Source organism: Procambarus clarkii, chromosome 43 (genome assembly GCF_040958095.1).
Source record: "Procambarus clarkii isolate CNS0578487 chromosome 43, FALCON_Pclarkii_2.0, whole genome shotgun sequence".
In the NCBI taxonomy this organism is placed as follows: Eukaryota; Metazoa; Arthropoda; class Malacostraca; order Decapoda; family Cambaridae; genus Procambarus; species Procambarus clarkii.
Window position 1 is genome coordinate 38024961 of NC_091192.1, and position 72089 is coordinate 38097049.

Consider the following 72089-nt stretch of genomic DNA (forward strand, 5'->3'; position numbering starts at 1 on the left):
ATACAGGTTAAGTTAGTGGATGCGTCCATGCTGTATCAATACTGGCCCCGCTCCATAAGCCTTAAAACCACTCACAGCTCTCAGTGACCAACACAAGTGGTCAGCCCGTCACTCACATGTTACACAGACCTCAGCTGGTCTCATCCCACACTAATGCCCAGCCCTTGTCTAGTGTCCTCATCTTGACCTGCCTGCTGACCCCTGCCATATGCAAATTTACAGTCTCGCCTCCACCAGTAAGCATCTCCAGCATGGTTGAATTGTTGCATGGTTCAAGATCCCAGGCAGGGCGAGACGCATGGGCATGTTTCCTTACACCCGTTGCCTCTGTTCACCCAGCAGTGATTAGGAACCTGGGTGTTAGTCGACTGTTGTTGGTGGCATCCTGGGAAATGGACATATGCTGCTTATATTCGCAGGTATTCTCCAATTTCCCACAAACGCCGACAGGCACAACACGAGGAAAATAGCCGGAAGGCTACACATGAAATATGCCACAAGGCAAAGACACTAGAGCAGCGAGGCCACGGCGACGAGCGGGCCGGAAGGTCCCAGAGGCCAAAAAAAGGGTTCACGCCCGAAGTCAAAGAGTGGGTTCACGGCCAAACAACGTAACTACTACTACCAGTAGCCATCTTCACCAGTAGCCATCTCCACCAGTAGCCATCTTCACCAGTAGCCATCTTCACCAGTAGCCATCTTCACCAGTAGCCATCTCCACCAGTAGCCATCTTCACCAGTAGCCATCTTCACCAGTAGCCATCTTCACCAGTAGCCATCTTCACCAGTAGCCATCTCCACCAGTAGCCATCTTCACCAGTAGCCATCTTCACCAGTAGCCATCTTCACCAGTAGCCATCTTCACCAGTAGCCATCTTCACCAGTAGCCATCTTCACCAGTAGCCATCTTCACCAGTAGCCATCTTCACCAGTAGCCATCTCCACCAGTAGCCATCTTCACCAGTAGCCATCTCCACCAGTAGCCATCTTCACCAGTAGCCATCTTCACCAGTAGCCATCTTCACCAGTAGCCATCTTCACCAGTAGCCATCTCCACCAGTAGCCATCTTCACCAGTAGCCATCTTCACCAGTAGCCATCTTCACCAGTAGCCATCTCCACCAGTAGCCATCTTCACCAGTAGCCATCTTCACCAGTAGCCATCTTCACCAGTAGCCATCTTCACCAGTAGCCATCTCCACCAGTAGCCATCTTCACCAGTAGCCATCTTCACCAGTAGCCATCTTCACCAGTAGCCATCTTCACCAGTAGCCATCTTCACCAGTAGCCATCTTCACCAGTAGCCATCTTCACCAGTAGCCATCTTCACCAGTAGCCATCTTCACCAGTAGCCATCTTCACCAGTAAGCACCTCCACCAGTAAGCACCTCCACCAGTAAGCACCTCCACCAGTAAGCACCTCCAACAGTACTTGACCAAGACTTGCAAGAGAAGGTTCAAGGTTCATACACAGAGGGCGACCAAGAAGTTAGTGATCTGCTAAAGGGTCAACATGTCTAGCACCTGAGTCAACAACAGCAAGGTTGATGATCCAAACACCTGCTTTATGGGTGACATCCACAACTCGGACACTACAACTGATATTAACTTGAGTAAAACAGAAGACTTTGAAAGGGAACTGGACACCATGCCCATGCACTCAGCCCGGGGTACCAACTCCATCAAAATTATATTGAAAAAGATATGAAAAACATCAGTAGCATGAGCACTCCGTGGAAACAGAGGTTTTTTCCACCTCTTGGTGGAAAAAACATCTGTTTTCAGTTCTACTTGAGAGAACATACTTTCCAACACTATATCTGTGATTGCCCTGTTATCAGTGACTTCATACCAAATGATATGAGGTATTATGAGCTCTGTAATTACTTCATACACTCAGGAATATTGGAAGATATTCATGTGCTGCACCCAGATTTTGCCAGTGGAGGCTAATAGATCAGCATTAAATATTTTGTTCTCTCCTGATTCCATGTATGACTGGCCGTCCTGTGAGGTGATGATGTTGGGTGAGCTTGTAGCTGGTTTTTGATCTACACTGTGTGGTCCTTCATACAGAATAGGGAAGCAGCACATTGCTGTGTATACCTAAACATGTTAAAAAATACATTGTTTGAGAGGAGTCTTGTAGAAACTGATAAGAGTAATTATAACATAATGTTCCCATGATTCAGTGCTTTCCTCTTGTGAAAATCGTGAAGAGTTGTTTAGTCAGAGTTGATTTGTTTTCTCTACTAAGGCTGGTATTTTGTTCCTTGATTCCATGTATGTCTAACCATCCAGTGAGATGGGAGTATTAGATAAACTTATAGCTAGTTTTTTATCTACACTGTGTAATATTCTATATAGAATAGGGTAGCAGCACATTGCTGTGTATACCTAATCTTCTTAATAAAAAAAATCAGTAATAAAGATTTTAAATTATAGTTTGTATTATTACAAGTACTGTATTATCCTTATTAAATCATGTTAACCATGGATCAATAAGATCTCATGTTGTTGGGTATCTGGAGCTTTAACTCAGATATTAAATTATTTGATTATGTTTAACATAAATCGAAGGACCACCTACTGTTGAGAAAAGAGGGAAAACAAACAAAAGTGATTATTAGATAGACACTATAGAACCAGTGCCCATGTACGATAATTAACTTAACAATCACTTGAAAATAATGAATAGACTGTATTATTAATTAATTAAAGTCAAAGCCTCAAATATCAACATTGGGGGGGGGGGGGGGGGATTTCTAGAAGTTCATATATATCTAGGAACCAGTGTGGTTCGTCACTAGTTCATTGTTGAGTTAGTAGCATAGCAACTCTAAACTAGTATAGATTCAAAGATATGATACCTCAAATAATGAATATATTAAAAGATTATGCAATATTGAGCAATAATAAGAGCAAAACACATTAAACACTAGGCCATAAATTCTGGCATTAAATCATTCACTGTAAAAATCCTATACGTGAATTTATATAGAAACTACTAATAATCTTAGCTAAAGTTATACGAAAGCGGGTGTCTTAGTTGTAAGACGACTCCTGTAATTCCGTTTCGTTACTCGTCCTCGTGACCACATGCTCCCAATAAGGAAGAAACCCGTGGACATTATCGTGAGTGATGAGAGACAACTTGTTAACTCCTCGTCTACACGCTGCAATCACGGAAAATTAAGTAGCAATGTATTAGGCTATAAATTATTTCAATATTAATTGAAATTGGAATAAATGAAGAAAATCAACTAACGTTGTGTGGTTGTTGGTTGTGCTTCGTAACGACAGACTACCCACAAATATACAATCTGGAGTGATGCATCAAACGAGAATGGTATACTTAACATGAGCGTATCAAATACGCTCATGTCGAAACCGAAACCGCGTCTGCCAGTCCCTGGCGTCCACTGCTGTGTACGCGTAATTACGGGCCGTAACTTCAATTGTTGACGCGTTATTAACTGGTAGGGCACTGTAGAACACGTGGGGAGGTAATTAGTGACTATTGGTGGAGTTGTAACGTAATTAATGTTGGAAACTCTTCAGTCACACCACCACTCGTCTGCCCTTCCTGGTCGCTAGTCCAACACGTGAGGACTAATGGCGTCTCGCCGCTCGCGTCTCCCTCAACCCCTTCCTCACATTCACAATAGAATTTAGTAATCACGGAGAATTCTTTTCCGTGTAATTATTGAAGTAATGCTCTAAAAGAATAGGGTTGCTATTGTAGGGAACTATATTGTTTATATTCTCACTAGATAGTGTTGATTAAACACCGTTTCCTTATTAACGAGAAATGGGAAGTATTTTCATGGCGTTCGTATATAACAGATAAAACTGTTGTTTAGTGATAATCTTAGTTAATAACTCTCGGTTATTGGACCATTCATTAGGAGTTATATTATCTGTAACTAATTATTTTACAGAATGCTGATAAAAGTAGAGAATCATATTCAATTCTCTAACATATTGGTAATAAATGTGTCTAGATAGACATTATCTGACGCAATCCTGCCTCTCTATAACGTGAGAATTTCAGCAATTCATGCGCAGATAAAGAAATATTAATTTATGTTAGTATTACAGTTAGTACGGTTAATTGATATTGTGGTTAATATACAACAACAGTGTATTGTGATACAATAGATATGTATCAGTGTTGGAAATTTCCAACACATGTTGATATGTAATAGTCATATTTCTTTTGAACTGCTAATCCATGCTAATCATTTTTTAATCATTCATTAAATTGTGCATTATGTCTCAATTTTTCACTTCCTTGGATATTCTGTACAGTACAAAAAGATAGGATAAAAATAAACTAGTAATATTTTTTTCATTATATTTTTTATTTAAATAACTGCATCAATATTTTTACAGCTGACAGGATTTGTTTTACCATACAGGTGCATTATTTGTTAAAAAAAATTTGGTTTACACACAATGGTGCTACATAGCCTTCCCAGCTTGGTGCCTTCTTTTAATACTTACTGATTAAAAAATAAATAATAAATACATTTTATTCAGGAAAAGTACATACAGTTGATTTACAAACATAATGTTGGATTTATAGGCAGAGCTAGTACATACAATACCTAAAGCCACTAATACTCATAGCATTTTGGGCAAGGTGTGGGGGGGAAAAAACACAGACTAAAACTTAATAGTAATCGAGATTAGGTATAAATTGTGTTGAAAGAAGGAATAAAAAATACAAAAAGGGGGTTAACATAGCATAAATCAGCAATTGCACATGTTGGTGAACAGCGTTGTTTAAAAAATAGCAAGACATGGGTTGACATTTAGGAGGTAAGTTAGGTTACATGGAGTTAATTAGGCAGTACTTGGTTTAACTCTTAAACTGGTTGAGAGAGGTACAGCCTTTGACATGATTCGGGAGGTCATTCCACATTCTGGGTCCCTTGATTTGTAGAGCACTTCTAGTTTGGTTACACACAGCCAAATTGTGTAACAGGAAGAGGTCTTGGACACAAATTTGTTCCATGCTAAATGTAGAGGAATCAGCTGAGTATTCCTCAAATAAAATAAGTTGCCTCAGCTTATAAGGTAAATAAAATAAGCATTCCTCAAATAAGTAGCTGCCTCACCTCACTGCCTTACTGCTACATAGTCTTCCCGGCATGGTGCCTTCTTTTGATAATTACTTGTTCCACACCCAAATTGTGTAACAGGAAGAGGTCTTGGACCCCTACTTCCCTCTCTCTTTTTTAATAATCTATATAGTCATAATTATAGCATTAAGTATTCAATGAATAAAGTTTTTGACATTTTTACCCTTTTCCTTACCTAACATCATTTGTGCAGCATATTTTTATTTTATGTCTCACCCAGATTTAATTTAAAAATAAAACCAAACTAAATAAATTAGAAATGGGTATGTATAGCTAAGGTACACCCTTACTACTAGGTGAACAGGGGCATTTGGTGATAGTAAATGATCCCATCAGGCAGGGCTCATCACCTTCTCTCATATTTCATGTTCACCAGTGTTTATTTACTTAATAACTACTGGTATAATATCTTGCTATTATAAAACTAATTCTAATATCATAAAAGACATATTTACTCAAAGTTTCAAGCAGAGAATGCATATATAACTAACACGAAGGACTTCTCTTCACGAGATTCAATTGCTATAATCTTTTGTTTATGTTCCAAAATCTTAAAATCGATCCCAGTGTTATGTAGTAGAGAAAAATTGAGTTATATCCAGTTTACGTAAAGCTACGAGTGGTCGACACCACACTTAGATCCCGGAATGAACTTACGAAGGTTTTTTTGACTTAGTGTAGCTACCTGAATAACAACGTAGCCGCCACGAAGGCGCTAAGAAGGAAAACATTCGTAGCTAAGAAGAAAAATCTTCGTAAGTACTTTCGTGAATCTGGCCCCAGTACCCCGGAGCACAGAGAGGAGCCCAGTACCCCGGAGCACAGAGAGGAGCCCAGTACCCCGGAGCACAGAGAGGAGCCTAGTACCCCGGAGCACAGAGAGGAGCCCAGTACCCCGGAGCACAGAGAGGAAACCAGTACCCCGGAGCACAGAGAGGAGCCTAGTACCCCGGAGCACAGAGAGGAGCCCAGTACCCCGGAGCACAGAGAGGAAACCAGTACCCCGGAGCACAGTCCTTGCACCACTGCCCTTCATCGTTCTCACACCAGATACACACAAAGTTTGTTGAACAGCTGCCCTGCTCGACAAAGAGCGCCCACTATGCTTGATTAATCTTTGTATGAACCCTATTTAACCTTCTGATCCTTAGTTTCTTTTCTCCTTCATGTCTACCCTATGTATACCCTTTGTTTATACCTGATCCCATTGTTGGATCCATTTGTATTCACCTGACCCATTATTAGTATAAAATATAAAGCTCTGTACTGTAACATCACTTGAGAATGAACCATGTAGGTTTGAAACGTCTTGCGATTTTATAATAAGTGTAATGCATTCTTCAGTTATTCAATTCTTTTTCTTCACCTTGAAAACGAACATGACTTTTGGTGAACTCTTCGAGCTGAACCCTGATGCAAGAGCACCAGTAGGAGGGATAGAAGCCCTAAATCAGAAAATAGTTAATACGGAATATGCTGTCATATTCAAAGAGACATGCATAAAAGAAAACCTGCTGCCAGTATACATCAAGATATATATATATTATATATTATATATATATATATATATATATATATATATATATATATATATATATATATATATATATATATATATATATATATATATATTATTAAATATGACCGAAAAAGTAAGATTAATAATTCTAACACGAATTTTCTCAATCTTTCGTACATTACGCTTCACTGTTGGAGGTAAATCAAAAATCACTTCTCCAAAATTCATTTTTATGAATTTTTGGGAATGAATCCAAAATTCATTTTTATGAAACCGGCCATATACTGCAGGTATGTTGACGACATTTTTACACAGGTACCTGATGTCAGACATCTGCAGGAGCTGAAGGAGGCATTTGAGCAGAGTTCCGTGCTGCGTTTTACTTACGAGACGGAAAAGGATGGGAAGCTGCCTTTTCTAGATGTAACAGTCATGGAAAAGGGCGGAGGTTTCCACACTGCAGTCTACACAAAGGAAACAAACATAGGAATGTGCCTAAATGCCAACAGCGACTGCCCTGACAGGTACAAGAGGAGTGTTGTTAACGCATACGTCGACCGTGCTCTCAGCCACAGCTCAGAATGGAAGCAAGTCGACGAAGAACTCTGTAGGGTAAGGCAGGTCCTAGTCAATAACGGCTTCTCCAATGGTTTCATCGAAGACATCATAAGAAGGAAAGTGAAAAGCCATGCAACCTCCGAAGAGACAACTAACACAACACCTATACCCCCTATTAGACTATTTTACAGGAACTTCTTTTCCACAGCTCATAAAACAGAGGAAAGGGTCCTGAAAGATATTGTTAATAGAAACGTTATCCCTACAGACAAAAATCAGAGGATACAACTGACGATTTACTATAAAACCAGAAAAACGGCCAGCCTACTCATGAGAAACTCTCCAGACACAAAACAGAATGCTTTAAAAGAGACTAACGTCGTCTATGCCTTTAAATGCCCTCTTGGGGACTGTAAGCTCCAAAAAACCCAGTATATAGGCAAGACAACAACATCTCTTTCTAGGCGTTTAACGATGCATAAGCAACAGGGCTCCATTAAGGAACATATAATCTCTTCCCACAACCAAACCATCGCCAGAGAAATCCTAGTAAACAACACAGAAATCATCGATAGATACAGCGATAGCAGGCGGCTTGACGTTTGCGAGGCACTACACATCAAGAAGTCAACACCAGCAATCAACAGCCAATTATTGCACAACTATATTCTACCCACCTCAAGACTCCGCTCCAATATAGAAGCATCAAGAAATATGGACCAATAGGCTTTCTACAAACACTTCTATTCAATACCCATTGTTTCTGTTCTGTCTTGTGTTGATACTTTTAATACCCTATTAATATCCCCTAGTGTTCTGTCTTGTGTTAATGCCACATCACCCTTCCCACCTCACTCAAATGTAGATATAAAATCAGGGAAACGCAAGTTCTAATCAGTTGTGTATTTGTGAAGTCTTTGAAAATGTAATAAGTTTTACGAAACGCGCCCGTGTCGCGTCAGACTAGAAATAAAAATGAATTTTGGAGAAGTGATTTTTGATTTACCTCCAACAGTGAAGCGTAATGTACGAAAGATTGAGAAAATTCGTGTTAGAATTATTAATCTTACTTTTTCGGTCATATTTAATAATATATGTCTACAGGAAAGACTGCTACCAAAATATACTAATATATATATATATATATATATATATATATATATATATATATATATATATATATTTTAGAGGTTACCTTCGGGAATCTTAAGTTCATGATAAACAGGAACATGATTGGCAATACGAATATATTGTTTAATTAAAATATTTAAATAATCCAATTAAAATTCATAATGTTTCGAATACTCATTAGTAATCATCATTAGATCTAAAACATAAAAATGTTATTATAATTACCAGCTAACAAAGAACTTAGTCTGAACACGTGATTACATTAGTAAGCGACGGTAATTACGCTGTTTATTAAAAGACAAATACAACATTTACTGACGTAATGATCAAACAAAGTAAGATGTGATATTATTTACCCTTGATAGTAAGGACTAAAAAAATCAGAATCAAGATTCTAAAGATTCACAGATTCTATACAAGACTAAATTAAATACATCATTGTTAAATTACCCCATGTCGCACATTATAAAGATCCATGAATATTATAAATCAATAGACGCCCATTATATTCAATATCACATTTAAACATAATTATGAAGCACATCTTAGTTAAAAAACAGCACCAAATATATACATGAAGGGGCAAGTAAACAATTAAAAAATATAATGACAAATAAATTTGCGTGTCATTATATATGACACGCAACAACAACTTGATGAAATTTTACATTTCTGTAAATTGGACAGTTGACGCATTATTGTTCAACGGAGGCCGCAGCTCCCTCATATATAATGACCCCATAATGACTCCATACTTCACAGGTCCATTCAAGCAAGAGTTCACAATGTTCAAGTGGGACTCGTGTGAACAACGACCACACTCATGACACTCCTAACTTCTCAAGACTCTTGCTTCATTACTGGAAGACCAGTCCTAAGGGATATCCCCCCCTTCCTCCGGTATCCTAGTTTGGAATTTCCGAATAGACCGGTATACGATACTAGCGCTGAAGGGAATAGATACATTGCTCTAATATTTACAGTAAGACACAATGGGGTTGGTGTTAACAAATATAAACCCAAAGTGTGCCTGAGGATAACAGTGTTGTAAAGTGTACAACAAAGTAGGCACAGTGTTGTGCCTACTTTGGTGTAGGACCCAGTCTTGTTACCTGCTGTAGCCTCAAGAGCGGGTAAAGAATTATCTCTAGCACACTCTACAGTGAAGATTTATATTCCCATGTTGTACACTAAGGTGCTCTCTAAATTTGTCGACACGAGTAAAGTCCTTAAATAAAAGAGTGTCATCCACATAGACTGATAAATAGATAGATAGCGTGAGAGAGAGACACGCACACACAAATAGACAGAGACAGTAATACGAAGAAAGACAGAGAGCTATACAGAGAGAGAGAGAGAGAAGAGACATGATGGAGATAGAGATACAGGACTAGATAGAGATACAGCGCGACACAGAGACAAACACACAAGGCGACAAGAGACAAAGACACAGGGCGACACAGAGAGAGGTGGTGGACCCGAGCACAACAGGACACCCACATATACATGGAAGACATTAGGTCAGGTCCCAAGCAAAATAATAACATACTGGAGTGAACGATATGGTAGGAAGTGCAGAATAGAGCCAGTGAGAACAATGTCTGAACACCGCAGGTCCACGGATATTCAGTGTTCTCCTAACATATAATATTACCGGGAAGAGGAATAAACGTACTGAAGAAGAAATCAGTAACGTTCCTGCAGGAAGTGCCGGACCAATCAGGCTGTAGTGGATATGTGGGCCTGCGGACCGCTCCAAGCAACAGCCTGGTGGACGAAGTTATCACAAGACAAGCGTGGCCCCGGGCCGGTCTTGGGGAGGAGAACAACTCCCAGAACCCTCTCCAGGTATTGTTATCTCTCCGGTGTATATAATGATTGCAACATGTGCCTGAGCAGCGGTTGCAGGTTCCGTGGTGGTGTTGCAGCTGCACTCTCCACCTCCTCCTCCTTGAAGACAACTTGAAGCAGTCCGTCTTGCAGTCTCCTCACACCACCAGTGCCAGGCATTATTTACCTATTAACACCTGCCACCCTTCACACGACTCATTAAATGCTCTATCAAATTGTAAATTATTGTTTGTCAATACTCTTGGTCAACAAGACAAGGTCACGAGCAGGTATAGAGAATAACTAAGACGAAAGTTTCCCAGCCAGAGACGTCGTAAGTCACCGTGTTCCAAGGTCGTCTTATGATTATTGCTCATCTTACGATGAGCAAATAATATAATCAACGGAAAAGACGTTCAACTGCAACAAAATACATCTACTAACATATAAGACAAGATGCAGAGTGTGTATATGAGTGAGAGGCAGGCAGAGATGAGCCGTGTGGCCCCGTGCATGGCAGGGCGCCTCTCTCAGTCCTGGAGACTTTCTTAAGTCAATGTTAGTAACTGACTTACACTAACAGTGAGGTGGTGTTGACGCCGGAGATGGGAGCCCACCAGGCCTCGACCCCTGAGGCCCGTCCCTGGGGGAGGCTGGAGAAGGACCCAGGACCCCTGAGGCACCCACACTTCCCCCAGGTCCCCGGGGGAGGCCAGGGGCGCGGGGTCCCACTCTACGGCCTCAGATACAGCACCTTGTCGTCATCTCATTGTGCCTAAACTACCAACATTTGCCTCCCTCCGGGCCTCGAAGATGACACCCCTAGAGCACTAACACCATCACATGTTTACATCAGTAATCATAGAGATCACTTGTATAAAGTAAAGTAAAACAAATAAAGACAAAGTCAGTCCAAGAAGACAAAACTTTTAAAATAAAGACATGTGTGAGGCGGTCTTAGGAACCTGTTAAGTTTGTGTTCAACCTGAGATAAAGAAGTCAGATCCAGCGAGGTTTATGTGAGTGAGTTCACCAGACTGAGGTCACCACACCTCAACATATATTACAACATATATATTATAAATGTTGAGAACATATATTATATATGAACAATTACCTAATCCATAATTGAGGAATGTTTTCACGAACTAGTCTCTATCCTTTCATGTAGCAGTGAGTGTCTTATTTTTTTTTTTTTTTTAGATATATACAAGAGTTGTTACATTCATGTACAGCCACTAGTACGCGTAGCGTTTCGGGCAAGTCCTTAATCCTATGGTCCCTGGAATACGATCCCCGCCGCGAAGAATCGTTGTTACAACCAAGTACACATTTTACTGTTGCGTTAAACAGAGGCTACAGTTAAGGAATTGCGCCCAGTAAATCCTCCCCGGCCACGATACGAACCCATGACATAGCGCTCGCGGAACGCCAGGCGAATGTCTTACCACTACACCACGGAGACTGTTAACTATATGTAGTTAACACACACATATAGTAAATATACTTCCCTTGCTTTTAGTCATCTCTTTATAACAATGAACAACACCTCCGCCGCCTTCTGAAAATGTTGCCAACCAATATACGAGTGACGGAAGGTCCCGGATGACTCGGGGGATACAAGGGTGTTCTGTGAGGTCAACCTCCAGGTGCAGGGGAGTCCCCTGGCCGGCTCACATCAACACAGACAATGTACAGTATTAAGTACAGGGTAACCAGAGGTATGAGGCGCTAGAAATACATTACTGTTACAACTCAGGAAAGAAATACCGGGTTATTAATCTCTGGGAGAGGTAAGCCAGGTCAGCCAGGTCTAGGGGAAGACCTGGCTTACCCCTGGGTAAGCCAGGTCCAGCCAGAACACTCCTCTATCCTGGCTGAAAGCAAGACAGGATGTGAGAGGGATGGGTAGAGGAAGGATAGGGGGGGGGAGGAGGGAGTGTGGGATGGCGTGAAGAATGTTGGATAGCGAGGAGGAGGAGGAAAGAGAGAGGGAGGGGGGATGGAGGGAGAGAACCCCAGCTATCCCCTATCCGTCCCCGTGCAGGCTGGAGGATGGGGTCATCGTCCAGGGTAACGTTAGTGTGGTTGGGGAGCAAGGAGGACGGGGGCTAGTTGGCAACCCTAGCCCCACTCCCTCTATATATACGTCTCTGGCACCGGCATGTGCAAACTTGCCCCCCAAGCCTCGCTCCTCACGCCTCTCCTGCACCGCTCTACGCTACACCCAGGTACAGTCCCGCCCCCTCACCTGTACCTCAGTCACGCCCCAGCCCTACCTCATGCAGACGACCACCATACACTGGTAGTCTCATGCACCAGCTGGGAACGACCATACACACACAGGTAGTCTCATACACCAGCTGGGAACGACCACACACACACAGGTAGTCTCATACACCAGCTGGGAACGACCACACACACACAGGTAGTCTCATACACCAGCTGGGAACGACCACACACACACAGGTAGTCTCATACACCAGCTGGGAACGACCACACACACACAGGTAGTCTCATACACCAGCTGGGAACGACCACACACACACAGGTAGTCTCATACACCAGCTGGGAACGACCACACACACACAGGTAGTCTCATACACCAGCTGGGAACGACCACACACACACAGGTAGTCTCATACACCAGCTGGGAACGACCACACACACAGGTAGTCTCATACACCAGCTGGGAACGACCACACACACACAGGTAGTCTCATACACCAGCTGGGAACGACCATACACACACAGGTAGTCTCATACACCAGCTGGGAACGACCACACACACACAGGTAGTCTCATACACCAGCTGGGAACGACCATACACACACAGGTAGTCTCATACACCAGCTGGGAACGACCACACACACACAGGTAGTCTCATACACCAGCTGGGAACGACCACACACACACTGGTAGTCTCATACACCAGCTGGGAACGACCACACACACACAGGTAGCCTCATACACCAGCTGGGAACGACCACACACACACAGGTAGTCTCATACACCAGCTGGGAACGACCATACACACACTGGTAGTCTCATACACCAGCTGGGAACGACCACAGACACACAGGTAGTCTCATACACCAGCAGGGAACGACCACACACACACAGGTAGTCTCATACACCAGCTGGGAACGACCACACACACACAGGTAGTCTCATACACCAGCTGGGAACGACCACACACACACAGGTAGTCTCATACACCAGCTGGGAACGACCACACACACACAGGTAGTCTCATACACCAGCTGGGAACGACCACACACACACAGGTAGTCTCATACACCAGCTGGGAACGACCACACACACACAGGTAGTCTCATACACCAGCTGGGAACGACCACACACACACAGGTAGTCTCATACACCAGCTGGGAACGACCACACACACACAGGTAGTCTCATACACCAGCTGGGAACGACCACACACACACAGGTAGTCTCATACACCAGCTGGGAACGACCACACACACACAGGTAGTCTCATACACCAGCTGGGAACGACCATACACACACAGGTAGTCTCATACACCAGCTGGGAACGACCACACACACACAGGTAGTCTCATACACCAGCTGGGAACGACCACACACACACTGGTAGTCTCATACACCAGCTGGGAACGACCACACACACACAGGTAGTCTCATACACCAGCTGGGAACGACCACACACACACAGGTAGTCTCATACACCAGCTGGGAACGACCACACACACACAGGTAGTCTCATACACCAGCTGGGAACGACCATACACACACAGGTAGTCTCATACACCAGCTGGGAACGACCACACACACACAGGTAGTCTCATACACCAGCTGGGAACGACCACACACACACTGGTAGTCTCATACACCAGCTGGGAACGACCACACACACACAGGTAGTCTCATACACCAGCTGGGAACGACCATACACACACAGGTAGTCTCAAACACCAGCTGGGAACGACCACACACACACAGGTAGTCTCATACACCAGCTGGGAACGACCACACACACACAGGTAGTCTCATACACCAGCTGGGAACGACCATACACACACAGGTAGTATCATACACCAGCTGGGAACGACCATACACACACTGGTAGTCTCATACACCAGCTGGGAAGGACCATACACACACAGGTAGTCTCATACACCAGCTGGGAACGACCATACACACACAGGTAGTCTCATGCACCAGCTGGGAACGACCACACACACACAGGTAGACCATCACACTAAACATACGACGTCTATACAGGAGACCGCTATACAAGCATACAGGAAAAACACACTGAACACATCTATCATATCCTCAGCTTATAGGTATAGATCTTGATTCACCCTTCGAATAGATCAAGTTCAGTATATGAAATGCAACTGCATAAGGAATTTTAAGGTTATAATGAATTGTGTTATTTAGGTTACAGTTTTGTTTCTGGTGAGGTGTGAGTGGGTGGCATTAAATGTTTAAATTTTGCCCCAAGGGGCAAGTTTATTGGGCAGCATCACTCATCCTGTGAGTGATGGCCATAGCAGCATGTACAACACTCCCCAATAGGAAGAAAACCCGCTGGGTTGTTCATCCTGTCACTTGTACCCAGACACAGCTGGGACTTGCTTAACTGTCTCAAGTGAACAGCTCCTCAAACAAGAAGATTAACATCTGTCAACCCTTAAAAGCTTACGTTATTTTGCGGGTGCAAAATGGGGGAATCTTTTAAGAACAGAATCAATGTTTGATAAATAGTGTTTTCCTAACTTAAACAATGTGGAGTTTATTACTCTACACATATTTCTAATGTCTCTCAGGTGTTCACATTCTCTCAGGTAGTGGTCAAGGCGGTGTCCATCACTCTCACCACAGATTCTGCAACTTCTCTGCTCAACTGTTGTTTCCATTCCGAATCTCCATGGATATTTGTATCCAAGACAGATTCTCGCTATTACTGAGTCTGGTGTTGTAGTCCTGACACTACCACCTGAGGCTGTCAGGCTCCGTGTGACAGTTTAGAGTCAGGAAGATGTGTTGAGTGTGTTGGTGTTGTGTTAAGTGTGTTGGTGTTGTGTTAAGTGTGTTGGTGTTGTGTTGAGTGTGTTGTGTTGTGTTGAGTGTGTTGGTGTTGTGTTAAGTGTGTTGTGTTGAGTGTGAGGAACCGACATAGTGGAACTCATCACAGCGTCTCCAGGCGCTGGAGTGAGTCATGGATGGGTCTCCAGGGGCTGGGGTGAGTCATGGATGGGTCTCCAGGGGCTGGGGTGAGTCATGGATGGGTCTCCAGGGGCTGGGATGAGTCATGGATGGGTCTCCAGGGGCTGGAGTGAGTCATGGATGGGTCTCCAGGGGCTGGGATGAGTCATGGATGGGTCTCCAGGGGCTGGGGTGAGTCATGGATGGGTCTCCAGGGGCTGGGGTGAGTCATGGATGGGTCTCCAGGGGCTGGGATGAGTCATGGATGGGTCTCCAGGGGCTGGGATGAGTCATGGATGGGTCTCCAGGGGCTGGGATGAGTCATGGATGGGTCTCCAGGGGCTGGCGTGAGTCATGGATGGGTCTCCAGGGGCTGGGATGAGTCATGGATGGGTCTCCAGGGGCTGGGATGAGTCATGGATGGGTCTCCAGGGGCTGGGATGAGTCATGGATGGGTCTCCAGGGGCTGGGATGAGTCATGGATGGGTCTCCAGGGGCTGGGATGAGTCATGGATGGGTCTCCAGGGGCTGGGATGAGTCATGGATGGGTCTCCAGGGGCTGGGATGAGTCATGGATGGGTCTCCAGGGGCTGGGATGAGTCATGGATGGGTCTCCAGGGGCTGGGATGAGTCTCCAGGGGCTGGGATGAGTCATGGATGGGTCTCCAGGGGCTGGGATGAGTCATGGGTGGGTCTCCAGGGGCTGGGATGAGTCATGGATGGGTCTCCAGGGGCTGGGATGAGTCATGGATGGGTCTCCAGGGGCTGGGATGAGCCACGGATGGGTCTCCAGGGGCTGGGGTGAGTCATGGATGGGTCTCCAGGGGCTGGGGTGAGTCATGGATGGGTCTCCAGGGGCTGGGATGAGTCATGGATGGGTCTCCAGGGGCTGGGATGAGTCATGGATGGGTCTCCAGGGGCTGGGATGAGTCATGGATGGGTCTCCAGGGGCTGGGATGAGTCATGGATGGGTCTCCAGGGGATGGGGTGAGTCAGGGATGGGTCTACAGTGAGGGTAGTACTCATGGGTGCTGTACACGTATATATGACCCATCATCTTTCACAATATAACTACAGTTTGGGACTTATTTTGTTATATATTCCTAATGACAATTTTAATTTGTCATGTGTAGGCCTATAAATGCTAGATGTGTGTTGGTGCGTAATTACCTGACTGTAGTTACAGGATGAGAACTACGCTCGTGGTGTCCCGTCTTCCCAGCACTCTTTTATCATATACCGCTTTGAAACTACTGTGCGTACGTGTATGCGCGCGCGTGTGTACGTGTTATGAGTGTATGCGCGCGTGTAGGTGAAGAGGCGCACAAGGAAACAAAGCAGGTTAGGTTAGGTTAAGCAGCGTAGTAGTGAAGATGCGTGGAGGTTGCAGAGTACTCCTAACCGGCCCGGGACGCCCACACCACTGTGTGGGTGTGTGGCCGGGATGGGCTGGGTGTGGGGCCGGGACGGGCTGGGTGTGGGGCCGGGACGGGCTGGGTGTGGGGTTGGGACGGGCTGGGTGTGGGGCCGGGACGGGCTGGGTGTGGGGACAGTGGTGGGATAATGGACAGGTGGCTTGATCATATGGATGAGAGGTGTGGTTACGGACCCTAACCGCTCATTCACCACTGACATGTGGACGGCCTCTCAGACTACTGTTTTCTTGTTCTATAAAGTATCATACAGCAATATATATTTGTTGTAGAGAGCTTTGATTCTTTATTGATCTGTTTATTTATTCTATAGGAATTAGTGTTATTAACTATCTCTACGAAAGAGAGTTCTGACTCAGTCATTGATTATTCTATTATATCTGTGTCTAGCTTCAGACACAAGCACGTCACAGTTATGCCTTGGGGAGCTGAGGGCAGTCAAGGATGACAAGGATGTTCAAGTTCGTTTATTGAGACAATAAAATACAGCGCAAAGGAATAGAGTAGCTTAGGCTATTTCTACTCTTCTCTAGCAAGGAGTCACTTACAATTAGCTTGTCGACTTTGGATTCATATATGCGCTTGACTGCAAGGATTATGGAAACCAATTCAGTTTGAAGAGTGGAGGCCCAGTTACTGAGACGCGCTCCACACTCACGGGAGATGGAACCATCTCTCCCTGTCACAACAACTGCACTTCCAGCTGCACCATGGGACTGATGCAAGGATCCATCAGTGTAAATAATCTGGGAAAGGCAGCGCTCTCTGACTAAAGTATCAATTTGGCTTAAGGCATTGTACTTTGCTTCTTGTCGAAGCAAGGCTTGTTCTTTAATCAGCTTCCTGGGTGGGAAAGAGGGGACAGTAATTTGGAAAGGAGTGATCTCCCATGGGACAGGAAAATGTCGTTGGTGTCTCTCTTGGTAGGGGTGATGAAAGTTATACATTCTGAGCACAGCGGCAGTTTCGGTAATCCATTTGGAGGGATGCTGATCTTCAAGGAAGAAGGTTTGGAGGGCTTCAGTGTAGGGGTTAGGGTGGGTTATTCTAAGCATCTTGATACCAAATAAAGCATTAATTTCAATGATACGATCACTTACACATGAAATATTCAGTTCCTTACTCATGTTTAAATTTAGTTGTACGGGGGCATCCGAGTATTATCCTCATGGCTTCGTTATGAATTTTTCCAGTCTTCCAACCATTCTCTCAGGCACCAGAGCAAGCATGGGTGCAACATAATCAATCAGAGATCTAATATATGAGAGATACATCATTCTGGCAATTCCCACATTTGTTCCATAGCTTGCAGTATAACCAGCGCTAGCTTTGAGAGCACTAAGCCTCTCCCTATATTGACGACCCAGTCTGGCTACAACATTGCGGTACAGTGGAACCTCAAGAACCTCAAGACCAAGGTATTTGTATCTGGTTACATAGTCGAGCAGAGAGCCATCCTGCAGCTGTATCTTGCAACAGCGCCACCCCGGCTGGGTGGGTGTCGGTTCACGATCTTTGTTTCCTCTACTGAGAGGATAAGGTCTTTTGGGCCAGTTCCTAACACTGGCCCAATAGGCAGTCTGCTGCTGACTTTATTGTTATGCTCTAGGGAAGGTATCAGAAAGTGTTGGGTATCCCAGGGGAAGCATTGTGCCCGCCCTGGTCTGATAGTTACCTGGAGTCGGGAGGTGCTGGTGGTCCAGGTGGTCCAGGTGGACTCCCTCCGTGGCCAGCTTGTCTTAGCATCACCCGCCGCTCCCTACATAACTATGACTCCAGGTCATTGTTAATGTTCCTCCTTGTAGTCGAAGGTCCTGGAGGATGAGGGTGACAACAGTTATAAATTGCTTAACGTCTCGTGGTACGATATTTGTGATACATATATAGGGAGGAGCGGTTGGTAGCGAACACTCGCTGTGACATGTGGAGGCATTGTTAGTCACTGTCAGAGTAGAGCGTGCAGGAGAGTGATGGTGTATGGTGGGTGTTGACCTGCAGAGGCACCAGTGTGATGGTCAGCGAGGGCCCCTTGCGTGTCCTGCTCGTAGTCTCCCTCCTGCACCTTCTTCTCACACCTCCACCACATTAACACGCCACCAATTACTATCATTTATTACTTATTATAGCATTATTATTATTATTTCTATACTTTGATTCCAAAGTTTAATAATATTACGATTCTTGGTTAATATTAACGTAAAAAGTGAAAATATTATTGGGAGTTTGTGAGAGAAGGAATGGTAGGTGTGGGAAGCCTCGGGGCCCGCCTCCAGCACCCACGGGGAGGGCGGGGGGCTCCACCTGCAGGTGGCGTGCACTCAGCCACCTGTGAGCAGGTGGCGTGCACTCAGTCACCTGTGAGCAGGTGGCGTGCACTCAGTCACCTCTATGGAATGTTTAATGTCCCTCCCCAGCGACAGGCGACATTGCTGCGGTGTGTCGCGTCACGTCGCGGCGGCGGCAGCGGCGCAGTTTACAGCCCGCGGTGACCCCCAGGCCGCAGGAAACAGGTTCTGGGTAAAGATGTGGCCCGGGGGACACTCCGGGCCATTGTTGCGAGGATAAGGTCAGGGCCGGCAGCCAGGCTGAGAGCAGCAGGCTGCAGGCGAGGCGGGTGGGAAGGTCGCCAGCCACCAGCCTCGAGGATAACTCGACCAGAGTACACAACACCGGCAGGGCTTGACCCGCCCGCGGGGCTCCGGCTCCCGCCCACAACAGCCCTTAAGTGTACTAAAACCCCCAATGTAACATTATTATGAGCGAGGTGGTGAGGTGATGCCCAGGTGGTGACACCTGGGAAGGCCAAGACAGTCTATAAAGACCGTGTTTGTACAGCAGGTTAAGATTTAGTATCTTGAAGCTGTACACCACAAACCAGACAACGCATATTATTATTATTTTTATTATTATTATTATTATTATTATTATTCAGTAATAATAATTATATTAAATCACTTTTGACGCAAGTGTAATATATATTAATTAGATATATTTGCACCTGTGATGCAAATGTCATTCATATTGATCAGATATTAGCTAACTAAGACGCAAATTTGATTAACTTTAGTCAGATTAATTCTTATGACGCAAATTAAAGAAATCGAAGCAAAATATTGATTTATATAGAAGTTTTAAATAATCAGGATATAAGTTTCAATCTTAGTGAAGCAAAATAGTCAATATACAACGCACATTTATTTAATTTCCAATGAAGTCAAATGAAATTAAACGGCTCAAATTCCAATTCCCAGGAAGCCAAATGCAATTAAACGGTTTTAATTCAAATTCAAAGCATTTCAAAACGTCGTATTGGAACACCGGTTATGTAAATGTCTTCCTGAATGACGCTGTTAACGACTTTAACGACGTTAAATTGGCCCCGAGAGGTCTTGAGGCTTCTTCAGGGACTAGGGCCTGAGGCACCCAAGATGGCGTCTTACAGGTGTGGTGACTGGAGGTCAGGGCGGCACCTTGTTAGACCAGGGTAATCTGTGGGGGGGGGGGTGACGGTGGGAAGGGGGGGCACCTGTGGGAAGGGTGGGCACCTGTGGGAAGGGTGGGCACCTGTGGGAAGGGTGGGCACCTGTGGGAAGGGGGGGCAGTGGGTGGAGATTAAGTATACGGGTGATGGGGGGATTAAGCTGACAGTGCTTATCTAACAGTGCCTTAAGTGAGGTGTTTACACCCCGTGTATACTGGCCTTATTGTGCTGCTTGTGAGGGTTGAGCTCTGGCTCTTTGGTCCCGCCTCTCAGCCGTCAATCAACTGGTGTACAGATTCCTGAGCCTACTGGGCTCTATCATATCTACATTTGAAACTGTGTATGGAGTCAGCCTCCACTGCCTAATGCATTCCACCTGTTAACTACTCTGACACTGAAACAGTTCTTTCTAACGTCCCTGTGGCTCATGTGGGTACTCAGTTTCCACCTGTGTCCCCTTGTTCGCGTACCACCCGTGTTAAACAGTTTATCCTTATCTACCCTGTCAAGTCCTCTGAGATTTGTGTAGGTAATGATCATGTCTCGCGTTACTCTTCTCTGTAATTACCTAAGTGTAGTTACAGGATGAGAGCTACGCTCGTGGTGTCCCGTCTTCCCAGCACTCTTTGTCATATAACGCTTTGAAGCTACTGACGGTCTTGGCCTCCACCACCTTCTCCCCTAACTTGTTAGGTGTGTGTGTGTGTGTGTGTGTGTGTGTGTGTGTGTGTGTGTGTGTGTGTGTGTGTGTGTGTGTGTGTGTACGTGTGAGTGCGCTAATACACAACAAGTGGTTCTTAATCAAGTCCACATACACCCCCCCCCCCTCCTTCACCCCCCGTGCCAGACCAAGCGACCCCCACCCCCTTCCCCCCCCCCCGTCCCTTGTGTGGGCGTTCAGCCTTGTTCAACAGGTTGTGATGAACACCATGAACCCCGGTGGAGGAGGACTGAGCCAGGAGGCAAGGGGGGGGGGGAGGGGGGGATGGGTCGTTGGTCGGGGGGAAAGAAGAAGGGGGGGAGTGATGGCCTGGGGGAGGGGGGAGAGTGTCGAGGTGTGGAATTAACGGGACCCGGGGGAGGGGGGGAGGGGGGAGGGGGAACTTGCAGCTCTTCAAGGGTAAGGTCAAGAGCAGGGACGCAGGAAGGTTGTCAGGGGGTGGGGGAGGTGAGGGACACTGGAGGAAGAGTAAGGGGGGGGGGGAATCTTGCTCTATTACCTGCTGACCGCTACATTACCCCCCCCCCCCCTCACCGCACCTCCCTGTCTAAGACCCCCTCTCTATTCCCCTTCCCCTATCCCCCTCTACACACCCCCTCCCCCAGCCCCCTCCCTTATTATTACTCCACACCACGAACACCACGAAAGTTAAGATAAAGCTAAAATAAAGTGAGGTGATAATGATGAGAGTGTGAGGAAGCCCCAAGATAAATGAGGGGTGAGCCCCAGAAGAGGTAGGGGGGGTTGGCGGAGCAGTGGAGGGGGCGGCAAACAGGAGCAGTCAAGCAACTGGTAGTGATGGAGGGGGAGGGGGGGAGGAGGGTGGGAGATTTCCGTGACGGGAGGAAGGGGGGGGGCAACACCCCCTTCTCCCACATGTCCATCGTCCACATTTTTTGTCTTTACCGCTGGCTCTTATATTGTACTGTCTTGCCCCCTCTCCCTCTCACGGGAGACCGACACTCCGCTGTGTATGTAAGTATGTATGTATATATATATATATATATTTATATATATATATATATATATATATATATATATATATATATATAAAGTATAAGGTATATGCAGGAAGGAAGAGTAAGGAGTAAGATAGTGACGGAGGAGAGTGACGGCCCCAGACCTGTACCACAACAAACATAACTGGCGGCGGCGGCGGCACGAGCCAAATGAATTATAATTCCCACCTCGTCCTTGGACCATTTTCCAGCATTGTTAATGTGCCTCGTCCGAGGCGTCGAGGACATGTTTACTAACAAGGTAGACGCTTCCTGGGACCGGTCGACGGTGGCATCATTAATCACAGGACCCGGGACAGGTCCTGTGATGCAGTTGTTCATCTCTTAGCGTGTTTGAGAGGACACCATTGTGGTTTGAGAGGACATTATAGTGAAACATTGTGGTGTTGTGTCACCATGAAGGGCAGGATCAGGTGTGTATCATCCTTCACCTCTCAGATACTCCGCCACTCATGCAAGATCAACACGACTAACACGAGGTTCAGGCAGCGTCAACACAGTAAAAATATTAGTCACGGTAAACATGGCATTTATACTCCGTCCACTTGGAAATGTTGGCCGTCATGCCTGAGTCAGGGTGGGTACCTGTGTCCACCTTCACCTTCCGCTGGTACAACCTGTCGTGTGTCTATACCTGCCTCAGGTGTATGTGTATACCTGCCTCAGGTGTGTGTATACCTGCCTCAGGTGTGTGTATACCTACCTCAGGTGTGTGTATAACTATCTCAGGTGTGTGTATAACTATCTCAGGTGTGTGTATACCTACCTCAGGTGTGTGTATAACTACCTCAGATGTGTGGGCGGGTCCCAGCATATCTACTACACCAAGTTATGACAAGAGGACCATTGGTCGGACTTGAGGAAGGGAAGGTAACTATCAGGGGAGAGCGCCAAGCCATTACCCCTACATAGCACTGGGAAGGTGTCACGGCCCGCGGGACCTCGCTCGACCCTCCAGGAGTATACAGCACCCAAAGCCCACCCCGGGTATACTGCAGGAGTATAACAACACCCAGAGCCCTCCCCGGGTATACTGCAGGAGTATAACAACACCCAGAGCCCACCCCGGGTATACTGCAGGAGTATAACAACACCCAGAGCCCACCCCGGGTATACTGCAGGAGTATAACAACACCCAGAGCCCACCCCGGGTATACTGCAGGAGTATAACAACACCCAGAGCCCACCCCGGGTATATTGCTGGAGTATAACAACACCCAGAGCCCACCCCGGGTATACTGCTGGAGTATAACAACACCCAGAGCCCACCCCGGGTATACTGCAGGAGTATAACAACACCCAGAGCCCTCCCCGGGTATACTGCAGGAGTATAACAACACCCAGAGCCCACCCCGGGTATATTGCTGGAGTATAACAACACCCAGAGCCCACCCCGGGTATACTGCAGGAGTATAACAACACCCAGAGCCCTCCCCGGGTATACTGCAGGAGTATAACAACACCCAGAGCCCACCCCGGGTATACTGCAGGAGTATAACAACACCCAGAGCCCTCCCCGGGTATACTGCAGGAGTATAACAACACCCAGAGCCCACCCCGGGTATACTGCTGGAGTATAGCAATATCCTCCACACAAATTAGAGGTATTGTCAGGCAACATCACCGTGACGAGGTAACTGAGGAAAGGAGGATAGAAGCACAAACCAGTGAATCTGTACGATGGTACAACATGGTTGCAGCTGGCAATCCCAATCATTATGGCCGAATAGGAGGAGGACGAGGGAGAGAATCTGTAATAGCGAGAATCCGTCTTGGATACAAATATCCATGGAGATTCGGAATGGAAACAACAGTTGAGCAGCGGAGTTGCAGAATCTGTGGTGAGAGTGACGGACACCGCCTTGACCACTACCTGAGAGAATGTGAACATCTAAGAGTCATCAGAAATATGTGTAGAATAATAAACCCCTCATTGTTTGAGTTAGGAAAATACTATTTATCAAACATTGATTCTGTTCTTAAAAGATTCCCCCATTTTGCACCCGCAAGATAACCTAAGTTTTTAAGGGTTGACAGATGTTAATCTTCTTGTTTGAGGAGCTGTTCACTTGAGACAGTTAAGCAAGTCCCAGCTGTGTCTGGGTACAAGTGACAGGATGAACAACCCAGCGGGTTTTCTTCCTATTGAGGAGTGTTGTACATGCTGCTATGGCGGTGTGTCCACTCACAGGATGAGTGGCGCTGCCCAATACTGTCACTATGGCGGTGTGTCCACTCACAGGATGAGTGGCGCTGCCCAATACTGTCACTATGGCGGTGTGTCCACTCACAGGATGAGTGGCGCTGCCCAATACTGTCACTATGGCGGTGTGTCCACTCACAGGATGAGTGGCGCTGCCCAATAAACTCGCCCCTCGGGGTAAAATTAATAAAAACATAACTGTGGATGTATACCACCGTTTACTTCATGTATCAAAGCATCTCGTCCAGCGAGCGATACATTCTGGGAAACGTGTTTAATGGTAACCCGACAAGTTCAAAAAAATAATAAGTGACGTGACTATAAACAAACATCTGCAAAGTTTTCCAAGTGTTGGTAAAGGAGGCGAGGGTTGCCCCGTGTGTCTCCCTCATCACTTCGCTCACACGAGGGATGACATCAGCAGACAAACAAAACGTTTACACCACAAACAAACGTTTACGTGGTGGTGGGGCGGTGTAGAGGCGAGGTAAACACCAGGACCAACAGCCGCCCTGGCTCACAAGGTGGCCGACTGCTTCACAGGCTGCTGCTCCTGTCCTGATTCACCTGTCTATTAACACACACCCCCTTCCACGTCCCCCTCCCCTCCATGCCTCTATCCCTTCCACGTCCCTCTTCCCCCTCCCATGCCTCTATCCCTCCTAGGGGGGGGGGGCCTGACGGCTGAGTGGACAACGCTCGGGATTCGTAGTCCTAACGTTCCGGGCTGGACCCCCGGCGGAGACGGATACAAATGGGCCGAGTTTCTTTCACACTAATACCCCTATTCACCTAACAGTAAATAGGTACCTGGGAGTTAGACAGCTGCTACGGGCTGCTTCCTGGGGAAGGGGTGTAACAAAAAAGGAGACGTGGTCGAGAACTGGACCGCGGGGAAGCTAAGCCCCGAAATCATCTCAAGATAACCTCAAGATAAGATAACGCCCTACCCGTCTCTCCACGCCAATGTAATAACCGCTAACTTGATCACTACTGTAATAACTCCAGCTTGGTCAATATAATGTGGTGACCTTGGGTTGACTTGACCTGCTGAGGCTTTACCTCAAACTATGGAGCAATACTCCTTAATCTAATTAAGCAGTATTAACCTTGGATTTAAGGAGTATCAGAGCTAAGTTAGGCTACTGAAACTTGAAGTAACTTGTGAAGCACTAGACCAGTAAATCCAAGGGAGCGTGGGAAATAGATGGGTTATACCGGCATGAACAATGTGTACCACACGACGGGCAGGGGTTGTCCACTTACGGGCACACGTCCATTACTGCGGAAATGGGTGTTAATAGAGGTACAAATGGCGCACAACAGTGGTCATTATGCAGGAGGGGGGAGGGGGCGTGGAGGCAGCAGGTGGGAGGCAGCAGAGAGTGAGACGAGGCAGCAGAGGCGAGGCAGCAATAAGTAACAACAGGTATAATAGCGGAAGGTGTATTAAAGCGCTGGTGCGGACGCCCCGCCGGCCGTTGACTCAAAGCTGCCGTCTGCTGCTGTAACACTCAAGTGTCTGGCTCCCACCTCCGGCCTCTCTCTCTCCCGGACACATAATGTATCCGGAACAGTCTCCCTGTGTCTCTGTACTCACCTAGTTGTGCTTGCGGAGGTTGAGCTTCGGCTTTTTGGTCCCGCCTCTCAACCGTCACTCTATTGGTGTACAGATTCTCGAGCTCTATGTGTGCGCGCGCGCACGAGCATGTACGCGCGGGTTGGCGTGGCTGAGGTTACTATATTTCTACATAAAATTTGTGTATAGGATCCAGAACTATACTATATATGTGTATAGTAACTTATTTCTTGTTGTGTTGCAGATCAACTCGAGATGGTTCACTACTCCTTCATGGTGCTGCTGCTGGCTGGTGAGTCATCTCTCATGTACCCCTGTGTCTCACTGTGTCATACTGTGTCTCACTGTGTCATACTGTGTCACACTGTGTCTCACTGTGTCACACTGTGTCTCACTGTGTCTCACTGTGTCTCACTGTGTCTCACTATGTCTCACTGTGTCTAACTGTGTCTCCCACCACACCTGCTATCTGATGAACATGCTGGCTGTGCTATCCTACTTCTCGTTCCCCACGCTTGATTTAGAGTCGAGCTTAAGTCATTCTCATTGAATAGCATATACCCGTGGATCAATAGGTCTTCTGTGACCCGTCTCTCCCATGTACGCTTCTCCCACGCTTAAACTCCCTTCATACTCAGTCTAACACACTCACACTTTCTCTTATTATTACTCTCACACTGACGCTATCACTCACACTCTCACTATCACTCACATTCTTGGTAGCACTCACTATCACTCACACTCTTGGTAGTACTCACACTCTTGGTAGCACTCTCACTATCACTCACACTCTTGGTAGCACTCACTATCACTCACACTCTTGGTAGCACTCTCACACCTAATCTCTGTGTTTTATCTTATATAATGTAACTTATCTCTCTGCTAATTCCCGTATGATCATCTTTCACATCATATTCTTCAATGAGGAAATATTGTATGGTGTTGTAGTGGTAGAGTTATAAGGCTTGTCTTCAATGTTCTCCTGTTGGTCCTCTGGGAGAAGCTTGTCTTCATCTTGTGTACTCTTACTGACCTGAGTCCCCTCACTCAGCTGAGTGAAGGGACTCCAGCACCCATGCACTCTTAACAACACAGCAATAAAGACAGGTGGAGGAGGCCTACTGCCCCACCCACCGCAGCTCCTCTTTGGCCAGGTCTTGTTCTTAATCTAAACTTAACAAATTTTGTAACCATTGTATCGTAATGTATTTTGTTTGATATATGACCAACACCCCGCTGCATAATCCCTCACAGCAGTGCTCAGTGCCAGACTCATTCAGTCACTGACTAACAGCAGTGGCTTCACTCACTGTAAACTAAGTGTATGGTGGTGTTGGTGGGGTTTACCTGTGGTGTACCTGTGTAATTGTGAGGTGGTAAACTTAATAACACCTGTGTCTACAGCGTCCCTGGTGAGCGGCGCCCCGCAGGTGGGTCCAGGCCGCCCCAACCTGTTCGCTGACCCACGCCCCACGGGTCAAGAGCTTCTGGTGGACGCTCAGGTGGGCAGAGTACTGCTGCACGCCCCCAGAGATGCCCGCCTCATCGCCAGCAAACCTGTACTCGCCCCCATCATCGACAGACTCGTCGACAACGCTACCCTCATTCGGCCCAATATCGTCGACACCTTCACTTGCGAAGGAAGAGTAAGTTGTTTTATCACTCGATGCTTGTGTTGGTGTTTGCTTCTCAGTGTTCTCAACTAGCTGTTCTCACCAGAGAGAAAGAGGGAGGGAGAGGGAGGGAGAGAGAGATAACAACTCTTGCTTGCAATTTCACTAAGTACGTCACTTGACAGCCCTTATGAACCCTAGTTTTTGTTTAAAAAGAGAGAGAGAGAGGTGAGAACAACAGATGACTGTTACTAAAGCAATAACAGACATATACAGAGGTAACTGAGGTGTCTGCCACAACAATAACAGACATATACAGAGGTAACTAAGGTGTCTGCCACAACAATAACAGACATATACAGAGGTAACTGAGGTGTCTGCCACAACAATAACAGACATATACAGAGGTAACTGAGGTGTCTGCCACAACAATAACAGACATATACAGATGTAACTGAGGTGTCTGCCACAACAATAACAGACATATACAGAGGTAACTGAGGTGTCTGCCACAACAATAACAGACATATACAGAGGTAACTGAGGTGTCTGCCACAACAATAACAGACATATACAGAGGTAACTGAGCTGTCTGCCACAACAATAACAGACATATACAGAGGTAACTGAGGTGTCTGCCACAACAATAACAGACATATACAGAGGTAACTGAGGTGTCTGCCACAACAATAACAGACATATACAGATGTAACTGAGGTGTCTGCCACAACAATAACAGACATATACAGAGGTAACTGAGGTGTCTGCCACAACAATAACAGACATATACAGAGGTAACTGAGGTGTCTGCCACAACAATAACAGACATATACAGAGGTAACTGAGCTGTCTGCCACAACAATAACAGACATATACAGAGGTAACTGAGGTGTCTGTTACAACAATAACAGACATATACAGAGGTAACTAAGGTGTCTGCCACAACAATAACAGACATATACAGAGGTAACTAAGGTGTCTGCCAGACTAAGAGTACCTTCCCCTCAGGCGTACGGATACTACGCTGACCAGGACAATGAGTGCCAGATCTTCCACGTGTGTCTGCCACTACAACAGCTCTACCCTGAGAACTTCACCACACCAATAACCTTCCAGTTCAGCTTCATCTGTCCAGAGTACACTCTCTTCAGTCAGGTGAGTTGATGTACCCCCAGGTGAGCTCAGGCACTCCACCCTCCATGGACATTCAGGTGAGTTGATGTACCCCCAGGTGAGCTCAGGCACTCCACCCTCCATGGACATTCAGGTGAGTTGATGTACCCCCAGGTGAGCTCAGGCACTCCACCCTCCATGGACATTCAGGTGAGTTGATGTACCCCCAGGTGAGCTCAGGCACTCCACCCTCCATGGACATTCAGGTGAGTTGATGTACCCCCAGGTGAGCTCAGGCACTCCACCCTCCATGGACATTCAGGTGAGTTGGTGTCCACTAATGAGATACCATACACGTGAGATCATATACATTAATAAGAGTTGATTTACATCAGAGTGAGATGATGTACACTGTAGTATTTTGCATGACATTTTCGCCTGTAATGTGAGGGCGGGTCTTGTACCCGGGTATGCTAGTAATGAGAGCAGCATACTCCAGCATACCAGTAAACATCCCCTGACGGACGTATCTACCCTCACAGGACGCCATGGTGTGTGCCTGGTCGACGGAGGCCGTGCCCTGTGAACACGCCCACGACCTCTACTGGATGAACAACAACTTCTTCAGGAAGGTGGCCTCCGAGGACGGCTTCGGTGAGCGCTACGCCGAGGTCAACGAAGCCTTAAAGTAGTGACCGGACTCCTGATCTTCCCTGATGACCTTCCCCTCCTGACCTATGGTGACCTTTCTTGGTCACTTCCTCGTGACCCAGAGTGATAATGGCTAGTAATTTTCCCAGGTGACTTTTCGCTTTTGACCTCTCAGTTGAGGAGTGACGTCACAGGGGAGGGACTCGCTAGAGTGACACTAAACGATAAGTCTCGCAGCTAGCGATGACGTCAGAGACACGTCATCGACACAAGGATGACATCACCGATAACGTCACCGACAAGGGTGAATGATGACGTCAGAGAGAACGTCACAGAAAACGGAATGTAATAACGTCTTCAAACGCTTAACTAATGGGCATTGTTATAATTGTTGTCCCTTCTCGTGCATGTTATAAGACATGAGGCGACGAGGGTACCTACTTACACGGATACTTAAGCTCTCTGCACACTCTGAACTCATGTCGTGAACATTGACAAATAATCACTTGCTCTGTATAGAGAACATCTGCGGGGAAGGTTGGTATAGAGCCCCTTCCCCCAATGGCATTACTGTAAGCTTAGTATAACACTATACACCCCCCTCACACACACAGAGAGCAACCTCTGTGTACTACACAGTCTGGTCGAGGACCGGGCCGCGGGGACGGTGAGCCCCGACATGATGGGAGGGTTATAAACACTTGTCACCTTGCACTCATACGGCTGGGTTGTGTCCTGTGCTTGTTACAACCCTCCCAGCTACTCTACTAATGTTTTAGTAAACAAATAAATGTGTTGTTGTGTCTACTTCACTTGTTTTATTTGTCTGCCTGTTACAAACGTCCACCTGTGTTCTTGTTTACCTGTACACCTGTGTTCTTGTTTACCTGAACACCCGTGTTCTCCTCCACCTGTACACACGTGTACACGAGTACAGTGCTAACCAGCATATATACATTTTCTTCTGTCCTCCATGGACAGGTTGAGAGAGCAGTTAATCATATAGTTCAGGGATTTATTGAACAATCAACCATAGAAGGTGATTGTAGTGCTTTTAAAATGCTAAGCTAACCTACAGACGTAAATACATAGATACACAGAGTTACGTCTGCCCTACATAAAGTGTTCGATGTGTCATTTACATAGTGTTATTAACGTGCATTTACAAGGGTGAAATGTAATACTGATCAGCTTCCACATATACTTCATACACATACATATATACACACACACACACACACACACACACACACACACACATATATATATATATATATATATATATATATATATATATATATATATATATATATATATATATATATATATATATATACAAGCATACATACATACACATACATTTATGGCTCTCCTACTCTGAGAGGATAAGATAGCTGATAGAGAAACTAGTGTGCAATTAAGCACTTAATCACTGAAGGTGATGAAGATGCTTTTACAAGCTCAGGTTATATAGTTACATCACACACACACATTGTATAGCTGATACATTACATGGTCAGTCTTGGGTACAAGTCCAATATATCATCAAGCGTTCCAGTATTCGTATCGTAGTTACAGAGTTCAGCATACCTCAGCCCAAGAGGGCGAAAATCAGTCAATATGGGACATTCTACAATATAATGTTCAAGAGAGTGCGTGTTTGTCCTCTAGCCCTATTGGGGAGCCAGGCAGCCAAGCGGACAGCATGCTGGACTTGTGATCCTGTGGTCCTGGGTTCGATCCCAGGCGCTGGCGATAAACAATGGGCAGAGTTTCTTTCACCCTATGCCCCTGTTACCTAGCAGTAAAATAGGTACTTGGGTGTTAGTCAGCTGTCACGGGCTGCTTCCTGGGGTTGAAGATCTGGTCGAGGACCGGGCCGCGGGGATACTAAAAAGCCCCGAAATCATCTCAAGATAACCTCAAGATAGCCCTGAGCCCCGAGGACCATCCACCACAGCGGTACACATCACTCCCTCCCACAACCTTCCTACCCGTTACTCCACTACATCTCCATACCATCAACCTTTCCTCAGCAACTTCCCAGCCTCTGACTTCCCCCACCAAACCTCACCCCAAAATTCCCCGCCCCGCTCCCCACCTCCCCACACCCCATCCTTACCATACGATACGCCATAAATGATAACGCATCTGTGCTATAAATTATAAAGGGTAAGGTGCAGGAATCAAACGTGAGAAACAGGATGTAGTGATAAGAGAAACAATATTGTCAGGAGCGGTAGGACTCCGGCGCCACAAGACCAACACATGGTAGGAGAGGAGAGGGACAGGCGGCAGGTGACCAGTGAGGACTCCACAGTGAAGGATCAGTGGATCACAAGCTGTCACGTGTAGAGTGACTATATAGTGAGAACAACAGCAGTAAGTGTTGCAGTAATATGGAAGCCTCCACAATACGACACACACGCAGCAGGAGAACGAGACCAGCAACAGGGCCGCTGTTACTCTCATTAATGGCTCTTAATCATAGGGGGGAGTCCAATCATGTCAAATAAATGTGAAGAACAGGGGAAGCCTCTGGGTGTTATAGACCGAGGGAGGAGAACTACATAACAGGAGGCAACACGACATGTTCAGCACCACACTGGGCCCTCAAGGATGACGGGGTAATGATGAACCTGCCACACTTGACCTCATAGTTGCTCGGCCTCAACGATCAAGGTGTATGGGAGCATGTTAACATCTTGGGTTAAGTAGCCATGCTCACATTAGGTGAGAGCTGAGGAGGGAGAAGGCTGCCACCACCACCACCAGACAACCACGAACTTTATCTCAGTCATACCTTGGTAAATTATGGGCTCTGTAGAATAGTGGTCTACGTCCTCCACTCACAATCGACGAACACAAATATAATCACCGGGTTTCCTTTTACCGTATGTCTGTCTTCACCTAGCAGTAAAATAGGTAGCTTGGAGTTAGCTAACTGTTGTGGGATGCATCCTGCATAGGGTAAGCAACTGGTGTAGGAACACCTTCACGTGCCTATGCACAAGTGTTGTGGCCCCGACAAATGGAATTAGTAAATAAAATCTATTGTTTATTCACTCACAAATGTTCGGGAGCAGGCGCCTCCTGTTGCTAGCAGTAGATAGCAACAGCAGTTGCTACCTGCTGTTGCTATCCTGTTGCTAACAGCAGCAGGGTAACAAGAACCTTTCACACTAGAGATGCTATACCAATGATGATACTCTTCAAGACTTTCTTGTGCTCTCTAGAGTGGAGTACTGCTGCACAATGACAGCCCCTTTCAAAGCTGGAGAAATTGCTGACCTAGAGAGCGTGCAGAGATCCTTTACTGCTAGAATCCACTCAGTAAAACATCTAAATTACTGGGACCGACTAAAGAGCCTAAATCTGTACTCCCTTGAGCGCAGGCGGGAGAGGTACATAATAATTTACACGTGGAAAATAATTGAGGGGCTGGTCCCAAACCTGCACAAAGAAATAACATATGAGACCAGAAGACATGGCAGGATGTGCAGAATACCCCCGTTGAAGAGCAGAGGTGCAACAGGTACTCTGAGAGAGAACTATCAACATCAGAGGCCCGAGACTGTTCAACACGCTTCCACTACACATAAGGGGCATAACTGGCCGACCCCTCACAGTGTTCAAGAGAGAACTATCAACATCAGAGGCCCGAGACTGTTCAACACGCTTCCACTACACATAAGGGGCATAACTGGCCGACCCCTCACAGTCTTCAAGAGAGAACTATCAACATCAGAGGCCCGAGACTGTTCAACACGCTTCCACTACACATAAGGGACATAACTGGCCGACCCCTCACAGTGTTCAAGAGAGAACTATCAACATCAGAGGCCCGAGACTGTTCAACACGCTTCCACTACACATAAGGGACATAACTGGCCGACCCCTCACAGTGTTCAAGAGAGAACTATCAACATCAGAGGCCCGAGACTGTTCAACACGCTTCCACTACACATAAGGGACATAACTGGCCGACCCCTCACAGTGTTCAAGAGAGAACTATCAACATCAGAGGCCCGAGACTGTTCAACACGCTTCCACTACACATAAGGGACATAACTGGCCGACCCCTCACAGTGTTCAAGAGAGAACTATCAACATCAGAGGCCCGAGACTGTTCAACACGCTTCCACTACACATAAGGGACATAACTGGCCGACCCCTCACAGTGTTCAAGAGAGAACTATCAACATCAGAGGCCCGAGACTGTTCAACACGCTTCCACTACACATAAGGGACATAACTGGCCGACCCCTCACAGTGTTCAAGAGAGAACTATCAACATCAGAGGCCCGAGACTGTTCAACACGCTTCCACTACACATAAGGGACATAACTGGCCGACCCCTCACAGTGTTCAAGAGAGAACTATCAACATCAGAGGCCCGAGACTGTTCAACACGCTTCCACTACACATAAGGGACATAACTGGCCGACCCCTCACAGTGTTCAAGAGAGAACTATCAACATCAGAGGCCCGAGACTGTTCAACACGCTTCCACTACACATAAGGGACATAACTGGCCGACCCCTCACAGTGTTCAAGAGAGAACTATCAACATCAGAGGCCCGAGACTGTTCAACACGCTTCCACTACACATAAGGGACATAACTGGCCGACCCCTCACAGTGTTCAAGAGAGAACTATCAACATCAGAGGCCCGAGACTGTTCAACACGCTTCCACTACACATAAGGGACATAACTGGCCGACCCCTCACAGTGTTCAAGAGAGAACTATCAACATCAGAGGCCCGAGACTGTTCAACACTCTTCCACTACACATAAGGGACATAACTGGCCGACCCCTCACAGTGTTCAAGAGAGAACTATCAACATCAGAGGCCCGAGACTGTTCAACACGCTTCCACTACACATAAGGGGCATAACTGGCCGACCCCTCACAGTGTTCAAGAGAGAACTATCAACATCAGAGGCCCGAGACTGTTCAACACGCTTCCACTACACATAAGGGACATAACTGGCCGACCCCTCACAGTGTTCAAGAGAGAACTATCAACATCAGAGGCCCGAGACTGTTCAACACGCTTCCACTACACATAAGGGACATAACTGGCCGACCCCTCACAGTGTTCAAGAGAGAACTATCAACATCAGAGGCCCGAGACTGTTCAACACGCTTCCACTACACATAAGGGACATAACTGGCCGACCCCTCACAGTGTTCAAGAGAGAACTATCAACATCAGAGGCCCGAGACTGTTCAACACGCTTCCACTACACATAAGGGACATAACTGGCCGACCCCTCACAGTGTTCAAGAGAGAACTATCAACATCAGAGGCCCGAGACTGTTCAACACCCTTCCACTACACATAAGGGACATAACTGGCCGACCCCTCACAGTGTTCAAGAGAGAACTATCAACATCAGAGGCCCGAGACTGTTCAACACGCTTCCACTACACATAAGGGACATAACTGACCGACCCCTCACAGTGTTCAAGAGAGAACTATCAACATCAGAGGCCCGAGACTGTTCAACACGCTTCCACTACACATAAGGGACATAACTGGCCGACCCCTCACAGTGTTCAAGAGAGAACTATCAACATCAGAGGCCCGAGACTGTTCAACACGCTTCCACTACACATAAGGGACATAACTGGCCGACCCCTCACAGTGTTCAAGAGAGAACTATCAACATCAGAGGCCCGAGACTGTTCAACACGCTTCCACTACACATAAGGGACATAACTGGCCTGTCACCAGCAGCAGGTACCACCTGTCACCAGCAGCAGGTACCACCTGTCACCAGCAGCAGGTACCACCTGTCACCAGCAGCAGGTACCACCTGTCACCAGCAGCAGGTACCACCTGTCACCAGCAGCAGGTACCACCTGTCACCAGCAGCAGGTACCACCTGTCACCAGCAGCAGGTACCACCTGTCACCAGCAGCAGGTACCTACTGTCACCAGCAGCAGGTACCACCTGTCACAAGCAGCAGGTACCACCTGTCACCAGCAGCAGGTACCTACTGTCACCAGCAGCAGGTACCTACTGTCACCAGCAGCAGGTACCACCTGTCACCAGCAGCAGGTACCACCTGTCACCAGCAGCAGGTACCTACTGTCACCAGCAGCAGGTACCTACTGTCACCAGCAGCAGGTACCACCTGTCACCAGCAGCAGGTACCTACTGTCACCAGCAGCAGGTACCTACTGTCACCAGCAGCAGGTACCACCTGTCACCAGCAGCAGGTACCACCTGTCACTAGCAGCAGGTACCTACTGTCACCAGCAGCAGGTACCTACTGTCACCAGCAGCAGGTACCTACTGTCACCAGCAGCAGGTACCTACTGTCACCAGCAGCAGGTACCACCTGTCACTAGCAGCAGGTACCTACTGTCACCAGCAGCAGGTACCTACTGTCAACAGCAGCAGGTACCTACTGTCACCAGCAGCAGGTACCTACTGTCACCAGCAGCAGGTACCTACTGTCACCAGCAGCAGGTACCACCTGTCTCAGCTTCTACATACATAAATGTTTACTCTTTATCATCCTATTGTTTAACATCTCATCAGCTACATTAGTAACATTCTGTCAGATTGTTACCCAAGCCGCGATTGTCTTCTGTTGTTGATGTGAGGTCACCCAAGCCGCGATTGTCTTCTGTTGTTGATGTGAGGTCACCCAAGCCGCGATTGTCTTCTGTTGTTGATGTGAGGTCACCCAAGCCGCGATTGTCTTCTGTTGTTGATGTCAGGTCACCCAAGCCGCGATTGTCTTCTGTTGTTGATGTGAGGTCACCCAAGCCGCGATTGTCTTCTGTTGTTGATGTCAGGTCACCCAAGCCGCGATTGTCTTCTGTTGTTGATGTGAGGTCACCCAAGCCGCGATTGTCTTCTGTTGTTGATGTCAGGTCACCCAAGCCGCGATTGTCTTCTGTTGTTGATGTCAGGTTACCCAAGCCGCGATTGTCTTCTGTTGTTGATGTGAGGTTACCCAAGCCGCGATTGTCTTCTGTTGTTGATGTCAGGTCACCCAAGCCGCGATTGTCTTCTGTTGTTGATGTCAGGTCACCCAAGCCGCGATTGTCTTCTGTTGTTGATGTCAGGTCACCCAAGCCGCGATTGTCTTCTGTTGTTGATGTCAGGTCACCCAAGCCGCGATTGTCTTCTGTTGTTGATGTCAGGTCACCCAAGCCGCGATTGTCTTCTGTTGTTGATGTCAGGTCACCCAAGCCGCGATTGTCTTCTGTTGTTGATGTCAGGTTACCCAAGCCGCGATTGTCTTCTGTTGTTGATGTCAGGTCACCCAAGCCGCGATTGTCTTCTGTTGTTGATGTCAGGTCACCCAAGCCGCGATTGTCTTCTGTTGTTGATGTCAGGTCACCCAAGCCGCGATTGTCTTCTGTTGTTGATGTCAGGTCACCCAAGCCGCGATTGTCTTCTGTTGTTGATGTCAGGTCACCCAAGCCGCGATTGTCTTCTGTTGTTGATGTCAGGTCACCCAAGCCGCGATTGTCTTCTGTTGTTGATGTCAGGTTACCCAAGCCGCGATTGTCTTCTGTTGTTGATGTCAGGTCACCCAAGCCGCGATTGTCTTCTGTTGTTGATGTCAGGTCACCCAAGCCGCGATTGTCTTCTGTTGTTGATGTCAGGTTACCCAAGCCGCGATTGTCTTCTGTTGTTGATGTGAGGTCACCCAAGCCGCGATTGTCTTCTGTTGTTGATGTCAGGTCACCCAAGCCGCGATTGTCTTCTGTTGTTGATGTCAGGTCACCCAAGCCGCGATTGGCTGTGGAAGCTGTCATTGGCAGGATGTGATAACGTCTATATGAAATACTGTAACAAAATCATTGACAGAAGCCATTTCGAGCTTTGGGGATCAGGTGACGTTATTGAGAGAAGCTCTCATACCTTAGTGAAGTAGTGACGTCATGGGCATCAGCCAATAAGGGCGTGGATGGTGGGTGCGGCGATGACGTCACAACGCTCCCAGCAGCTGTCCAAGCTTCAACATAACTCTAGATCACTCAGGCTCCTGTTGGCCGCTCTGCTCCGCCTTAACTTCTCATCAAACCGCTGTTTAGTACAGCCAGAACAAAAAACAAACAGAAAAAGGCCGAGCCCCAACATGGAGCCGAGCGCCGACAAGAACCAATGCATCAGTTGTAAACAAAACACAACTCTAGTATCTGATGGAGCCGTTCGCGCTCCACGTGTCTTCGTTCTGTATATCATTAACGAAGCAGCAGTTTATACGGTCTATAACAAAAACTGGGTGAGGCAACATAGCTGGGTGGTGGAAGGCGAGGCAGGAGGTGATGAGCAGCAGCAGCAGCGCCTACCTGCCTCGCCACCCCTGCGGGCTGCTCGCTTACTCTCCGATACACTCGTGCGCCTCCAGGTAAACATTGATCTATACATATCAAAATAAATACCAAAATTACCCGCTTACCATAAAAGTTGATAAAAGCAGACAAGTTTGATGTATTATGGAGATAATTCAGAGATAACCTGCAACAGTTCTAGCACATTATGCCAATACTCTGAGCGTTTTTAAATGGCTCCTACACCAGTGTAAACAGCCGTATAATTCATTTATTTTCAGAATGTATAATTCATTTCCTCATATACCGGATTACTAACTGATCTCGGTTTTCTAAGATACATTTTCTATGATATATACGTAATAAGCTTACTATAATATTATATAATTATATCTGCTTCAATGTATATCATTATATCTGAATTTTGAAAAGGTTGTATAATTGTTCTTTATTCCAGTTGATTTTTACTACAAAAAAAAACACATGTGAACAAAGAACACGCACGATATTAACCGTAGAACACACGAGTAGTATACAATGAACATGTAAAAGCTCTCTTACCTTACATTCTTGTGCAGCCACAAGCATTCATTCATGTTCTCTAACCTATCTGAAGAACATGCCTGGAGAACATATCCACATCACACGGAGAACATACCTGGCAAGAAGACAAACAAACGAGAAGAACAGGACTAACAGGATTGTGAGAAACATTAACGTAGAACATGAAGAACACTTCTAAAGGACATGATAACCACAGGTGGAGAACACTCTGGCATATATGAACACGGGTGTGTGTGTGTAGAGAGGCACAGAGGTGTTCTGTGTTGGTCAGACGGTGTTCACCCTGTAGTGTCTATATCACAGCTAACACAGCTATACTCTGCTATAGTGCCCAACCACTTGGACGGTCGGGGTGCTATAGTGCCCAACCACTTGGACGGTCGGGGTGCTATAGTGCCCAACCACTTGGACGGTCGGGGTGCTATAGTGCCCAACCACTTGGACGGTCGGGGTGCTATAGTGCCCAACCACTTGGACGGTCGGGGTGCTATAGTGCCCAACCACTTGGACGGTCGGGGTGCTATAGTGCCCAACCACTTGGACGGTCGGGGATTGAACGATTGATCCCAATTAAACTGATCCATTCACTTATAAATGTAAACTTTATCTTCGGCGAAAGTGAGTATATTTTTCAACGTCTCGCCGCCCTCCGGCCCCCCCCCCCCATTGGTAAGTGACAGTGTCTGCCCCCCCCTCCCCTGTGGGAGAGGGGGGGGGAGACAGTGCAGTCACTGATGGTCGAGTGGATTAAGGCACCGTGAAACCAGTTGCAATGTGCTCCTGGAGGTCCGGGTTCGAGTCACTTCTGGGGTTTGGAGTTTTCATTTGCATATATGCTTGGGAACTATTCAAGCTATTTGAAACTATGTATGGAGTCTGCCTCCACCACATCACTCAGTTCCGGAACGAGCCTGGTGGCATACCGCTGAATCTTCTCTAACTTTGTCTTGTGCTTAATGTAATCGTTCCTAGCTCTGTTGCATGTGATCCTGTTGTCCTCTGTCCTTTGTCTTCTGTACTTCCTCCACTCCCTCCTGCTGGCCATTTTTGCTTCCTGACACTGTCTATTAAACCATGGGTTATTATATTCCTTCTTATTTTTTCCCTTTATTGTTAGTATAAATCTCTCTTCGGCCTCCTGGCATTTCCATATGACTAGGTCCATCATATCATGGGCTGTTTTTCCCCTAATTTCTTCCTCCCACTGCACTTCTCCCAGATAGTCCCTTATCCTTCTATAGTCCCCTTCCTGTAGTCAACTCTCCTTTCCCAGACCTCTTGTCCCATGGTCATAAGTTTGAGTTCCATCATGTAGTCAAAGACTAGGGCACAATGGTCGCTGGCCCCTAGAGGTATTTCATGCTCTAAATTCTCGATGTCTTCTATGTTCTGGGTGAAAATCAGTTCTAATAGGCTCGGCGAATCTCCTCCGCTTTCCCTTGTGTCTTCCTTCATATGTTGTGTTAGGAAATTCCTGTCTATAACATCTACTAACTTTGCTCCCCACGTTTCGTCCCCTCCATGGGGGATTCCTTGAGACCCAATCTCTCCATGATTTAGGTCCCCCATGATCAGCAGCTTCGCTCTCGTTCTGTGAGCTAGTGTTGCTGCCTTCTGCAGTTCATCTATGCATGCCTTGTTGTCATCATACTCCTGTGCGTGTGTGTGTGTGCTCACCTGAGCCCCGCCTTTCAACAAAGTGTTGGTTGCCTAATGCAGTGTTATCCGACCCTCCTGCTTCTTATCACATCCATTTCTGGCGTTGTCTCTTGTATGGTCTCCGCCACCTGTCTCTTAAGTCTTTACTCCTTCTCCTGCAGAATACTGTTATCTTTATTTCTATTGTACTTAGTCTCTGGTTCCTGTTATACCTAGTCACTGGTTCCTATATATATATATATATATATATATATATATATATATATATATATATATATATATATATATGTATATATATATATATATATATATATATATATATATATATATATATATATATATATATATATATATATTGACGCTTTTATCTGTTCCGTGGGGTTCCTGTAATGTGTTCTTGCTCCCCCATCAAGTTGCTTTGTTCTTCCACTCCCCATACTGGACAAGTCTTACTCGTTCATCTTTAAAATTGTTAAATTAAATTTTGCTCCGAGGGGCGAGTTTATTGGGCAGCGCCACTCATCCTGTGAGTGGACACACCGCCATAGTGACAGTATTGGACAGCGCCACTCATCCTGTGAGTGGACACACCGCCATAGTGACAGTATTGGACAGCGCCACTCATCCTGTGAGTGGACACACCGCCATAGTGACAGTATTGGGCAGCGCCACTCATCCTGTGAGTGGACACACCGCCATAGTGACAGTATTGGGTAGCGCCACTCATCCTGTGAGTGGACACACCGCCATAGTGACAGTATTGGGCAGCGTCACTCATCTTGTGAGTGGACACACCGCCATAGTGACAGTATTGGGCAGCGCCACTCATCCTGTGAGTGGACACACCGCCATAGTGACAGTATTGGGCAGCGTCACTCATCTTGTGAGTGGACACACCGCCATAGTGACAGTATTGGGCAGCGCCACTCATCCTGTGAGTGGACACACCGCCATAGTGACAGTATTGGGCAGCGCCACTCATCTTGTGAGTGGACACACCGCCATATTGACAGTATTGGGCAGCGCCACTCATCTTGTGAGTGGACACACCGCCATAGTGACAGTATTGGGCAGCGCCACTCATCCTGTGAGTGGACACACCGCCATAGTGACAGTATTGGGCAGCGCCACTCATCCTGTGAGTGGACACACCGCCATAGCAGCATGTACAACACTCCCCAATAGGAAGAAAACCCGCTGGGTTGTTCATCCTGTCACTTGTACCCAGACACAGCTGGGACTTGCTTAACTGTCTCAAGCGAACAGCTCCTCAAACAAGAAGATTAACATTCGTCAACTATTAAAATCTTACGTTATCTTGCAGGTACAAAATGGGGGAATCTTTTAAGAACAGAATCAATATTTGACAAATAGTGTTTTCCTAACTCAAACAATGTGGGGTTTATTATTCTACACATATTTCTAATGTCTCTCAGGTGTTCACATTCTCTCAGGTAGTGGTCAAGGCGGTGTCCGTCACTCTCACCACAGATTCTGCAACTCCGCTGCTCAACTGTCGTTTCCATTCCGAATCTCCATGGATAATTGTATCCAAGACAGATTCTCGCTATTACTGATTCTCTCCCGCGTCCTCCTCCTCTTCGGCCATAATGATTGGGATTGCCAGCTGCAACCATGTTGTACCATCGTACAGATTCACTGGTTTGTGCTTCTATCCTCCTTTCCTCAGTCACGGTGATGTTGCCTGACAATACCTCTAATTTATAGAGGATTCTTGGGTATGACGTATTCAATATGGTCTCCTTCAGCGCCTTCAGCAGCCAGCACATCTGCTCGTTCATTCCCATATATTCCAACATCATAGGGATCCAAAGAAACTTGACGACTCTTCCCAGCTCACAGTACTCTCACAGCTCTCTTGATCTCAGCGACTATCGCAAGATTTTCTGACCGATTTTAAGTAAGGCTTTGTAGCGCTGCTTCAGAGTCAGTGCAGATCACTGCATCGTTAATGCTTCGTTCAAGGAATCTTAACGCCATAACAATGGCGGTTAGCTCAGCTTGTGTTGAAGAGGCATAGTTTCTCAATACGTGCTTTTCCTTCATTTCCACGTTGTAAGGCATTATTCCTAATTTACAGTGTATGCTGCACCAGCCCTGCCATTGACAGGGTTAGATGATCCATCAGTGTTGATTTTATCTAGCTCATTTCCGGCTTCTTTATAGATTTCCTCCAGATACTTGTGCCTCATTTCTTGAGCTATCATGTTGAACTTTTTAGTTGTCATTTCATTGATGATAATCCTGCATGAGTCATCCTCCCAGGGAGGTAACCTCTCTACAGGCAGGAGCTCACGGGCTTGCTCAAGCAGGTGAAGTTCTTCCAGGTAGCAGACTGATCTGTGATGCCATTTTCTGCTTCTCCTGTTTCCTCCAGAAAGTAGTACAGAACTCTGTTTTTTCTTGGCAATATCATTGTAATAGGAATTTCTGGCTATCCTAATTGCAAGCGTAGCATTCAGCTCCTTAATTCTGCTTTTAACACTGGGGAGGGACAACTCCTTTTGTAGATTAGACGTTTTGGCAGTTCTTGGGACGCCAAGATTGATTGTCATGGCTTCATTTTGAATGCTTTCAAGTTTTTCATATCGCTTTGGGAGTAGGTGCACAAAACTGGTGCGGCATAATCTATGACGGAGCGCACATAGGCTGTGTACATCATTTTGAGCACGGCAATAGAGGCTCGATGCCTATTCCAGGCCATGGCTTTCAGTACCCTGAGTCGACTTTTGCATGTTCCTATGAGTTGGTTGAGCTCCTCTTTCTTCACCTTGTTAGAGCCGACAATGACGCCAAGGTACCGATAGTAGTCAACCCATTCAAGTGTTACACCATTAATTTGCAGTTCTTCATTTTCTCCCCGCTTGTGATGAGAGTATGCTTTTGTCTTGTTGGTGGAGAGTGTGAACCCGAGCTCAACACATTTCCTTCCAAGGAGTTCAATGGACTGTTTAATTTTTCCCAAGGTGGGAGCTTGTGTTAGGACAGCATCTGTATACCCCACTTGTTGTGTTCCTTCCGGAAATTCGATATTTGCAATGTATCTTTCCCTATTGATCTTATATGTCGCTGCCATGTCTCCATCTGTAGTGTGTCGCGAGGGCCAGCCACCACAACCTTCCCCCTGCAGGTCAGTCGCTCCAGGCCTGCCACCAGCCTTATTAAATATCTCTGAGCATTTAATGTCTGGCTTTGTGATTAAATATTTTATCAACAATCACCTACATGTGACTATGCAGGATATGAGGCAGCCCTACATATAATATACAGAACGGAGCTCAAGCTCCTGGTCTCCCGCCTTCTGCCTTTCCTAATTTATCGAATTTACTGCTAAAGATTTCAATTTCTTTGGCAGTGAGCGCCGCGACCATGCAGTGTCGTGGCGGGATAACCGGACCGTCGTCAACCATGTTTGGTATTTGGTATGGAGGATGAGGGGAGATAAGGGTGACAGTGAAGGGCCAACCTCGGCACCACCAGGTCGTTCCCGCCTCGCTAAGTGTACCATATATCGCTCACACGTCTCCCATCTCTTCCTCTCTGCATTCCTCAACGTCTGCCTCCTAGTCCTCCCTCTGTTTCCAGCTCTCACCGTGTAGCTGGGGTCACCTACCTGGGGTCACCTAGCTGGGGTCATTTACCTGTACTCACCTAGCTGTACTAATGAGATGTCAAGTGTTGCTAGTGGTAATTAAATTCCTTTGAATAATTAGAAGTTTAATTACCACTTTGTCGAACATGTCCAGTGAACTCAGTGAAGCATTTACAGCGTCGCTTAGATGCCAGCCTAGATGGTAGCCTAGATGATAGCCTAGATGATAGCCTAGATGACACCCTAGATGATAGCCTAGATGCCAGCCTAGATGATAGCCTAGATGACAGCCTAGATGACAGCCTAGATGACAGCCTAGATGACAGCCTAGATGCCAGCCTAGATGATAGCCTAGATGACAGCCTAGATGATAGCCTAGATGATAGCCTAGATGCCAGCCTAGATGATAGCCTAGATGACAGCCTAGATGATAGCCTAGATGATAGCCTAGATGACACCCTAGATGATAGCCTAGATGCCAGCCTAGATGATAGCCTAGATGACAGCCTAGATGACAGCCTAGATGACAGCCTAGATGACAGCCTAGATGCCAGCCTAGATGATAGCCTAGATGACAGCCTAGATGATAGCCTAGATGATAGCCTAGATGCCAGCCTAGATGATAGCCTAGATGACAGCCTAGATGACAGCCTAGATGACAGCCTAGATGATAGCCTAGATGACACCCTAGATGATAGCCTAGATGCCAGCCTAGATGATAGCCTAGATGACAGCCTAGATGACAGCCTAGATGACAGCCTAGATGACAGCCTAGATGCCAGCCTAGATGATAGCCTAGATGACAGCCTAGATGATAGCCTAGATGATAGCCTAGATGCCAGCCTAGATGATAGCCTAGATGACAGCCTAGATGACAGCCTAGATGACAGCCTAGATGACAGCCTAGATGACAGCCTAGATGACAGCCTAGATGACAGCCTAGATGACACCCTAGATGATAGCCTAGATGCCAGCCTAGATGACACCCTAGATGATAGCCTAGATGCCAGCCTAGATGATAGCCTAGATGACAGCCTAGATGACAGCCTAGATGACAGCCTAGATGACAGCCTAGATGACAGCCTAGATGACAGCCTAGATGAAAGCCTAGATGACAGCCTAGATGACAGCCTAGATGATAGCCTAGATGATAGCCTAGATGATAGCCTAGATGACAGCCTAGATGACAGCCTAGATGACAGTTTAGATGACAGCGTAGATGACAGCCTAGATGACAGCCTAGATGACAGCCTAGATGACAGTTTAGATGACAGCGTAGATGACAGCCTAGATGACAGCCTAGATGACAGTTTAGATGACAGCGTAGATGACAGCCTAGATGACAGCCTAGATGACAGCCTAGATGACAGCCTAGATGACAGTTTAGATGACAGCGTAGATGACAGCCTAGATGACAGTTTAGATGACAGCGTAGATGACAGCCTAGATGACAGTTTAGATGACAGCGTAGATGACAGCCTAGATGACAGCGTAGATGACAGCCTAGATGACAGCCTAGATGACAGTTTAGATGACAGCGTAGATGACAGCCTAGATGACAGCCTAGATGACAGTTTAGATGCCAGCTTAGATGACAGCCTAGATGACAGCCTAGATGACAGCCTAGATGACAGTTTAGATGACAGCGTAGATGACAGCCTAGATGACAGTTTAGATGCCAGCTTAGATGACAGCCTAGATGACAGCCTAGATGACTGCCTAGATGACAGCCTAGATGCCAGCTTAGATGCCAGCCTAGATGACAGTTTAGATGCCAGCCTAGCTGCCGGCCTAGATGCCAGCCCAGATGACAGCCTAGATGACAGCCTAGATGCACATTTACTAACACCAATGTTCCAACATTGTCTAACAGGTTGTCAGGTATAGCAACAGTCCTACAAAAGTCTCCACAAAGAGTGGCCATCACTGGAGAATGTTGCTGGCCACCAGGGGCCAGATTCACGAAAGCACTTACGCAAGCACTTAAGAACGTGTATATCTTTCCTCAATCTTTGATGGCTTTGGTTACATTTATTAAACAGTTTACAAGCATGAAAATTTCCCATTCAACTGTTGTTATTGTTATAAACAGCCTCCTGGTGCTTCGGAGCTCATTAACTGCTTAATAATTGTAAACAAAGCCGCCAAAGATTGAGAAAAGATGTATAGGTTCGTAAGTGCTTGCGTAAGTGTTTTCGTGAATCTGGCCCCAGGCTCCCAGGACGTCTGCAACACCTTGGAATTTTGAGAGGAGAACCGTCAACGCTGCTCTGCAATGTCAGCTGCATTGATTGACTGTTGCAGCATTCTGGAAGACTCTAAGTCAAGAGACAATGGATCTGCAGCAGCTGTATTAAGATAACTGTGAGTGATTCTCAATCATGTTATGGTTGGGAATTTTCTTAAAAGTTATGCCTGGTGTTGACATCATGTTTTCTCAGTCTAGAAATATTAATGCAGGCTAAGGCTTCATTAATCGCTTCTGTAGTTCAGTAATTAAGAGATGAATGTGAAGCTTTTGCGCCGTCACGTGAGATAAACAGAAGACAATTTATCAGATCAGATGTAGCAAAGGAGGTGAGTGAGGTCCTCGTAGAGCAGGACGAGGTTCACCTTCACTCATTGTTTAGAAGCAGCAAGTTACTATTAGTAAAGACATTTCAGTGTACACCAAAGGCTTCCCTGGTCATGCACTAGTACAAGCAACTGCGGCCTTTGTCATGCAGGAAAAAGGCAAATTGAGAACAGAATTTAGTGTTGTGTTGACGTGAGAAGATTTGCGTAAATCAGACACCTCGCTGACCTGTTGGAGATTATCAACGACAATTATTTACAGTCAACGTTTCCAGGTACTGTCAAGGTCCTGGCAATGTTCCTGACAATGTTGCTCACTACTACGGTGAATGAGAGACTGTCTACTCTAGCAGGGATATACAGTGAAAGTATATGTTAACACACACGAAGGATTATAATGAGACGCAATAAACTGTTTGGCTACACTGAAGAGACGACGGACTGATTTTGTTTTCAGGTAATATTAGGGGTCACCACCACCACCCTGACCATGACTGGTGTGTGAGGCTTGTAGTGGAGTAGTGGGACTCCCAGGGTGAGGCTGGAGTAGTGGGACTCCCAGGGTGAGGCTGGAGTAGTGGGACTCCCAGGGTGAGGCTGGAGTAGTGGGACTCCCAGGGTGAGGCTGGAGTAGTGGGACTCCCAGGGTGAGGCTGGAGTAGTGGGACTCCCAGGGTGAGGCTGGAGTAGTGGGACTCCCAGGGTGAGGCTGGAGTAGTGGGCCAACCATGAGAGGTGAGGCAGGCCAACCATGAGAGGTGAGGCAGGCCAACCATGAGAGGTGAGGCAGGCCAACCATGAGAGGTGAGGCAGGTCAACCATGAGAGGTGAGGCAGGCCAATCATGAGAGGTGAGGCAGGCCAACCATGAGAGGTGAGGCAGGCCAACCATGAGAGGTGAGGCAGGCCAACAATGAGAGGTGAGGCAGGCCAACCATGAGAGGTGAGGCAGGCCAATCATGAGAGGTGAGGCAGGCCAACCATGAGAGGTGAGGCAGGCCAACCATGAGAGGTGAGGCAGGCCAACAATGAGAGGTGAGGCAGGCCAACCATGAGAGGTGAGGCAGGCCAACCATGAGAGGTGAGGCAGGCCAATCATGAGAGGTGAGGCAGGCCAATCATGAGAGGTGAGGCAGGCCAATCATGAGAGGTGAGGCAGGCAAACCATGAGAGGTGAAAGATGTTAACACTCGGGCCGTCATACGAGGACGTTAACCAGAAAACAGAGAGAGAGAGAGAGAGAGAGAGAGAGAGAGAGAGAGAGAGAGAGAGAGAGAGAGAGAGAGAGAGAGAGAGAGAGAGAGAGAGAGAGAGAGAGAGAGAGAGAGAGAGAGAGAGAGAGAGAGAGAGAGAGAGAGAGAGAGAGAGAGAGAGAGAGAGAGAGAGAGAGAGAGAGAGAGAGAGAGAGAGAGAGAGAGAGAGAGAGAGAGAGAGAGAGAGAGAGAGAGAGAGAGAGAGAGAGAGAGAGAGAGAGAGAGAGAGAGAGAGAGAGAGAGAGAGAGAGAGAGAGAGAGAGAGAGAGAGAGAGAGAGAGAGAGAGAGAGAGAGAGAGAGAGAGAGAGAGAGAGAGAGAGAGAGAGAGAGAGAGAGAGAGAGAGAGAGAGAGAGAGAGAGAGAGAGAGAGAGAGAGAGAGAGAGAGAGAGAGAGAGAGAGAGAGAGAGAGAGAGAGAGAGAGAGAGAGAGAGAGAGAGAGAGAGAGAGAGAGAGAGAGAGAGAGAGAGAGAGAGAGAGAGAGAGAGAGAGAGAGAGAGAGAGAGAGAGAGAGAGAGAGAGAGAGAGAGAGAGAGAGAGAGAGAGAGAGAGAGAGAGAGAGAGAGAGAGAGAGAGAGAGAGAGAGAGAGAGAGAGAGAGAGAGAGAGAGAGAGAGAGAGAGAGAGAGAGAGAGAGAGAGAGAGAGAGAGAGAGAGAGAGAGAGAGAGAGAGAGAGAGAGAGAGAGAGAGAGAGAGAGAGAGAGAGAGAGAGAGAGAGAGAGAGAGAGAGAGAGAGAGAGAGAGAGAGAGAGAGAGAGAGAGAGAGAGAGAGAGAGAGAGAGAGAGAGAGAGAGAGAGAGAGAGAGAGAGAGAGAGAGAGAGAGAGAGAGAGAGAGAGAGAGAGAGAGAGAGAGAGAGAGAGAGAGAGAGAGAGAGAGAGAGAGAGAGAGAGAGAGAGAGAGAGAGAGCAAGTGAGGCAAAAATGCGAGGGGAAAACTAGTGAGGGACGGGGAGACAGAAAGATAGAGATATTACAGTCACAGCCGTCGTATGAGTTACCGAGTTACGCTGCCACCACCCTGAGTTACCGGACAGGGGACTGGAGTGAGATTCGTAGGTCTTGCAGATGGTATAAACCTACCAGGACCGGTGTAGGGGACAATTGAACGGTACAAGGATCCTGGTCTGACACTCGAATAATCCTGACCACTTGGGAGAACTATAAACTACACAAGAATAAGGCGAGACACACCCAGTACGAACACCTCAACAACCACTTGGGAACTATAGAGTACATAAGAATAAGGCGGGACACACCCAATACTAACACCTCAACACGGGACGGACAGGGGGGGGGGAGGAGTACTGGATAATTACGGACACTAGGTCACTAGGGCAAAGGGGGGACGGTAGGCCCAATATCACTAAGACAAGGAACCATTAATACACATTTACTAACACTTGACAATATATGAATTTATTTGAAATAATTAAATAAGATACTCCCTAACTATATTTCCTACTAGAGGCCATGAGTACTGCATGAGGTGCTTTAGTACAAGAGAGCCGTACTTACTCGTATAATGTTCCACATTATAGAGATGGTGTCTTCATCTGGAGATGATGTTCCCTCCCTGAGTCCACCCACACCGTCCTACTGGGCTGCACCCACCTGTCTCTTTTCCCTGATCTCCTGCTCCCCAGCTGAACATGAGGGTTTTACATTTGATGTGGAGGAGTTAATCCCTGAAGATTATCCTGACGGCATCAACTCTGACCTCCTCGTGACTCGGTGACCGTTGACCTGTCCCTATGGTTAACTTGTACAGAGGTGTAACTTTTCCATTGTTTCCCGCCGCCTGACTGGCGCCGCGCCTGTGGCTTGTTCCTGCTGTTATGATGTTCATGTTGTAGTACTATGTACTGCTCTCTTGTTACATATCCCCCAATGTCCCGGTTTAAGAAAAACCGTGGGCGAGGAACTCGAACATGGCTTTTCTTATCCCAGACCATAAAGGAACTAGCACATGCCTCGAAAAAATAGCTACCCTATCTAAATATATACATCTCACAGTCGAGAAATATTTATAAAAAACTCTCAACAATAACAGTTACCATGGTAACTCAAAATCCAGGCTGACCATACCTGCATGGCAGCCCATCATCCTCTCAGATGACAAATCAACATTAATTTGAAAAAAACACAATTTATGATAAACAATTAAATTTATACTGGAACCATCTTTCCGCTGGTTCCCCAGTTCACCAGAGTCGACACAAAATTTGTCATTCATAACTTATTTTCTCTGTAACGGTGAACACCAAGTTTTCTGAACTTTAAAAAAAACTACATATATATTGTATATGCAAATTAACAAATAGTCTTTATTCTCGACGAGTCCATTGTCACGATGTTGTTGACTCGCCCATCGTTGTATCCTCGCTGTTGTTCTGCAACGATGCGTCGTGTTCTTCACCACCGATGTTCTTCAGCTGGCCTCAGTTGTTGTGAGAAGAGATCCACTCCCCTCCTGACTAGAGTCTTCCACTGATCTAGTCCACAATCCTCGCTGCTGGTCCATCCTTCCGGGTCGTCGACGAGGCGATGACGTCGGTGTTGACAGCGATGATTGACTTGCTGTCCGGTCACGGGGGAACTCTGGCGTACCTGGGTTCCATCCTCTTGTAAGATGTTGTCGCCTGCTGATCGTCTGCTGGCGATGTTCTGTCTGCCGCATACATGTTGTCTTCCTGGGAGTACTGAGACGTTGACACCAGACGAGGTCTAACTTGATGAGTGAACAGCTCCAGTTCGTTTAGGCGGGATGGGCGTGGCGGCAGAACCCTCGGGTCCCGGCTCCAGCTCTTGGGTTCCATCCACTTACAGGTGTTTCTTTTGGTACGTCGTACTAAGCCTTTACGACTTTCTTCGTATCCCACCGCTGCCACCATTGTAATAACTAGACCGCGCACCCCGCTACTACCACTGAAATAACCGTGCAATCTCCGCTCCTTCTATGGTAATAACGGATGCTATACCGATCATGTAAAATGTTAACACTCGGGCCGTCATACGGGGACGTAAACCAGTAAACAGAGAGAGAGAGAGAGAGAGAGAGGAAGAGTGAGGCAGAGCGAGAACGAAGAGGACAGGTCAACCATGAGAGGTAAAGCATGCCAACCATGACAAGTGAGGCAGGCCAACCATGAGAGGTGAGGTAAGCCAACCATGACAGGTGAGACAGGCCGACCATGAGAGGTAAGACAGGCCGACCATGAGAGGTGAGGCAGGCCAACCATGAGAGGTGAGGTAAGCCAACCATGACAGGCCGACCATGAGAGGTTAGGCAGGCCGACCATGAGAGGTGAGGCAGGCCAACCATGACAGGTAAGACAGGTCGACCATGACAGGTGAGACAGGTCAACCAAGACAGGCCCACCATGAGAGCTGAGGCAGGCCAACCATGAGAGGTGAAGCAGGCCAACCATGAGAGGTGAGGCTGGATAACCATGACAGATGAGGCAGGGCTGTCATGAGAGGTGAGGCAGGCCAACCATGACAGGTAAGACATGCCGACCATGAGAGGTGAGGTAAGCCAACCATGACAGGAAAGACAGGCCGACCATGAGAGCTGAGGCAGGTCAACCATGAAAGGTGAAGCAGGCCAACCATGAGAGGTGAGGCTGGACAACCATGACAGATGAGGCTGGGCTGCCATTAGATTTGACGCAGGCCAACCATGAGAGGTGACGCAGGCCAACCATGAGAGCTGAGGCAGGCCTTCCATGAGAGGTGACGCAGGCCAACTATGAGAGGGGAGGCAGGCCAACCATGAGAGGTGAGGCAGGCCAACCATGAGAGGTGACGCAGGCCAACCATGAGAGGTGAGGCAGGCCAACCATGAGAGGTGACGCAGGCCAACCATGAGAGGTGACGCAGGCCAACCATGAGAGGTGAGGCAGGCCAACCATGAGAGGTGAGGCAGGCCAACCATGAGAGGTGACGCAGGCCAACCATGAGAGGTGAGGCAGGAATTCCATGAGAGGTGACGCAGGCCAACTATGAGAGGTGAGGCAAGCCAACCATGAGAGGTGAGGCAGGCCAACTATGAGAGGTGAGGCAGGGGTGTTGCCAAGGAGTTATGAGGGAGGGAGAGGCAAGAGGAAGGAGTGTGGTGTGAGGCGTGCGAGTGGGGAGGCCAGCCACCTACCGTCTATATAAAGCAACAACACACACCACCGCCAGCTAGACAACGTTGGCCGCCCACACCCCGCTCTGCGCCAACACGCCCGTCCTGCCCTCACACCCATTGCGCGCCCACAGCCCACAGTGCGCGCCCACACCCACCCTGTGTGTCAACACCCACACTGAGTGCCCACATCCACCCTGGGCGCCCACACCCACCCTGCGCGCCCTCACCCACCCAGTGCCTCCACACTCGAGCTGCGCGCCGCACTCATTGCCGTCCCGCAACCAGTCACTACGCCCACACCCGCCCTGCGCCACCCGCTCTGCGCCGCCCTCTGACGTCACCACCAGCCACGGCTTGACCTGCCAGGTTGTTGTCCCTGTCCTCGGGTCATGCTGGCGGGTGTGCTTCAGGCTTCGTGGCAACGCTCATTCCTCAAGCACCTGCACCTGGCTACGCTGTCAGTGAAGCACCACCACTGAAGCACCACCAGAGCAGCACCTCCAGTGAAGCACCACCAGTGAAGCACCACCAGTGCAGCACCAACAGTGAAGCACCACCAGTGCAACACCTCTAGTGAAGCACCACCAGTGATGCACCTCTAGTGAAGCACCACCAGTGAAGCACCTCTAGGGAAGCACCACCAGTACAGCACCTCCAGTGCAACACCTCTAGTGAAGCACCTCCAGTGCAACACCTCTAGTGAAGCACCACCAGTGAAGCACCTCTAGGGAAGCACCACCAGTGAAGCACCTCTAGGGAAGCACCACCAGTGAAGCACCTCTAGTGAAGCACCTCTTGTGAAGCACCATCAGTGAAGCACCTCTAGTGAAGCACCACCAGTGAAGCACCTCTAGTGAAGCACCACCAGTGAAGCACCACCAGTGAAGCACCACCAGTACAGCACCTCCAGTGCAACACCTCTAGTGAAGCACCACCAGTGAAACACCTCTAGTGAAGCACCGCCAGTGAAGCACCTCTAGTGAAGCACCACCAGTGAAGCACCTCTTGTGAAGCACCACCAGTGAAGCAACACCAGTGCAGCACCACCAATGAAGCACCACAAGTGAAGTACCACCAGTGCACAAGAGTGCAGCACCACAAGTGAAGTACCACCAGTGCAGCACAAGAGTGAAGCACCACCAGTGAAGCACCTCTAGTAAAGCACCACCAGTGAAGCACCTCTAGTGAAGCACCACCAGTGAAGCACCTCTAGTGAAGTACCACCAGTGAAGCACCACCAGTGCAGCAGCATCAGTGAAGCACCGCTAGTGCAGCAGCATCAGTGCAGCACCACCAGTGAAGCACCACCAGCGCATCATCACCAGTGAAGCACCATCAGTGAAGCACCCCAGTGCAGCACCACCAGTGAAGCACCACCAGCGCATCATCACCAGTGAAGCACCATCAGTGAAGCACCCCAGTGCAGCACCACCAGTGAAGCACCCCAGTGGAGCACCGCCTGTGAAGCACCCCAGTGCAGCACCACCAGTGAAGCACCATCAGTGAAGCACCCCAGTGCAGCAATATCAGTGAAGCACCCCAGTGCAGCATAACCAGTGAAGCACCTCCAGTGAACCCCAACACTGAAGCACCACCACTGAAGTACCACCAGTGAACCACCACAAGTGAAGCACCTCCAGTGAAGCACTGTCAGTGAACTATCACCAGTGAAGCACCTCAAGTGAAACACCACCTGTGAAGCACCACCAGCGCAGCATCAGTGAAGCACCATCAGTGAAGCACCACCAGTGCAGCACCACCACTGCAGCACCATCAGTGAAGCACCACCACTGCAGCACCACCAGTGCAGCACCATCAGTAAAGCACCACCACTGCAGCACTACCAGTGAAACACCACCACTGCAGCACCACCAGTGCAGCACCATCAGTAAAGCACCACCACTGCAGCACCACCAGTGAAACACCACCACTGCAGCACCACCAGTGCAGCACCATCAGTGAAGCATCACCACTGCAGCACCTACTATTCAAGCACGAAGAGTTCCAGGTAAGGTGCTTCAACACTCTACTAATTTCCTTTAGTAAATGATCTAACTTTTAAGCGGTTTACGAATATTGGTCAGTGTGTAGAGTGCTTGCGGGGGTTGAGCTTCGGCTCTTTGGTCCCGCCTCTCAACTGTCAATCTACAGGTGTACAGATTCCTGAGCATTTCGAGCTCTATCATATCTACATATGAAACTGTGTAAGGAGTCAGCCTCGTGTGGCTCATTTGGGCACTCAGCTTCCACCTGTGTCCCCTTGTGCGTGTACCACCCGTGTTAAGTTATCCATCATTGTCTACACTGTCAATTCCCCTGATAATTTTGTATGTGGTGATCATGTCTCCCCGAGCTCTTCTGTCTTCCAGCGACGTAAGGTGCATTTCCCGCAGCCTTTCCTCGTAACTCATGACTCTTAGTTCTGGGACTAGCCTAGTGGCATACCTCTGGACTTTTTCCAGCTTCGTCTTGTGCTTGACAAGGTACGGGCTCCATGCTGGGGCCGCATACTCCAGGATTGGTCTTATATATGTGGTATACAAGGTTCTGAATGATTCATTACTCAGATTCTTGAAGGCTGTTCTGATGTTAGCCAGCCTCGCATACGCCGCCGATGTTATTCTCTTTATGTGGGCTTCAGGAGACATGTTTGGTGTGATATCAACTCCTAGATCTTTCTCTCTGTCCGTTTCATGAAGGACTTCATCTCCTATTGTGTATCCTGTGTCTGGCCTCCTGTGGTGAGGCAGACACTAGATTCATCCAACCCCACAGCGTTGACCGTGCAGCATACCCCACAGCGTTAACCGTGCAGCATACCCCACAGCGTTAACCGTGCAGCATACCCCACAGCGTTGACCGTGCAGCATACCCCACAGCGTTGACCGTGCAGCATACCCCACAGCGTTAACCGTGCAGCATACCCCACAGCGTTAACCGTGCAGCATACCCCACAGCGTTAACCGTGCAGCATACCCCACAGCGTTAACCGTGCAGCATACCCCACAGCGTTAACCGTGCAGCATAGTAGTAGGGTGTGCGACGCACAGGTCATTTTTTTTTCTGGGAAAAAAAAGTACCTGTGCGCCCCAAGGGTTTCAGGTAAATTTAGAATATCCCCTGTGCGCCCCAAGGGTTTCAGGTAAGGGATGGCTCCACACAGGTCATTTTTTTTTCTGGGAAAAAAAAAGTACCTGTGCGCCCCAAGGGTTTCAGGTAAATTTAGAATATCCCCTGTGCGCCCCAAGGGTTTTCAGGCGAATTTGGGGAGTCACAGATTTAGAATTAGGGAATTCTTATAATGAAAAATAATGTCATACGAGTTTGCTAAAGTTCTTATAAGAAAAAAAAATAATTTCCGAGACTTAGAAGTTTGTTAAAGCCTTATGGGAGAAATTCAAATAACGTGTGTAGCACTTTAGGGCTTCCAGTAGAACTCTACGGACATATTTTACATGTTTTCAACTTACAAAATCGTCTATGTAAGCCTTAGTTATTCATATAAATTTAGAAAATCACCTGTGTAAGTCATTGTTTTCAGGGTTTCGTACATCACACCCCCCTCCCTCCCCCCCTTACCTCGCAATCTGTCGCCTCACCTGTGTTTACTTTACGCCCGGTCAGCCAGACCTCTTATCTTATGTTATCTTCTCATAATATCTGGACCGTCCCTCCTCTCTCTCTCTCTCTCCTTTCATTCAGTTCAACTATTTTCCAACATCGTATGTTTGCTCCTTTTCATTAAGCAAGTCAGTATGTTTGCTCCTTTTCATTAAGCAAGTCAGTTTTACACAAATAAATCATGTTAGTAAGCAAGTTCTAGCTCACGTTCCCCACCTTAGTCCCCTGTCGTATAAAGAATACTATCATTCCAAAATTTAAAAATAATCATATTTCAAATGTTGTTCAATACAGTAATTTAGTTACCAAGCTCCAGCTCTTGTCCTCCGCCTTAGCTCTCTCTCGTATCTTCGTTAGTATCAGTCCAATTTCCCTGAAATTTCTACCCTCTGTATTTCAGACATAGTTTAGTAAATGCAAACAATTATCAAACTCTAGCTCTTGTCCCCAGCTTAGTTCATTTGTACAAAATCATTAGTAACAGTCCAAATTCCCTGAGATTTTTAGCCTCTGTATTTCAGACACCATAAATAAGATCAAAACAGTTACCAAGCTCCAGCTCTTGTCCTCCGCCTTAGTTCTCTTTCATATCTTTGTAAATAAACCACCAATTTCCCTGAAATTTCTACCCTCTGTATTTCAGACACCGTAAATAAAATCAAGTCAGTTATCGAGCTCCAGCTCTCGTCCCCGCCTTAGTTCTCCTTCGTATCTTTGTAAATAACCCATCAATTTCCCTAAAATTAAAAGCAGACATACTTCAAAGTTAGTAAATAAAATCAAGTCAGTTATCGAGCTCCAGCTCTCGTCCCCCACCCTCTTCCACCCTCAAGTCTTTGTAAATAAACCATCAATTTCCCTGAAATTTTTTACCCTCTGTATTTCAGACATAGTAAATATGAAGTAAACAATTATAAAACTAGCTCTTGTCCTCTGTCCAAGCTCACTTTTGTAAAATCATTACTCTCAGTCCAAATCACCCAACTACATTTTCAGACATAGTAAATAAAAACCAGTTCAGTTATCAAGTTTCAACTCTTGTGCCCCAGCTTAGTTCATTTGTGCAAGTTCTTTATTTTCCAACTAAATCACCCTGAGATTTAAGATCACCTTATTTTCTAACGTAGTAAAATTAATCTGGACATTAACCAAGCTCCATTTCCTCAGCCTTAGATCATCAGACATAAATATATTCGATCAAGTCCCTCTCCAGCCTATCTGTTTATCTGAGTAATTACTTTACCCTTCTCATCCCCAACGTATCAATCCCCAACGTATCCAAACCTTCAATAATCGTACTGTATTTGCATATTTTCTCTATATTCAGCTGTGTTCTTCACATTTTGTCCATGTTTTCTATGTTCACTCCATGTTCTTCAAATGTTCACAGTCCCATTCAGTTCATATTTTCACAAGTATCTCCATTTTTTCTGTAATCTTTCTCTTAGTCTCATTACTTTCTCTACAAATTCTAGTCATATTTTCTATGTTTTCATGTTCATCTCATGTTCTCTTTACAACTTTATACTCAATATTCATGCTAACTTCCATATTTTTTGTGTTCTTTGTCAATATTCATGTTCCTCTACAAGTTCATGTTCCTCACAAGATCACTTCGTTTTTCACCTTCACTTACATGTTTTCTACATTCTTTGTCATATTCTCCATGTTCTTCACAAATCCATTGTTCATTCTTTGTATTCCCTATTCTCCTTATCATGTTTTCATATTCTCTATAAGTTCTTATTCCCTGCATGTTCACTCTATTCATCAACTTTTTCTTACGTGTTTTCTGTGTTCACCGTATGTTCACTGTGTTCATTCCCTTACTTAACCTCAATTTTTTTATGTTCTTTGTTTCTTCCATTCGCTAACTAGTTCTTTGTCAAATATTAGCATCAGCAATACAGTTCCCTCAACAATTTTAGTCACCAAGTTTTATTTTCAAAACTATATCAAAGTAATTCTCGTTGTCAACTTAATAGTTCTACCAGCCATGTTCTTAAACAAATCTACACTTTATTCAGTTCCAAATTTACAAAGACAAACCTTTCTTGTAACTTCTTAACTAAAAATCTTTCGCCAATCAACTGAAACATAGTCACTTTCCTCATTTCTCAACTAACTTATTATCCAATCAACCAAAAAATTGTCAAAGGAATCTTTCCAACACTGTTCATAACTAAACTTATTATCCAGTCAACTAAAAATAGTTACTTCATCATGTTTCCTTGTCATTTCTTAACTGAAATATCACTTCTCTCATCTGAAAATAGTCAGGATTAACCTCATTCAACACCGTTTTAACTAAAACAGCCTTTCGCTTAGCTAAAAATTGTCAAAGGAATCTTTTCAGCACTGTTCATAACTAACTTTATCCATCGTCAAGTAAGAAAATATAGTCAAAGATATCTATCATCATCGTTCTTAACTGACATTTATACTTTGTGGAGCACTAAAATAGTCAAATGTAACTTTTTTCAGCACTTTCGTAACTAAAATTATATGTCGCTAAGTAAGAAAAATAGTCAAAGGTGCTCTCCGTTACACCAAAGTTACTCTTCGAGAAATCAAAGACACTCTTCAATACATCAAGGACTTACTCAAAGACACCAAAGTTACACTCTAAGACATCCTTCGAGACATCAAAGACTTCCTTAAGACTTCAATGGGACTCTTCCATTCATCAAAGACATTCTCTAAGCCCTCAAAGTTATTCTCAGCACAATCAAAAGTTATTCCGAGTCATCAAAAGTTATTCCAAGACAACAAAAGTCATTCTCAGAGCTATCAAAATTATTCTCGGAGTCATCAAAAGGTATTCTCTAACTCACTTTGGCCATTAAAGTTAATTTCTATGTTATAAAAGTTTGTCTCAGAGACATCTAAAGTTAATCTTAGAGTTATCAAATGTAATCTCTAACTCTCTTTTGTTCATCAAAGTTGATCTCAGAGTTAGCAAAGGTAATCTCTAACTCACTCTCGTTCATCAAAGTTGTTTCAAAGACATCAAAGTTATTCAAAGAGCTAACAAAAGTTATTCTCAGAGTCACCTTCGTTCTTCAGAGAAACTTTCCAAAACATCTTTATTCATCAAAGTTATTCTCAGAGGCATAAAAGTCATTCTCAGAGCTATCAAACTTGTTCTCAAAGTCATCAAACTTATTCACAGAGTCATCAAAGTTAATCTAAGACATCATTTTTCATCAAAGATATTCTCTCTAAACCATCAATGTTCTTCTCTAAGACATAAAAGTTATTCTCAGAGTCACCTTCGTTCGTCAGAGAAACTTTCAAAACATCTTTGTTCATCAAACTTGTTTTCAAAGTCATCAAAAGTTAATCTAAGACATCTTCTTTCATCAAAGTTATTTTCAGAGACATCTAAAGTTATTCTCAGAGCTATCAAACTTGTTCTCAGAGTCATCAAATGTTATTCTCGAAGTCATCAAAGTTATTTTCAGAGACATCTAAAGTTAATTTCTATGTTATAAAGTTATTCTCAGAGACATCTAAAGTCAATCTTGGTCATCAAAGTTGTTCTCTAAACATCAATGTTGTTCTCCAAGACATCAAAGATGTTCTCAAAATCATAAAAGTTATTCCCAGAGCTATCAAAGTTAATCTCAGAGTTATCCAAAGATATTCTCATGTCCACAAAAGTTATTCCAAGAGACGTCAAAGTTGTTTCAAAGACATCAAAGTTAATCTCAGAGTTATCCAAAGACATTCTCATGTCCACAAAAGTTATTCCAAGAGACGTCAAAGTTGTTTCAAAGACATCAAAGTTAATCTCAGAGTTATCCAAAGACATTCTCAGAGACATCTAAAGTTATTCTCTAAGACATCAAAGTTGTTCTAAGAGTTATCAAAAGTTATTCTCAGTCATGATATGTTATTCTCTAACTCACTTCCATTCATCAAAGACATTCTCTAAGTCCTGAAAGTTATTCTCTAAGACAACAAAGTCTTTCTCAGAGCTACCAAAGATGTTCTCTAAATCATAAAAGTTAATCTTAACTCACCTTCGTTCATTAGAGAAACTTTCCAATCCATATTCGTTAACCAGAGTTATTCTCAGAGTCATCAAAGCGATCTCTAATTCATCTTCGTTCTCCAAAGTTGTTCTCTAAGACACCTTCATTCATCAAAGAAACTCTCCTTCTTCCATCATGTTATTCTTTAAGACATCTTCAGTCATAAAATTTTCTCTCCAAAATGTAACTAGTTCAGCTTTTCATACCAAACCTGCATTTCTGTTAAAACATATTTTCTTAGTTGCTTTACCCTAAAACTGTTCTCTGAACTACACTATTCAAACCTACGTAACCTATCCTCCCCACCCAATGTTACTTAACGTAACGTTCCTAAACCTAGCTTTACCTATCCTAACATACCTTACCTTACCTTCCCTAACTTAACCTAACTTTACCTATCCTAACTTAACTTGCCTTTCATAACCTAACTTTACCTATCCTAACATAACTTACCTTACCTTCCCTAACTTAACCTAACTTTACCTATCCTAACTTAACTTACCTTTCATAACCTAACTTTACCTAACATAACTTACCTTACCTTCCCTAACTTAACCTAACTTTACCTATCCTAACTTAACTTACCTAACTTATTCTGCTTAACATAACTTACCTTACCTTCCCTATCTTACCTAACTTTACCTATCCTATCCTAACCTAACTTGTCTTACCTAACTTAATCTTACTTTCCCAAACTGATGTATCCTAACTTATCTAGTCCAACCAGACATGATCTAACTTAAGTATTCCTTCTTGTCTTTGTGTTTCGTCAATCATTGTCTCATATTCATTTACTCATTTCATTAGATAATTTCTCAAATGGTCACTTATGCATTTCAAGTGCTATTTGTTAGAGATTGGATATTTAAGTATTTCAAAGAATTTTTGTTATATATGGGCATTTACTCATTTCAAGGGATAATTTCTCAAATGGACATTTTTGCATTTCAAGTGTCATTTGTTTAAGATTGGGTATTTAACCATTTCAAAGGATTTTTGGTATATATGGGAACTTACTCGTTTCAAGGGTCAATTTCTCAAATGGTCATTTTTGCAGATCAAGGGTTATTTGTTAAAGTTCATCAAGTTACTCATAAGTTGTATTTAGTAGGTTCTATCTTATGTTCTTATTCCCCAACCCCTTAACCTAACCTCTTGTAATCTTAGTGTATTTAGTAGGTTCTATCTTATGTTCTTATTCCCCAACCCTTTAACCTAACCTTTCAGATGTAGTTTATTGTGTTTTTGACATATTTGTTGAATATATTATCCTTTTCATAACCTTTCAGATGTAGTTTGTTGAATATATTATCCTTTTCATAACCTTTCAGATGTAGTTTGTTGAATATATTATCCTTTTCCTAACCTTTCAGATGTAGTTTTGTTTCTCCTTTTGTATATTTTTACCCAAACCATCTTTCCTTCTTTACTTTGATTCTCCTACTCCTTCTAACCCTCCTTTTCTATCTCTCTCCCTTATTCTCTCTCTTCCTCCCCTCTCTCTCCCTCATTTGCTCAAATGCTCTCTTGTTTCTCAAATTCAAGTCTTATTGCTCCCATTCTCACACCCTCATTCTCATTCACTTAGTTTTTCTTTTTCTCAATTCAAGTCTTAGTGCTCCCATGCCCACTCTCTCATTCTCTCTTCTTTGGTCCCATTTTCTTCCGCCCCCTCTCTCTTACTCCTTGCTCTTCTTTCATGCTCTCACTCCCTTGAGCTCTTGTTTCTCAATTTCAAGTCTTAGTAGATCTGATTCTTTTACTATTGTAATTTTTATTATTACTATGATAAAGAATGAACTTATATGTGAAAACAAAGTAAAGAAGGAAAGATGGTTAAGTGGGATGGTGGGTTTGGGTAAAAATATACAAAAAGGAGAAACAAAACTACATCTGAAAGGTTAGGAAAAGGATAATATATTCAACAAACTACATCTGAAAGGTTAGGAAAAAGGATAATATATTCAACAAACTACATCTGAAAGGTTAGGAAAAGGATAATATATTCAACAAACTCCATCTGAAAGGTTAGGTTAAAGGGTTGGGGAATAAGAACATAAGATAACAAACATAATAAATACAACTTATGGGCAACTTGATGAACTTTAACAAATAACCCTTGATCTGCAAAAATGACCATTTGAGAAATTGACCCTTGAAACGAGTAAGTTCCCATATATACCAAAAATCCTTTGAAATGGTTAAATACCCAATCTTAAACAAATGACACTTGAAATGCAAAAATGTCCATTTGAGAAATTATCCCTTGAAATGAGTAAATGCCCATATATAACAAAAATTCTTTGAAATACTTAAATATCCAATCTCTAACAAATAGCACTTGAAATGCATAAGTGACCATTTGAGAAATTATCTAATGAAATGAGTAAATGAATATGAGACAATGATTGACGAAACACAAAGACAAGAAGGAATACTTAAGTTAGATCATGTCTGGTTGGACTAGATAAGTTAGGATACATCAGTTTGGGAAAGTAAGATTAAGTTAGGTAAGACAAGTTAGGTTAGGATAGGATAGGTAAAGTTAGGTAAGATAGGGAAGGTAAGGTAAGTTATGTTAAGCAGAATAAGTTAGGTAAGTTAAGTTAGGATAGGTAAAGTTAGGTTAAGTTAGGGAAGGTAAGGTAAGTTATGTTAGGTAAAGTTAGGTTATGAAAGGTAAGTTAAGTTAGGATAGGTAAAGTTAGGTTAAGTTAGGGAAGGTAAGGTAAGTTATGTTAGGATAGGTAAAGTTAGGTTATGAAAGGCAAGTTAAGTTAGGATAGGTAAAGTTAGGTTAAGTTAGGGAAGGTAAGGTAAGGTATGTTAGGATAGGTAAAGCTAGGTTTAGGAACGTTACGTTAAGTAACATTGGGTGGGGAGGATAGGTTACGTAGGTTTGAATAGTGTAGTTCAGAGAACAGTTTTAGGGTAAAGCAACTAAGAAAATATGTTTTAACAGAAATGCAGGTTTGGTATGAAAAGCTGAACTAGTTACATTTTGGAGAGAAAATTTTATGACTGAAGATGTCTTAAAGAATAACATGATGGAAGAAGGAGAGTTTCTTTGATGAATGAAGGTGTCTTAGAGAACAACTTTGGAGAACGAAGATGAATTAGAGATCGCTTTGATGACTCTGAGAATAACTCTGGTTAACGAATATGGATTGGAAAGTTTCTCTAATGAACGAAGGTGAGTTAAGATTAACTTTTATGATTTAGAGAACATCTTTGGTAGCTCTGAGAAAGACTTTGTTGTCTTAGAGAATAACTTTCAGGACTTAGAGAATGTCTTTGATGAATGGAAGTGAGTTAGAGAATAACATATCATGACTGAGAATAACTTTTGATAACTCTTAGAACAACTTTGATGTCTTAGAGAATAACTTTAGATGTCTCTGAGAATGTCTTTGGATAACTCTGAGATTAACTTTGATGTCTTTGAAACAACTTTGACGTCTCTTGGAATAACTTTTGTGGACATGAGAATGTCTTTGGATAACTCTGAGATTAACTTTGATGTCTTTGAAACAACTTTGACGTCTCTTGGAATAACTTTTGTGGACATGAGAATATCTTTGGATAACTCTGAGATTAACTTTGATAGCTCTGGGAATAACTTTTATGATTTTGAGAACATCTTTGATGTCTTGGAGAACAACATTGATGTTTAGAGAACAACTTTGATGACCAAGATTGACTTTAGATGTCTCTGAGAATAACTTTATAACATAGAAATTAACTTTAGATGTCTCTGAAAATAACTTTGATGACTTCGAGAATAACATTTGATGACTCTGAGAACAAGTTTGATAGCTCTGAGAATAACTTTAGATGTCTCTGAAAATAACTTTGATGAAAGAAGATGTCTTAGATTAACTTTTGATGACTTTGAAAACAAGTTTGATGAACAAAGATGTTTTGAAAGTTTCTCTGACGAACGAAGGTGACTCTGAGAATAACTTTTATGTCTTAGAGAAGAACATTGATGGTTTAGAGAGAATATCTTTGATGAAAAATGATGTCTTAGATTAACTTTGATGACTCTGTGAATAAGTTTGATGACTTTGAGAACAAGTTTGATAGCTCTGAGAATGACTTTTATGCCTCTGAGAATAACTTTGATGAATAAAGATGTTTTGGAAAGTTTCTCTGAAGAACGAAGGTGACTCTGAGAATAACTTTTGTTAGCTCTTTGAATAACTTTGATGTCTTTGAAACAACTTTGATGAACGAGAGTGAGTTAGAGATTACCTTTGCTAACTCTGAGATCAACTTTGATGAACAAAAGAGAGTTAGAGATTACATTTGATAACTCTAAGATTAACTTTAGATGTCTCTGAGACAAACTTTTATAACATAGAAATTAACTTTAATGGCCAAAGTGAGTTAGAGAATACCTTTTGATGACTCCGAGAATAATTTTGATAGCTCTGAGAATGACTTTTGTTGTCTTGGAATAACTTTTGATGACTCGGAATAACTTTTGATTGTGCTGAGAATAACTTTGAGGGCTTAGAGAATGTCTTTGATGAATGGAAGAGTCCCATTGAAGTCTTAAGGAAGTCTTTGATGTCTCGAAGGATGTCTTAGAGTGTAACTTTGGTGTCTTTGAGTAAGTCCTTGATGTATTGAAGAGTGTCTTTGATTTCTCGAAGAGTAACTTTGGTGTAACGGAGAGCACCTTTGACTATTTTTCTTACTTAGCGACATATAATTTTAGTTACGAAAGTGCTGAAAAAAGTTACATTTGACTATTTTAGTGCTCCACAAAGTATAAATGTCAGTTAAGAACGATGATGATAGATATCTTTGACTATATTTTCTTACTTGACGATGGATAAAGTTAGTTATGAACAGTGCTGAAAAGATTCCTTTGACAATTTTTAGCTAAGCGAAAGGCTGTTTTAGTTAAAACGGTGTTGAATGAGGTTAATCCTGACTATTTTCAGATGAGAGAAGTGATATTTCAGTTAAGAAATGACAAGGAAACATGATGAAGTAACTATTTTTAGTTGACTGGATAATAAGTTTAGTTATGAACAGTGTTGGAAAGATTCCTTTGACAATTTTTTGGTTGATTGGATAATAAGTTAGTTGAGAAATGAGGAAAGTGACTATGTTTCAGTTGATTGGCGAAAGATTTTTAGTTAAGAAGTTACAAGAAAGGTTTGTCTTTGTAAATTTGGAACTGAATAAAGTGTAGATTTGTTTAAGAACATGGCTGGTAGAACTATTAAGTTGACAACGAGAATTACTTTGATATAGTTTTGAAAATAAAACTTGGTGACTAAAATTGTTGAGGGAACTGTATTGCTGATGCTAATATTTGACAAAGAACTAGTTAGCGAATGGAAGAAACAAAGAACATAAAAAAATTGAGGTTAAGTAAGGGAATGAACACAGTGAACATACGGTGAACACAGAAAACACGTAAGAAAAAGTTGATGAATAGAGTGAACATGCAGGGAATAAGAACTTATAGAGAATATGAAAACATGATAAGGAGAATAGGGAATACAAAGAATGAACAATGGATTTGTGAAGAACATGGAGAATATGACAAAGAATGTAGAAAACATGTAAGTGAAGGTGAAAAACGAAGTGATCTTGTGAGGAACATGAACTTGTAGAGGAACATGAATATTGACAAAGAACACAAAAAATATGGAAGTTAGCATGAATATTGAGTATAAAGTTGTAAAGAGAACATGAGATGAACATGAAAACATAGAAAATATGACTAGAATTTGTAGAGAAAGTAATGAGACTAAGAGAAAGATTACAGAAAAAATGGAGATACTTGTGAAAATATGAACTGAATGGGACTGTGAACATTTGAAGAACATGGAGTGAACATAGAAAACATGGACAAAATGTGAAGAACACAGCTGAATATAGAGAAAATATGCAAATACAGTACGATTATTGAAGGTTTGGATACGTTGGGGATTGATACGTTGGGGATGAGAAGGGTAAAGTAATTACTCAGATAAACAGATAGGCTGGAGAGGGACTTGATCGAATATATTTATGTCTGATGATCTAAGGCTGAGGAAATGGAGCTTGGTTAATGTCCAGATTAATTTTACTACGTTAGAAAATAAGGTGATCTTAAATCTCAGGGTGATTTAGTTGGAAAATAAAGAACTTGCACAAATGAACTAAGCTGGGGCACAAGAGTTGAAACTTGATAACTGAACTGGTTTTTATTTACTATGTCTGAAAATGTAGTTGGGTGATTTGGACTGAGAGTAATGATTTTACAAAAGTGAGCTTGGACAGAGGACAAGAGCTAGTTTTATAATTGTTTACTTCATATTTACTATGTCTGAAATACAGAGGGTAAAAAATTTCAGGGAAATTGATGGTTTATTTACAAAGACTTGAGGGTGGAAGAGGGTGGGGGACGAGAGCTGGAGCTCGATAACTGACTTGATTTTATTTACTAACTTTGAAGTATGTCTGCTTTTAATTTTAGGGAAATTGATGGGTTATTTACAAAGATACGAAGGAGAACTAAGGCGGGGACGAGAGCTGGAGCTCGATAACTGACTTGATTTTATTTACGGTGTCTGAAATACAGAGGGTAGAAATTTCAGGGAAATTGGTGGTTTATTTACAAAGATATGAAAGAGAACTAAGGCGGAGGACAAGAGCTGGAGCTTGGTAACTGTTTTGATCTTATTTATGGTGTCTGAAATACAGAGGCTAAAAATCTCAGGGAATTTGGACTGTTACTAATGATTTTGTACAAATGAACTAAGCTGGGGACAAGAGCTAGAGTTTGATAATTGTTTGCATTTACTAAACTATGTCTGAAATACAGAGGGTAGAAATTTCAGGGAAATTGGACTGATACTAACGAAGATACGAGAGAGAGCTAAGGCGGAGGACAAGAGCTGGAGCTTGGTAACTAAATTACTGTATTGAACAACATTTGAAATATGATTATTTTTAAATTTTGGAATGATAGTATTCTTTATACGACAGGGGACTAAGGTGGGGAACGTGAGCTAGAACTTGCTTACTAACATGATTTATTTGTGTAAAACTGACTTGCTTAATGAAAAGGAGCAAACATACTGACTTGCTTAATGAAAAGGAGCAAACATACGATGTTGGAAAATAGTTGAACTGAATGAAAGGAGAGAGAGAGAGAGAGGAGGGACGGTCCAGATATTATGAGAAGATAACATAAGATAAGAGGTCTGGCTGACCGGGCGTAAAGTAAACACAGGTGAGGCGACAGATTGCGAGGTAAGGGGGGGAGGGAGGGGGGTGTGATGTACGAAACCCTGAAAACAATGACTTACACAGGTGATTTTCTAAATTTATATGAATAACTAAGGCTTACATAGACGATTTTGTAAGTTGAAAACATGTAAAATATGTCCGTAGAGTTCTACTGGAAGCCCTAAAGTGCTACACACGTTATTTGAATTTCTCCCATAAGGCTTTAACAAACTTCTAAGTCTCGGAAATTATTTTTTTTTCTTATAAGAACTTTAGCAAACTCGTATGACATTATTTTTCATTATAAGAATTCCCTAATTCTAAATCTGTGACTCCCCAAATTCGCCTGAAAACCCTTGGGGCGCACAGGGGATATTCTAAATTTACCTGAAACCCTTGGGGCGCACAGGTACTTTTTTTTTCCCAGAAAAAAAAATGACCTGTGTGGAGCCATCCCTTACCTGAAACCCTTGGGGCGCACAGGGGATATTCTAAATTTACCTGAAACCCTTGGGGCGCACAGGTACTTTTTTTTCCCAGAAAAAAAAATGACCTGTGCGTCGCACACCCTACTACTCAGCATACCCCACAGCGTTAACCGTGCAGCATACCCCACAGCGTTAACCGTGCAGCATACCCCACAGCGTTAACCGTGCAGCATACCCCACAGCGTTAACCGTGCAGCATACCCCACAGCGTTAACCGTGCAGCATACCTCACAGCGTTAACCGTGCAGCATACCCCACAGCGTTGCCCGTGCAGCATACCCCGCAGCGTGACCCTGCAGCATGCCCCAAAAGCGTGACCCTGCAGCATACCCCAACAGCGTGACCCTGCAGCATACCATAACAGCGTGACCCTGCAGCATATCTCAAAAGCGTGACCCCTGCAGCATGCTCCAACAACGTGATCCTGCAGCATTCCGCAAGAGCGTGACCCTGCAGCATACCCCGCAGCATTCCCCGCAGAGTGTTCTTGTCCTCCAACATCGTGACACAACAGCATACCCCACAGCGTGACCATGCAGCATACCCCAACAGAGTGACCCAGGAGACGACCAACCCGCTCTCACACAAGACAGCACATATATGACTTTTTGCTTATAGTCACTAGTTCGCTAATAAATAAGTATGTATGTGACACAGTCCAAGCCCTATTTTTTCAAGACACTAACTTTTCCTCTCCGTTTTATTAAACAATAGAGATTTGACATTATCCTGAGTTACTTTACAATTTATTTAAATATTTTAGTTTTGTTTTATTGTTTTATAAAACTGTAATATCAGTATAGGTATAGGTTCAGTACTAATTGTAATATCTTAACATACTAAGAAGGTTAGGTTAGGTTGTGGTTTTCTATTTAGCATTTCAAGGTAAACTCAAATATTCACAATAAATTAGTATGTCACATATGCACTTATTCATATGTCAAACACAGACTACCAACAGACCACCACACAGACCACCACAGACCACCACACAGACCACCACACAGATAAACTGGAGGAATGGTCTAGAAAATGGCTGCTAAAGTTCAACTCGGGAAAGTGTAAGGTGATGAAATTAGGCGAAGGGGGCAGGAGGCTGAACACAAGGTATCATCTGGGAGGGGAAATCCTGCAAGAATCAAATAGAGAGAAGGATCTGGGGGTTGATATCACACCGAACCTGTCCCCAGAGGCCCACATCAAAAGAATATCATCAGCGGCATATGCTAGACTGGCCAACATAAGAACTGCCTTCAGAAACTTGTGTAAGGAATCTTTCAGAACCCTGTATACCACTTATGTAAGACCAATCCTGGAGTATGCAGCTCCAGCCTGGAGTCCATACCTAGTTAAACACAAGACAAAGTTAGGGAAGATTCAGCGGTATGCCACCAGGCTCGTCCCGGAACTGAGAGGACTGAGCTACGAGAAAAGGCTAAAGGAGCTGAACCTCACGTCCCTGGAAAACAGAAGAGTAAGGGGAGACATGATAACCACCTACAAAATTCTCAGGGGAATTGACAGGGTGGACAAAGACAAACTCTTCAGCACGGGTGGGACACGAACAAGGGGACACAGGTGGAAACTTAGTACCCAGATGAGCCACAGAGACGTTAGAAAGAACTTTTTCAGTGTCAGAGTAGTTAATAAATGGAATGCATTAGGAAGTGATGTGGTGGAGGCTGACTCCATACACAGTTTCAAGTGTAGATATGATAGAGCCCAATAGGCTCAGGAACCTGTACACCAGTTGATTGACAGTTGAGAGGCGGGACCAAAGAGCCAGAGCTCAACCCCCGCAAGCACAATTAGGTGAGTACAGACCACCACAGACCACCACAGACCACCACACAGACCACCACAGACCATCACACAGACCACCACACAGACCACCACACAGACCACCACACAGACCACCACAGACCACCACACAGACCACCACACAGACCAACACACAGACCACCACAGACCACCACACAGACCACCACAGACCACCACAGACCAACACACAGACCACCACAGACCACCACAGACCAACACACAGACCACCACAGACCACCACACAGACCACCACAGACCACCACAGACCACCACACAGACCACCACAGACCAACACACAGACCACCACAGACCACCACAGACCAACACACAGACCACCACAGACCACCACAGACCACCACAGACCACCACACAGACCACCACAGACCACCACACAGACCACCACAGACCACCACACAGACCACCACACAGACCACCACAGACCACCACAGACCACCACACAGACCACCACAGACCACCACAGACCACCACACAGACCACCACAGACCACCACACAGACCACCACACAGACCACCACAGACCACCACACAGACCACCACACAGACCACCACACAGACCACCACAGACCACCACACAGACCACCACAGACCACCACAGACCACCACACAGACCACCACAGACCACCACAGACCACCACAGACCAACACACAGACCACCACAGACCACCACAGACCACCACACAGACCAACACAGACCACCACACAGACCACCACACAGACCACCACACAGACCACCACAGACCACCACAGACCACCACACAACATGGCCGGGAATAAGAATGTCATCATTGAGGGGCGGTGTTGCCGGCAGGTGTTCTCCACATATAAGTCTGGGTTACTCCTGAGGCGGCGGGGGCCAGGAGGACGGAGCCGCCAGCGGCCCCCACAGCCCGCCCCGCACCCTCACGCACCGCAACCTCCCAGCAACTACCTTAACATTATGGATAATGACAGTAGTTGATAACTGTACCTATATATATATATCTGATGGCAGGTGCCGGTTTCCCTATTCCAGACCTGCCATTTCCTGCGTGTATCTGGGGCTGGCAGCACAGGCGCCATACCAGACCTCTGGATAGCACTGTGGCTTCTGAGAAATTATTAAATATATACATCAAAAGTAAGGTTGAAACGGTAGCTTGCGAGCTGGGGCAGGCCTGAGTGGTGACCCTACACCTGAGGCCACACCTGTATATCAACGAGTCAATACCTGTATGTCTCTGAAGTTATACCTGTGCATCTCTCAGAGGTCATACCCGTTACTGGTGTGTGAAGGTTACTTGCGCTTGGGTCCAGAAGGACATAATATCCCGTATAAATTATTAAGGTGGAGCTACAACTGCGTCGCCCCCGCGGCCCTTCTTGCTCTCAGGTCAGATTGGTGCGTCGCCCCCGTGCAAACACTTCCGCATTGTACCGCTAACAGGTGCGTTGTACCGGTAACAGGAGTGTTGTACCGTTAACAGGAGCGTTGTACCGGTAACAGGAGTGTTGTACCGTTAACAGGAGTGTTGTACCGGTAACAGGAGTGTTGTACCGTTAACAGGAGCGTTGTACCGGTAACAGGAGTGTTGTACCGTTAACAGGTGCGTTGTACCGTTAACAGGAGCGTTGTACCGTTAACAGGTGCGTTGTACCGTTAACAGGAGCGTTGTACCGTTAACAGGTGCGTTGTACCGGTAACAGGAGCGTTGTACCGTTAACGGGAGCGTTGTACCGTTAACAGGAGCGTTGTACCGTTAACAGGTGCGTTGTACCGTTAACAGGAGCGTTGTACCGTTAACAGGAGCGTTGTACCGCTAACAGGTGCGTTGTACCGTTAACAGGAGCGTTGTACCGTTAACAGGTGCGTTGTACCGTTAACAGGAGCGTTGTACCGTTAACAGGTGCGTTGTACCGTTAACAGGAGCGTTGTACCGTTAACAGGTGCGTTGTACCTTTAACAGGAGTGTTGTACCGTTAACAGGAGCGTTGTACCTTTAACAGGAGTGTTGTACCGCTAACAGGTGCGTTGTACCTTTAACAGGAGTGTTGTACCGTTAACAGGTGCGTTGTACCGGTAACAGGAGCGTTGTACCGTTAACAGGAGCGTTGTACCGTTAACAGGTGCGTTGTACCGTTAACAGGTGCGTTGCAACGTTAACAGGAGCGTTGCAACGTTAACAGGAGGGTTGCAACGTTAACAGGAGCGTTGTACCGTTAACAGGTGCGTTGTACCGGTAACAGGAGCGTTGTACCGTTAACGGGAGCGTTGTACCGTTAACAGGAGCGTTGTACCGTTAACAGGAGTGTTGTACCGTTAACAGGTGCGTTGTACCGTTAACAGGAGCGTTGTACCGTTAACAGGAGCGTTGTACCGCTAACAGGTGCGTTGTACCGTTAACAGGAGCGTTGTACCGTTAACAGGTGCGTTGTACCGTTAACAGGAGCGTTGTACCGTTAACAGGTGCGTTGTACCGTTAACAGGAGCGTTGTACCGTTAACAGGTGCGTTGTACCTTTAACAGGAGTGTTGTACCGTTAACAGGAGCGTTGTACCTTTAACAGGAGTGTTGTACCGCTAACAGGTGCGTTGTACCTTTAACAGGAGTGTTGTACCGTTAACAGGTGCGTTGTACCGGTAACAGGAGCGTTGTACCGTTAACAGGAGCGTTGTACCGTTAACAGGTGCGTTGTACCGTTAACAGGTGCGTTGCAACGTTAACAGGAGCGTTGCAACGTTAACAGGAGGGTTGCAACGTTAACAGGAGCGTTGTACCGTTAACAGGAGGGTTGCAACGTTAACAGGAGCGTTGTAACGTTAACAGGAGCGTTGTAACGTTAACAGGAGCGTTGTAATGTTAACAGGAGCGTTGTAACGTTAACAGGAGCGTGGTAGTAACTCTGAAAGGTGTGTAGTAACACTGACAGGTGTGTATTAACACTGGCAGGTGTGTAGTAACACTGGCAGGTGTGTAGTAACACTGGCAGGTGTATAGTAACACTGACAGGTGTGTATTAACACTGGCAGGTGTGTAGTAACACTGGCAGGTGTGTAGTAACACTGGCAGGTGTATTAACACTGGCAGGTGTATAGTAACACTGGCAGGTGTGTAGTAACACTGGCAGGTGTGTAGTAACACTGGCAGGATTGTAGTAACACTAACAGGTGTGTAGTAACACTGACAGGTGTGTAGTAACACTGACACATGTGTAGTAACACTCACAGGTGTATAGTAACACTCACAGGTATGTAGTAACACTGACAGGTGTGTAGTAACACTGGCAGGTGTGTAGTAACACTGACACATGTGTAGTAACACTCAGAGGTGTATAGTAACACTCACAGGTATGTAGTAACACTGACAGGTGTGTAGCAACACTGACAGGTGTGTAGTAACACTGACACATGTGTAGTAACACTGACAGGTGTGTAGTAACACTCACAGGTATGTAGTAACACTGACAGGTGTGTAGTAACACTGGCAGGTGTGTAGTAAGACTGACAGGTGTGTAGTAACACTGACACGTGTGTAGTAACACTGACAGGTGTGTAGTAACACTGGCAGGTGTGTAGTAACACTGGCAGGTGTGTAG

At 45.3% G+C, this 72089-nt stretch overlaps 3 protein-coding genes across 3 annotated transcripts; all 3 read left to right on the forward strand.

The window, feature by feature from the left end:
• The first annotated feature begins 12266 nt into the window (after positions 1-12266).
• Positions 12267-30000, forward strand: LOC123755971 (uncharacterized). The gene is made up of 5 exons (XM_045738983.2): positions 12267-12415; positions 26061-26108; positions 27221-27462; positions 28438-28584; positions 29085-30000. Exons 1-5 carry the CDS (start codon positions 12349-12351, stop codon positions 29232-29234), a joined length of 654 nt encoding a protein of 217 aa, XP_045594939.1. The 5' UTR covers positions 12267-12348; the 3' UTR covers positions 29235-30000.
• Positions 30001-31812: 1812 nt separating this feature from the next.
• On the forward strand, positions 31813-36994 carry LOC123755695 (periaxin-like). The gene is made up of 2 exons (XM_045738424.1): positions 31813-31820; positions 35773-36994. Exons 1-2 carry the CDS (start codon positions 31813-31815, stop codon positions 36992-36994), a joined length of 1230 nt encoding a protein of 409 aa, XP_045594380.1.
• Positions 36995-42818: 5824 nt separating this feature from the next.
• Positions 42819-48897, forward strand: LOC123755694 (fap1 adhesin-like). Its single transcript, XM_045738423.2, has 4 exons — positions 42819-42874; positions 43100-43245; positions 43491-45209; positions 48701-48897. Exons 1-4 carry the CDS (start codon positions 42819-42821, stop codon positions 48895-48897), a joined length of 2118 nt encoding a protein of 705 aa, XP_045594379.2.
• Positions 48898-72089: the final 23192 nt, after the last annotated feature.

Excerpts from the sequence above, each read along its gene's own strand:
- LOC123755971 (XM_045738983.2), top strand. The coding sequence starts at position 12,349 with ATGTGCAAACTTGCCCCCCAAGCCTCGCTCCTCACGCCTCTCCTGCAC. Across the intron at positions 12,416-26,060 it reads CCGCTCTACGCTACACCCAG|ATCAACTCGAGATGGTTCAC; the intron begins GTACAGTCCCGC and ends GTTGTGTTGCAG. Across the intron at positions 27,463-28,437 it reads CCTTCACTTGCGAAGGAAGA|GCGTACGGATACTACGCTGA; the intron begins GTAAGTTGTTTT and ends CCTTCCCCTCAG.
- LOC123755694 (XM_045738423.2), top strand. The coding sequence starts at position 42,819 with ATGTCTCCATCTGTAGTGTGTCGCGAGGGCCAGCCACCACAACCTTCC. Across the intron at positions 42,875-43,099 it reads CCACAACCTTCCCCCTGCAG|TGAGCGCCGCGACCATGCAG; the intron begins GTCAGTCGCTCC and ends TTTCTTTGGCAG. Across the intron at positions 43,246-43,490 it reads TCGTTCCCGCCTCGCTAAGT|TGAACTCAGTGAAGCATTTA; the intron begins GTACCATATATC and ends GAACATGTCCAG.